The 72089-nt window shown below is 37.0% G+C and overlaps 1 protein-coding gene across 1 annotated transcript; it reads left to right on the top strand.

Moving 5' to 3' along the window:
* The first annotated feature begins 28988 nt into the window (after window positions 1–28988).
* Window positions 28989–44116, top strand: LOC140143650 (uncharacterized). Its single transcript, XM_072165466.1, has 3 exons — window positions 28989–29040; window positions 29629–29714; window positions 42180–44116. The coding sequence occupies exons 1-3, from the start codon at window positions 28989–28991 to the stop codon at window positions 43962–43964; spliced, it is 1923 nt and encodes a 640-aa protein (XP_072021567.1). The 3' UTR covers window positions 43965–44116.
* The last annotated feature ends 27973 nt before the right edge of the window (window positions 44117–72089 follow it).

The raw sequence follows: 72089 nt of genomic DNA, 5'->3' as shown, positions 1-72089 counted from the left end.
TAGAAATGCTCACGAATTCAACGACTTCTTCTTGGCTCAGCGGTTAAGTCGACACCTTGAAATCTATAGATCAGTGAGATCAGGGGTTCGAATCCGTCTGATGACTTTTCTATGATTATAATTTTCCTCTTCTGATCCTTGCTATTATTATTGTTAGGTCTAATACTTAAACTTCATGCTATTTCGTCATCATTAACCCTAACAGAACTAGGACTCACTAAAGCTCACTATTAAAACCGATCTGCGTGCATGGATTCCACGGGACTTGATGACGCAATCAGACCAAGTCATATATACCCAGGGAATCGTTGGCCGGGCCAACGTCACCTGTGTAGCTACATGCTGGGGATCTTCTGCGTGGCATGCGAGGGGTCCGAGGTTCGAATCCTGGGGGTGCCAAGTGACTTTCTTCTTCATCTTCTCTCCTTTTTCGTTCCTTCTTTCCTTCCGATAGCCAAAAATCCTCGGGTAGGGTTAGGGTTAAAATAGTTTTAAAATTGTGCGTGTACTATCTTCAGTAGACAGCATGTAATGGCGATTGATATTTTTCACATATTTTGCATTATTTTGGCATCTTTATAAATAATAGGACACATAGACCAAGCCTTGTATAAATTACATGAAAATAATTATATTTAGTACAGAGTGCATAAACAGGCTAAGACTTTGTGAAAATTTCACGTGAATCCGGCATTTCGTTCTAAAGATATGAACGAAAACGTAATTTCAGATGATTTTTTTTATATGTTATTAGAGACAACTCTGGCGGAAATTCGTTGCCACACCAGCACGTTTTGGTGTTTTAAAAAAGCACGTAAAGATACGTGATAGTTCCGTATTATTTTGTATAATAGTTGCAAATGCACATTCAGATTACACTTGCCCTTCCCCACCCCCATTTTCCAATGTTGGGAGACTGTAATGTAGAAATGATGACGATTTTGTCCAAATCAACATTGCAATAGGGGAGCGGGAAGGATGTTGGCCAATTAACGCTCAGGTGTAGCAACCTTTTTGCCAAGGTTGTCTCTGCCGAATGCAAAATATTTCATCTAAATTTCGTTTTTGTCTCATAACTCAAAAACGGAATGTCGTATGATCTTCATATTTCACACGATTTGGGAGTAGATATTATTCTTTTGAATCATAATAAATTTTTTGACAAAGTACTTGGTGTATTTAGGGAGTGGTCCCTCAAATCACCATTTATGCTAAATTACACACATTTCGTAATTAGGGCTCTAAACTGCATGATTTTCTGTATCAGTAACGGAAAATCGTATCAAGTTGCTGCTACACACAGGTTTTTAGTGGATACTGTCCGTTTTATCCATGTTACAATTAAGCGTAAATAACTTTTTTTTTCATATCATTTTCACGCGGACTGGCCTATGTATATTATTTTTATTAAGATGCCAAAATAATGCAAACTGTGTCAAAAAACCTGCTCATTTGCCATTACATGCTGTCTACTGAATATAGTCCACCGAAAATTTCATCATTTTAGAATGATGATGAAATAGCCCGAAGTTTAACTATTAGGCCAATAATAATACGAAGGATTAAGAGAGGAAAAATATTATTTTTAACAAAATTAACAGCGGGGTTCGAACCCGTGGCCTGTAGTTTAGAAGTCGGCGCCTTTACCGCAGAGCCACGGAGAAGTGAATGACTTCCAAGCCATATCTAATATATTAATGTTAGTTTAAAATTATGCAATACATATGGTATCAAATTGACCTGAAACGTCTCCAATACACATAATTTCATCGATTTACAACGATTGTATTATGTTGGCAATGTATTTAGGGTTATAAAAATAAACTTGGAATTTTGATTCACCACCTTTCCCCACGTTGGACAAATCTTAAATAAAGAAAATAATCTAAATTTCTTTTAGTTTGTTTGTGTCGACTGTCCACCGTTAAATCATCAACCTCATCTCCATATGTGCAATGGGTTACTGATCTTAAATGCATTTGTATGACATGTTAATTCTACTATGAGGTTATAACATCTCTGTATTAGGTTAAACCAACCAGAACGGCATAACAATTGAAATTGTAGGTGAATGAGAATTAAATCACCTGTTTAATGTAGATTATACGCATTGCATAATTTTAAATTAACATTAATACATTAGAAATGCTCACGAATTCAACGACTTCTTCTTGGCTCAGCGGTTAAGTCGACACCTTGAAATCTATAGATCAGTGAGATCAGGGGTTCGAATCCGTCTGATGACTTTTCTATGATTATAATTTTCCTCTTCTGATCCTTGCTATTATTATTGTTAGGTCTAATACTTAAACTTCATGCTATTTCGTCATCATTAACCCTAACAGAACTAGGACTCACTAAAGCTCACTATTAAAACCGCTCTGCGTGCATGGATTCCACGGGACTTGATGACGCAATCAGACCAAGTCATATATACCCAGGGAATCGTTGGCCGGGCCAACGTCACCTGTGTAGCTACATGCTGGGGATCTTCTGCGTGGCCTGCGAGGGGTCCGAGGTTCGAATCCCGGGGGTGCCAAGTGACTTTCTTATTCATCTTCTCTCCTTTTTCGTTCCTTCTTTCCCTTCCGATAGCCAAAAATCCTCGGGTAGGGTTAGGGTTAAAATAGTTTTAAAATTGTGCGTGTACTATCTTCAGTAGACAGCATGTAATGGCGATTGATATTTTTCACATATTTTGCATTATTTTGGCATCTTTATAAATAATAGGACACATAGACCAAGCCTTGTATAAATTACATGAAAATAATTATATTTAGTACAGAGTGCATAAACAGGCTAAGACTTTGTGAAAATTTCACGTGAATCCGGCATTTCGTTCTAAAGATATGAACGAAAACGTAATTTCAGATGATTTTTTTATATGTTATTAGAGACATTCTCTGCCGAATGCAAAATATTTCATCTAAATTTCGTTTTTGTCTCATAACTCAAAAACGGAATGTCGTATGATCTTCATATTTCACACGATTTGGGAGTAGATAATATTCTTTTGAATCATAATAAAATTTTTGACAAAGTACTTGGTGTATTTAGGGAGTTGTCCCTCAAATCACCATTTATGCTAAATTACACACATTTCGTAATTAGGGCTCTAAACTGCATGATTTTCTGTATCAGTAACGGAAAATCGTATCAAGTTGCTGCTACACACAGGTTTTTAGTGGATACTGTCCGTTTTATCCATGTTACAATTAAGCGTAAATAACTTTTTTTTTTCATATCATTTTCACGCGGACCGGCCTATGTATATTATTTTTATTAAGATGCCAAAATAATGCAAACTGTGTCAAAAAACCTGCTCATTTGCCATTACATGCTGTCTACTGAATATAGTCCACCGAAAATTTCATCATTTTTGAATGATGATGAAATAGCCCGAAGTTTAACTATTAGGCCAATAATAATACGAAGGATTAAGAGAGGAAAAATATTATTTTTAACAAAATTAACAGCGGGGTTCGAACCCGTGGCCTGTAGTTTAGAAGTCGGCGCCTTTACCGCAGAGCCACGGAGAAGTGAATGACTTCAAAGCCATATCTAATATATTAATGTTAGTTTAAAATTATGCAATGCATATGGTATCAAATTGACCTGAAACGTCTCCAATACACATAATTTCATCGATTTACAACGATTGTATTATGTTGGCAATGTATTTAGGGTTATAAAAATAAACTTGGAATTTTGATTCACCACCTTTCCCCACGTTGGACAAATCTTAAATAAAGAAAATAATCTAAATTTCTTTTAGTTTGTTTGTGTCGACCGTCCACCGTTAAATCATCAACCTCATCTCCATATGTGCAATGGGTTACTGATCTTAAATGCATTTGTATGACATGTTAATTCTACTATGAGGTTATAACATCTCTGTATTAGGTTAAACCAACCAGAACGGCATGACAATTGAAATTGTAGGTGAATGAGAATTAAATCACCTGTTTAATGTAGATTATACGCATTGCATAATTTTAAATTAACATTAATACATTAGAAATGCTCACGAATTCAACGACTTCTTCTTGGCTCAGCGGTTAAGTCGACACCTTGAAATCTATAGATCAGTGAGATCAGGGGTTCGAATCCGTCTGATGACTTTTCTATGATTATAATTTTCCTCTTCTGATCCTTGCTATTATTATTGTTAGGTCTAATACTTAAACTTCATGCTATTTCGTCATCATTAACCCTAACAGAACTAGGACTCACTAAAGCTCACTATTAAAACCGCTCTGCGTGCATGGATTCCACGGGACTTGATGACGCAATCAGACCAAGTCATATATACCCAGGGAATCGTTGGCCGGGCCAACGTCACCTGTGTAGCTACATGCTGGGGATCTTCTGCGTGGCATGCGAGGGGTCCGAGGTTCGAATCCGGGGCCGGGGTGCCAAGTGACTTTCTTCTTCATCTTCTCTCCTTTTTCGTTCCTTCTTTCCTTCCGATAGCCAAAAATCCTCAGGTAGGGTTAGGGTTAAAATAGTTTTAAAATTGTGCGTGTACTATCTTCAGTAGACAGCATGTAATGGCGATTGATATTTTTCACATATTTTGCATTATTTTGGCATCTTTATAAATAATAGGACACATAGACCAAGCCTTGTATAAATTACATGAAAATAATTATATTTAGTACAGAGTGCATAAACAGGCTAAGACTTTGTGAAAATTTCACGTGAATCCGGCATTTCGTTCTAAAGATATGAACGAAAACGTAATTTCAGATGATTTTTTATATGTTATTAGAGACAACTCTGGCGGAAATTCGTTGCCACACCAGCACGTTTTGGTGTTTTAAAAAAGCACGTAAAAATACGTGATAGTTCCGTATTATTTTGTATAATAGTTCCAAATGCACATTCAGATTACACTTGCCCCTTCCCCACCCCTCATTTTCCAATGTTGGGAGACTGTAATGTAGAAATGATGACGATTTTGTCCAAATCAACATTGCAATAGGGGAGCGGGGAAGGATGTTGGCCAATTAACGCTCAGGTGTAGCAACCTTTTTTGCCAAGGTTGTCTCTGCCGAATGCAAAATATTTCATCTAAATTTCGTTTTTGTCTCATAACTCAAAAACGGAATGTCGTATGATCTTCATATTTCACACGATTTGGGAGTAGATATTATTCTTTTGAATCATAATAAATTTTTTGACAAAGTACTTGGTGTATTTAGGGAGAGGTCCCTCAAATCACCATTTATGCTAAATTACACACATTTCGTAATTAGGGCTCTAAACTGCATGATTTTCTGTATCAGTAACGGAAAATCGTATCAAGTTGCTGCTACACACAGGTTTTTAGTGGATACTGTCCGTTTTATCCATGTTACAATTAAGCGTAAATAACTTTTTTTTATATCATTTTCACGCGGACTGGCCTATGTATATTATTTTTATTAAGATGCCAAAATAATGCAAACTGTGTCAAAAAACCTGCTCATTTGCCATTACATGCTGTCTACTGAATATAGTCCACCGAAAATTTCATCATTTTGAATGATGATGAAATAGCCCGAAGTTTAACTATTAGGCCAATAATAATACGAAGGATTAAGAGAGGAAAAATATTATTTTTAACAAAATTAACAGCGGGGTTCGAACCCGTGGCCTGTAGTTTAGAAGTCGGCGCCTTTACCGCAGAGCCACGGAGAAGTGAATGACTTCAAAGCCATATCTAATATATTAATGTTAGTTTAAAATTATGCAATACATATGGTATCAAATTGACCTGAAACGTCTCCAATACACATAATTTCATCGATTTACAACGATTGTATTATGTTGGCAATGTATTTAGGGTTATAAAAATAAACTTGGAATTTTGATTCACCACCTTTCCCCACGTTGGACAAATCTTAAATAAAGAAAATAATCTAAATTTCTTTTAGTTTGTTTGTGTCGACCGTCCACCGTTAAATCATCAACCTCATCTCCATATGTGCAATGGGTTACTGATCTTAAATGCATTTGTATGACATGTTAATTCTACTATGAGGTTATAACATCTCTGTATTAGGTTAAACCAACCAGAACGGCATAACAATTGAAATTGTAGGTGAATGAGAATTAAATCACCTGTTTAATGTAGATTATACGCATTGCATAATTTTAAATTAACATTAATACATTAGAAATGCTCACGAATTCAACGACTTCTTCTTGGCTCAGCGGTTAAGTCGACACCTTGAAATCTATAGATCAGTGAGATCAGGGGTTCGAATCCGTCTGATGACTTTTCTATGATTATAATTTTCCTCTTCTGATCCTTGCTATTATTATTGTTAGGTCTAATACTTAAACTTCATGCTATTTCGTCATCATTAACCCTAACAGAACTAGGACTCACTAAAGCTCACTATTAAAACCGCTCTGCGTGCATGGATTCCACGGGACTTGATGACGCAATCAGACCAAGTCATATATACCCAGGGAATCGTTGGCCGGGCCAACGTCACCTGTGTAGCTACATGCTGGGGATCTTCTGCGTGGCCTGCGAGGGGTCCGAGGTTCGAATCCCGGGGGTGCCAAGTGACTTTCTTATTCATCTTCTCTCCTTTTTCGTTCCTTCTTTCCCTTCCGATAGCCAAAAATCCTCTCGGGTAGGGTTAGGGTTAAAATAGTTTTAAAATTGTGCGTGTACTATCTTCAGTAGACAGCATGTAATGGCGATTGATATTTTTCACATATTTTGCATTATTTTGGCATCTTTATAAATAATAGGACACATAGACCAAGCCTTGTATAAATTACATGAAAATAATTATATTTAGTACAGAGTGCATAAACAGGCTAAGACTTTGTGAAAATTTCACGTGAATCCGGCATTTCGTTCTAAAGATATGAACGAAAACGTAATTTCAGATGATTTTTTTATATGTTATTAGAGACATGTCTCTGCCGAATGCAAAATATTTCATCTAAATTTCGTTTTTGTCTCATAACTCAAAAACGGAATGTCGTATGATCTTCATATTTCACACGATTTGGGAGTAGATAATATTCTTTTGAATCATAATAAAATTTTGACAAAGTACTTGGTGTATTTAGGGAGTGGTCCTCAAATCACCATTTATGCTAAATTACACACATTTCGTAATTAGGGCTCTAAACTGCATGATTTTCTGTATCAGTAACGGAAAATCGTATCAAGTTGCTGCTACACACAGGTTTTAGTGGATACTGTCCGTTTTATCCATGTTACAATTAAGCGTAAATAACTTTTTTTTTTTCATATCATTTTCACGCGGACCGGCCTATGTATATTATTTTTATTAAGATGCCAAAATAATGCAAACTGTGTCAAAAAACCTGCTCATTTGCCATTACATGCTGTCTACTGAATATAGTCCACCGAAAATTTCATCATTTTTGAATGATGATGAAATAGCCGAAGTTTAACTATTAGGCCAATAATAATACGAAGGATTAAGAGAGGAAAAATATTATTTTTAACAAAATTAACAGCGGGGTTCGAACCCGTGGCCTGTAGTTTAGAAGTCGGCGCCTTTACCGCAGAGCCACGGAGAAGTGAATGACTTCAAAGCCATATCTAATATATTAATGTTAGTTTAAAATTATGCAATGCATATGGTATCAAATTGACCTGAAACGTCTCCAATACACATAATTTCATCGATTTACAACGATTGTATTATGTTGGCAATGTATTTAGGGTTATAAAAATAAACTTGGAATTTTGATTCACCACCTTTCCCCACGTTGGACAAATCTTAAATAAAGAAAATAATCTAAATTTCTTTTAGTTTGTTTGTGTCGACCGTCCACCGTTAAATCATCAACCTCATCTCCATATGTGCAATGGGTTACTGATCTTAAATGCATTTGTATGACATGTTAATTCTACTATGAGGTTATAACATCTCTGTATTAGGTTAAACCAACCAGAACGGCATGACAATTGAAATTGTAGGTGAATGAGAATTAAATCACCTGTTTAATGTAGATTATACGCATTGCATAATTTTAAATTAACATTAATACATTAGAAATGCTCACGAATTCAACGACTTCTTCTTGGCTCAGCGGTTAAGTCGACACCTTGAAATCTATAGATCAGTGAGATCAGGGGTTCGAATCCGTCTGATGACTTTTCTATGATTATAATTTTCCTCTTCTGATCCTTGCTATTATTATTGTTAGGTCTAATACTTAAACTTCATGCTATTTCGTCATCATTAACCCTAACAGAACTAGGACTCACTAAAGCTCACTATTAAAACCGCTCTGCGTGCATGGATTCCACGGGACTTGATGACGCAATCAGACCAAGTCATATATACCCAGGGAATCGTTGGCCGGGCCAACGTCACCTGTGTAGCTACATGCTGGGGATCTTCTGCGTGGCATGCGAGGGGTCCGAGGTTCGAATCCCGGGGCCGGGGTGCCAAGTGACTTTCTTCTTCATCTTCTCTCCTTTTTCGTTCCTTCTTTCCCTTCCGATAGCCAAAAATCCTCGGGTAGGGTTAGGGTTAAAATAGTTTTAAAATTGTGCGTGTACTATCTTCAGTAGACAGCATGTAATGGCGATTGATATTTTTCACATATTTTGCATTATTTTGGCATCTTTATAAATAATAGGACACATAGACCAAGCCTTGTATAAATTACATGAAAATAATTATATTTAGTACAGAGTGCATAAACAGGCTAAGACTTTGTGAAAATTTCACGTGAATCCGGCATTTCGTTCTAAAGATATGAACGAAAACGTAATTTCAGATGATTTTTTTATATGTTATTAGAGACAACTCTGGCGGAAATTCGTTGCCACACCAGCACGTTTTGGTGTTTTAAAAAAGCACGTAAAAATACGTGATAGTTCCGTATTATTTTGTATAATAGTTCCAAATGCACATTCAGATTACACTTGCCCTTCCCCACCCCTCATTTTCCAATGTTGGGAGACTGTAATGTAGAAATGATGACGATTTTGTCCAAATCAACATTGCAATAGGGGAGCGGGGAAGGATGTTGGCCAATTAACGCTCAGGTGTGGCAACCTTTTTCGCCAAGGTTGTAGGTATTATTATTAACAAGAAATGTCTTTAAAAAGACAATGCCACGGCTGAAGATCAAGTTTCATAATTTAGCATTGATAAGTGCCTGATATGCTGGTAATTTGTTTTGTGTGTAAAATAATTAACCGGATGGGACATATGGGTATTTATTGGTAAATACCACCAAGGACATACTAAGAAATACAAATACAAATTTTACTCTTAAAATGTGTGCTAAATATATTTAAATCAGAATCTTACTATAAATAGGGAAATGTTGTATTAAATTTTGGTTGAAAATGGTCATGAATTGGCCTCAAAATCAATGAAAATGTCGGTTGCATACAACAATCAATTCAGTTGACCTCAGATAACCTTGAAATTTTCCCCGCTGAAAGATGATGACACCCACCAAATTTCATTACCGTCCAACAATCCAACAACAGACCTCAGATGACCTTGACATGACCTTGAATATGTTCGGCGCCTAATTGTGATCACATCCACCACGTTTCATGGAAATGCTCAATTGAACACATTATGACCTTGATATGCCTTTAAATTATGGGAGCTTAATTGTGATCACATCAATCAAAGCTTAACAACAATCTATGACTTTTTTGCGCTTACATCTACCGTGTTTCATGACAATCCAAAAGACCACCAATAATGGGAAATGCACCCTTAAACAACAAACCAAACATTAACTCCTATCCTAAAATACTCTAATTTATAACTCCAAAATTGTCTGTCCTCGCAAAATGGCTCACGTTAGCAACTTGAACGTGTTTGGTGTCAATCTGGACTGAAATTGAGTCATGCACCAGATTTCTTTGATTATAGCCAAATTCACCCACAAACAATCAAACATATCCAGCACATTTCATATCTGCCTGAATTCTTCTAGTTAAATAAACAAAGTCATCACCACTAGCATAGCGCCTACTCTAATCTTGAATTGTTTATTTCTCAAGGTCATCAGCTGCATGCATTCTAGTAGACTAGTCAGTGAATTCCATGGCTTGGAGTGCATGAATGTAGTTGAATAGAACTCAGGACGAAGCATAGTACACTGACATATGATCCAAGTTTTGGTCTAACCCAACTTCATGCATGCCAATCTGGCAACAATGAGCAGTATGAGCCCAAATTAAAGATGTTGTTAGACATAAATTCCACCAACATTGGGTGTAATAAATAAAGTTATTAAAAGATTAAGAGACCCACATAGCACCCGAATGGGCTATTTTTTAAGTGCAAATTCCATATTATAGCCACTGCCGTGGCAAATACATTTCTGATAAACATTTTACAGTAGTAGTATACGTAGCTGTAGGGACCATTTCAAGGTCATACGAGCTCATGAATATTAATGAGGGGGAGTGGCTTATTAGCATATATGAATATGAATGAGGGGCGTGACTAATTAGCATACATGAATATTAATGAGGGGGCGTGGAGTTCAAAAAAATTCAAAACAAAAAACCATGAGGACGCTGCTAATTGCCACAGATGAATATGAATGAGCGATGTAAATAAAATACCGCCATTTTAAATAGAGAAGTTGATTTTTTTACCAGCGTTCATATATAGGGACGTTAATATTTAGGGATGTTAATATTTAGGGACGGAGAAATGAGTCAATGAGCAGTGAAACGAGCGAATGAGCAGTGAAATGAGCGAATGAGCAGTGAAATGAGCAAATGAGCATTGTAATAATGCATGTTGTTAAGCAAAGTTAATCCAATTACATAACACCGCATTACGAGTGGGTTTTGGAAAGAACCTTGTGTTCAATCATGCCTATTCATCTAACTACTCAATTAAAAATCTCTAAATCCCTTTCTTCTTGTCTATTGACATTTTGAATAGTGTTTATCTTTCCCTAATAGATTATGATACTAAATGAACAGTCAGCTTGAGCAGTTCGCACTACATCTCATAGGACAATAAAGCTAGCGCCCTGATCGATTCTTCCTGAATATCAATATGCTTCATTTACAGAGATCGGACACTAATCCCAACCATAATACACCATGTAAATGCCCTACACAATGGGCAGTGGACTTCGGACTAGTATTCAACAATACAGCTAGACGGTTGACCGCTCAGTCACCATGGTGACTGCATCTCTATTCATTATTGCCCACAATGTCTTCCATTGAACCTTCGAAGTAGCGAAGTTAAAATGCCAACTTTTGAACGGCATTTTCTACACCATAGACAAGGCCCCAAAATATGAAACCTCGTCAATGTGTTGATAAATATGTGAATGTACAGGGTGTCCTAGAAAAAATTACCGGGCGAACAAATTTGAACGTAAGTCGAGAAATAGACATCAGAATCCAAAAATGTAAACATCCGCGTGTAGCCCATCTTATTCTGCATCTCATACGCCAATTTCGCTGGAATCGGTTGACTGATCGCGAAGAAATGCGCGATTACATAACGCATGTGTCAATTCACTTCATTCCAAGTTTGAAAGAAAGATCATTCAACATAATGCACACTAGTTGTTAACTGTCAATGGGCTTCATATTTTCTTCTGTGAAATCCTCGTTAAACAATCTGTTTCTTGCAAAACATTTAATTAGGTTTTGTTCAAATTTGAAAACCTGCACGATATTGAAAATGAAAGCTTGCATGTAAGATGATGCTCGGTACTTGTAAATATATAGTTTTCGTTAATGTTGCATAAAGACTTATTGCATAAAGAATTCCAGCTGGCTTAAAAATTTCTCACACACATTAATGTTTTGGGAATATTTCCAAGAAATTGTAATGCAAAGTTTAAATCTTTTAAAACTTTTAAGTTTAAAAACAGTAATGATGTTGCATGGTATCAAAACTCACATGTAAAGCTGTAAGTACTTGACCATTGTTATTCCTGTCTCAAATGTTAAAATATAACATATTTGAACAACATGAAGAATTGAAGTTGGAAAGCTTCCAATTGCAGAAATCAAAGTTTTACGGACAAACTGTTATTCATCTTCAGTGAAAGCATGAATGACATAACACCGTCCGATTATAAAATAGATAATATGGACTAAATTTAATGAGATACACACACTTTAGGCAGCGGTGAGCGAGTATGAAATAAAAATTCCTTTAAAAGGAATAGGGTGGGTAAATGAAAAATTGTCAAGAGAAATGAAAGAATGAGTAAGTCAAGTTCACAATTAAAAACAGGGAAAATATGACACAAGATCGATTTCCAATAGGGGAATAACACAAAACGTATAAACAAAGTTAAAAGAGTGTTTAACTTTATACGTTTATACGTTTGTTATTCCCCATTGGAGGTTGTGTCATATTTTCCTGATTTTAATCTGATCTATTGCTTATCCTTTGTTCTCTGCTGGTCAGTTGGAACAGATTTTCCCTGTTTTTATATTAACCCTTCACATCATAACACAAAACGTTTTATGTTAACATTTTATATAAAACATGGTTATAAAACTTTTGTAGATAATAGTTATTTAAAACATTTTCGTAATCATACCTAGAGGGGTTTCTCTGGTGAGACAACAGGGCTGGGGTATCTTTCCATATCAAAGTTTAAAAATCTGTCATATCAATTTCCTCAATATGTTGTATTGCAACTTATGAGGGGAAATGTTTGATTTTACAATATTTCGATATTATTTTTTAACTTTGTAACTTTATTATGATTAACATAACTGTATTTCAAAGCGTCAAACTATTATCATTATTTTGTCCCAACAAAAATAATCCAGGGAATAAAATATTCATTCATATGTTTATTTATTTTATTCAACCTGGGCCATTCTACTGGTGCACATGCATTCTAATAATTTGTCTATAATACCTTATACAAGCATCAGCAAACACTATTTGTCACAAGATTTGAAAGGTAAATAGCCTATGTACACACTGAACATACAAGCTGTATTCAAGTACATGCCGAAGCTGTCAGTATAAAATGATATATATGACCTTCACGATGCTATTAATTTAGCCCAAAGATTAGGAAAACTAGCAAAACTGGTGAACTGGTACTGTTCAAATAAAAACATATGCAAATCTTGCTGCAATTTCCAAATAGTATTTCTATTACTTAAATAATTAGTTTTGTTATTTCTTTTAATACAAACATATTAATGCCTATGACGACTTTATCGTATTACTTACATATCAAAATCAAGTAATAATTACAAAACTCGCCGTAAACTATCACCTCTGTGGGTGTTTGGGATATAACCGGCACGAATATTTTCTCAACACTGCGGCATGTGAAAAAGTAGGTCAATAGTCAGAGAATACAGGGTGGGTGCGGCACGCCGCACCCACCCAAAAAGCGTCTGTTGATATCAAACTTGGAATGAACTGAATTGATGCACACTTTATGTAATCGTTCATTTCTTCGCAACCAGTCAACTGAATCAAATAAAATTTTCGTATGTGATGTACAACAAAATAAGCTAATCGCTACATTTTAAATTTTTTGATTCTGATGTTTATTTCTTGACTTACGTTCAATTTCATTTGCTCGGTAATTTTTTCTGGGACACCCTGTACTCACAGAAGAGTTATTGGATATGTAAATACTCTGATGTATTTTAAAACAAGATTGCTCCTATGACATTTTCAAGGCGTTTCAGTCTGAACAACGGCTTTGCTATTTATCATTGCTACACACGCTTTAGAGAGTCCGTCAAAACTTTTTCAATTATTTTAAGTGTGGAAGGGGTTATTTTACCATTTTAAAGAGCGTTTATCACTAATTTTAGAACATTTGAAAATAAAAAAATATGTTGAGGTATCATTTATCATTAGCCAGTGTTATTTTTTCTGAAAATGTTATATGTTACAAAAATATGACGAAAACATTGCATTTTAACCACAAATTAAATATTTTTCTCAGGATTTTTGGGCAGCAGCTTCTTTAACCCTAAGTCTATCCATAGCAAATCTACGTTTCCAACTACAACCCTCCAAAAACCCAATACTTTCGAAAAACCTGACATTCGCCGCTATAGCCAATGCTGCCCCATAGACGTCAGTACAAAACGTAACAATGACTGTCAAATTGGAACGATTTTGTTCCACACAAATTTTGACCCCGGGATTTTGACCCACTTTTGACCCACTCCGACTGAGCTGCAATTTTGACGATAGTTGAATGAATGTTTGAACTTGCTGCATCTACATTGACAGCCAATCGAGATTGATTTTGTCGACACTGTGCCTATTATTCTGTGTAGCCATTGAACAACCCTAATCCAAGCATATCATGCACTTTGGGTTTACACTTTTCAGGAATCCGTGGCCCTGAAGTGTATATGTGCTAGTGTCATTGGTTATTGTTAAAAGGCAATAAGGTGTGCAATTGCAATATTTCCTCTGAATAGGAAAGACTCTACATCGAACCATGGATGCTGGTGGTATGCAATACTGTTAATTTGGGGGAAGGTATCTTCCAAACCCAGTTCGTAATGCGACGCTTTCACTTGTGTACTCCTGTAAGTGGACCACAAAAATAACACTTTTTCAACCAGGAGATCGGAATATTTATGCGCTCTGTATATTTTTTGATGTGGGTGATAGCGGATATTTGTAATGAGTGAATTTTGTCTGCAGCTTATGGAACAAGTGATGTAATGAAAGATCAAGCACAATTGTCAATAATATTATCATCATATCCAATGTTTACAAAAATGCTGATTATATTCAACTGATCCTTTAATTCTAGACTGTGCTTGGTTCTACATGTAGCCCGGTTTGAACTGGTGTTCAACTTCTTTTTATACACGGATGCTCATTAAAGCATAAAGCACAGGGAAATAATACAATTAAATTACGTTACGTTACTTAAATGAACCAGTTTGGAACATTTTATTGTAGGCCTATCACATTAAACAGTTATATCTTATTGTACGGGCATGTCGACGGCGAAATTTTCCACTAAATCCTTAAATGTGCAAGTTTTAAACTTTAATTGAGTTACTCTCTTATTATTCCATGTTCAGGTTAAAAGAAATTGAAACAGATTGTCCAGATCCACCTTGCTCATTGATCCTGTTGTCAGATGAAGACATTGTAATTGGGCATTGTCGTATTGCACCAGTTAAGGACATCGATGATATGGTGTATATAGAAAGAGGTTAGACATTTGTATATGTGACCGTCCACGGCGAATGAGCCGTAAATTCCTCCCCAGTCAATTTTGTTTTATTTCGTGTTTAAAAATAAACATCATAAACTTAAAAATGGTATATCATTTGACTTCAAACGATATCCAGAAGCGGGGATATGGTTTGTTAAACTTTGCTCCTTCAACAAAATTATAGCTTTTTATGTTTTTACATGTGTCTCTTTTTCCACATTGTTGGCAATAAATATCAAACAGTCATAATTGGCGGTCATTTCAAATCATCCCCAAGTCAACGAGGTTTAAGAAAGTTCTCTCATTGTTAATTGTTGGTTATGCATACCTGTACAAAATACAATGCCTGGTAACCCACCACTTGAACAGGATTTAGCAATATAAGCAAACAAAGACCAGAGCTATTAAAAGTTCTATAGCCATCTAAGGTAGAAGCTTATTATCCACTTCAACAATAGGATTATTGATTAGTTTTTGACTATCGAAATGAGACGGTTGTCGGCGCAGCTTAAGTTACCGATGAATATGACCTTCGTACACATTTTATACTGTAACTCAGAATACAATTTAGGGAATTTACGGCTCATTTGTGCTGCCGGGTCACATATATAATTTTTACTTGTTGTTTTATAATTGCATTATTACGTCTTAAAAAGTTTGCATTGCAACTTAAACCATTTAAAAAAATTGAAATAGACTTTATGAGCTCAAACCTGCTCGGAGGCAGGGTCAGGAATAAGCGTTCCAAGCCTGGCCTAACAGGCTTGCGTAGACTACAGCTACAGAAGACTGATTTCCAAAAAAAGGAATAGCGAAGCCTGGTCCTAACGCGTTAAGCCTAACATACAAACGCATTCAATATCCTACACCTTTGTACAGGAGCCAACCGTTGTTAATCTGTGATGAATCCACACTTTTACCGTATACGCGAACGCAAGTGTGACTACGCGTTGCGAAGAGCGCGTAAATTCGTCATGCCTGGAACCTTTGTGTGTATACAAGCTTACAAGTTGAATTCAGTACTTTGCAGGTAGCGACTAAATATTGCCGTTTTATTCCTGATACCAACAAAGAAATCACCGAAGTTTTTGCAAGGCAGAGTGGCAATGATTAACTGACATTCCTCATGAAATAATCACGTGAATTATACGATCTTTAGCTTGTTTTCGTTGTTGAAACAGTGATGAACAACGGTGAAACATGATTGAATTAGGGATTCAATCATGTTTCACCGTTGTTCATCACCGATTAACAACGATGCGTCCGCGTCGTCTGAGTGGTTTACTTCGCGAGGGCAGCTTTAGCTGCCCGAGCGAAGTAAACCACGCAGACGCGCCGGACGCAAGTTTCATAAACGAAACAAGCTGAAGATGTATAATTCACATGATTCTTTAAATTCTGAATGTCCGTTTGTCATTGCCACTCAACCTTACAATCGCGGTATTTCTCTGTTGATATCAGCAAAAAAACTAAAGAATAAAGCGGTAATATTTAGCTGCTACCGCCAATATAAGAGAGTTCATGTTTACGCATATGTTCCAGGCATGACGAATTTTACGCGCTCATAGATTCATCACGGATTAACAACGGTTGGCTCATGTACAAAGGTATAGGAAGAGTTGTTGAATCCCTAATTAACGCACACTCAATGCCCGGACTCAATGATATAGTGGCGGCTTCGGGAACGTGTTTTCAGTTAATCAGCCTTCACCTCTCTCTCTCTCTCTCTCTTACGGCATCACTTAGTAGTTCCAAAAGCTACTGGGTTTGGGGTAAGGTATTATGGGAGTTTGTGTGGGGTGCATGATTTGGTCTGAGCAGGGAACCACTAGTCGCACTGAGTGTGTTTTTCATTTGCCACAATTACGCACAAAACGTACGCTTTTCATTACCAAAGAGTTTGCGATTTTTACGTGAAACATGAAACTTGCACTACAACCTGATTTTACATTAGTCCAGCACTAGTCCAAAATAAGTTTAATAGTATGCCCGCGAACAAGATGATGTAATCTATTCGGAGAATTCACGTCATAGTACAGTGCTCCCATTGCGGTTAACGTCAAATCATGACGTTCAAAAATAACCACAAAAAAATCATCAGAAAAAGTACTAAAATCTCACAATGAAGCGATTCAAGGTCACTATAGGATAGAACAAGCAAAGTCGCACATAACATATTCAATTTGTTTCCCGGGAACGAGGTGAATAGATTGCTATTTTTCGCACGCCGCATCGATCAAAAATGTTATGTGTAGTATAAAACGCGGTCAATGGAGTATCTCCAAACGCCTTTCAAGGCTATGGTGCTACATACAAATTTAATTGGATGTTGGGCGGGGGAATGCGCGTTAATGTTAACGGCTTATAATATTCCGGAAAATCGAGTTACATTAATTGCAAATGCGGTAGTTTTTGTCCATTTCTTTATTTCAGTTGTCATTGAAAAATCCCGACGTGGAAGAGGACTTGGCACAAGATTGTTGGAGTTGCTTGAAGACTTCTGTTTGAAGCAAGGATTCAGAAAGCTCTACCTCGGAACGTCACCATGGGCACGGCCTGTAACTCTTAGGTTTTATTTACATTGTGGATATAAGTACACAAATATAAGTCCTACTGTTATTGGGTCTAGTGTAAGTGATTTCAACATACCGAGGGGGCTCAGTGGGGGAGAGGGGGGGTAATGCTGTGGATCACGAAATGTCTTTTTAACTGAAGAAGCGGAAGAGAAAAAAAAGTGTTTTGGGTTGGATAATAATGGTAGTCATATGACCAGTCGTTATCCACGGGCGCGAAGGAGGGTCTAGTTTGACCGGCCATAGATATATAGATCGTTCACTCTCTTAAGGTTTTATTCACTAAATTATGATACACTAAATTAATTCAGTCTAACATAATTATTATATCTTTGCGCATCATTCTGTTTGCTTTTACTATAGATGATTGACACCAAAAATCTATTTCCAGTTAGCATACCATATCCTGGATGGGAGAAGTTTTATGTGCCATTTGACGTTAACCAACGTTTAACTAAATCAGAATCTCACTGCTCATCATCAATAGTGGTAAGCGCAGATACTGATGACCAAAAATATGAGGGCGCTAACAACGGAGTTGGTACAACTCAGGAGGATATTGTTGTACCAAAGTGGGCATTTGATTCAGCTGGATATTGCCATTTCATAAAGGAAATCAACTAATAATAAAGTAAATGTACACAGTCTAAACGCAGGACAACCGTCATTACTCGTCGAGTGGTCGATAGACGTCCCAATAAATCGGACTTAGTCACCGGTCAGTTCTACAGCATAGATATCCATGGCTAACGATGGTTAACTATGGAAACATGTTAAAGGACATCAAGAAAATTTTCTAAGTTATTTATTTTGAGCTAGGTTTTGTCTGTGACTGCTAATGTGAGGCCGTCGTAGGTCGTACGGGGCTCAAACTCGGCGGGTGGGTGTAGTTCTGTCCTGGCAAGAAGAAGTTTATGTTCGTTAAGTCATCCGACCCCGGGCCCCCCTCCCAGGGGTCATTTGAGGTCAAATGACTAAAAACTGTCATATGGGCATGAAACTAGGTCGTACGAGGCTCAAACTCGGTGGGTGGGTGTAGTTCTGTCCTGGCAAGAAGAAGTTTATAAATGTTCGTTAAGTCATCCGACCCAGGGCCCCCTCCCAGGGGTCATTTGAGGTAAAATGACTAAAAACTGTCATATGGGCATGAAACTTGGTAGGTACAGTCAACATTTAAAACACCATTTTTTTAAGGTCATTTTGGGGTCATCCAAGGTCACCACGGGTCATCTGAGGTCAAATTAGTAAAAACTCATATATGGACATGAAACTTGGTGGGTACAGTCAACATTTAGAGTTATAAGTTTAGGTAATTTTGGGGTCATCCAAGGTCACCCAGGGGTCATCTGAGGTCAAATTACTAAAACTGTCGTATGGGCATGAAACTTGGTGGGTACAGTCAACATTTAGAGCCAAATTTTTGGAAGGTCATTTTGGGGTCACCAGGGGTCATGTGAGGTCAAATTAGTAAAAACTGTCGTATGGGCATGTCACCATCAGCCTGGTAATCGCGCCCAGCCGAGAACCGCCAAATATGGTAACCGCCTAGTCTATTTTAAAACTGATGCATCAATGACTATGTTCATCATGTCATTATTGTATCATTCTCACATACATTAGGAAATGAATTTGGAGAATAGAGGCCTTGCATGTGACATATCCCGTAAATATGGCGGACTACTCAAATGCATTCAACAAAAGCATGATTGCAATCAAATAGGTTGATGACAACATTTGATTGAATGGACTGCACTCCGCCATAACTACGGTGAAGGACACCGGCTCAAATCCTTTGTTTGGAGCCAATCGATAATTTCATGCAAGGCCTCTATACTTTCTGTTAATAAAATACTATGCTGACCTCACACTCCAGTAATTTCAGATCATTGAGCTCAGTAATACATCAAAGAATGTCTTCCAATTCATGAAAACAAATAGATAATCTGAATATCGGATTAAAAGCTTGAGGCATTTCAATTGCAAGGCTCATTACTTATACACCAACAACAACATAGGCCTACAAGTGTATATAATGTAGCATGTGCACACATTATCATGTTGTGGATGCATCAAGCTGCAGTCCCTACACATTCCCAAATGAATGCAGTGACCACTCATTCATGATGGACGTACTGATCATTATGTATGATTTAAACTCATAGGTGTTGTGCGTTAAGTTTGGCAATTTGGGAGGGGTGGGTTCAAAATGCCCCCATAGGATTATACTCAAATTGCTCAAATACCCCTTTCAAATATATCAAATTATTTAAATAAATAAATAAATAAATAAATAAATAAATAAATAAATAAATGAAAAAAATTGAACAAATTGTAGCGTAGCATTAAAATCATAATAACCATTGCTGACGGGCGGATTCGAACCAACGATATTGACATTACCAGTCTGATGCTCTAACACTGAGCTATGCCATCATCTAGTAATGAGGGTCGAGTTTTTAGCATATACAGTGTTTGTCTGTGAAAATGCCGCCTCGTGAAATAAATAAATATAAAATCTCAATTTTTAATTTAAATTTATTTGATAATTTTCTAACCTATGTTTTCTTTAGAGCAGGGACAAATATTTCCCCTTTTATCCAATTTGGCCGCTAAATAAGAATCTACTTCTTTTATTACTGATTTAATTCCGCGATTTGTTCCATTAAGCAATATCAAAGATTAATGTCAAGCATCTCACAACAGATATTTAGTTGGGTTAGTGGTTTTGCACAGTGCTTTTTAACCGGGTGGTACCGAGATCGATTCCCACCTCTGCCTGCAATTTTCTTTCAAGACTGGGAAATAATAACCTGACATTCGCCGCTGACATTCGTACAGGATTTAGCCACACTTGAACAGGATTTAGCCAAACAAAGACTTAAGCTTTTTAATAATACTATACATAAGTATAGGCCTAAGCTTATTATCCTCTTCAACAATAGGATTAAAGATTGGTGCTTGACTGGAATTACGTGCTAGTGTCATTGGTTATTGTTAAAAGGCAATAAGGTGTGTATTTCCTCTGAATAGGAAAGACTCTCTACATCGAACCATGGATGTTGGTGGTTCGAATTAAGCCCGATCCTGACTCCACTTCGCAGCGGTATGCGATGCTGCGATGCTTTTCAAACATCTCAGCATCGCGCGATGAAATTAAAATGTACAGGTGGAGTCAGTATCGGGCTTTAGGAGAATGTATCTTCCAAACCCAATTCGAAATGATGCGCTTGAGAATTCAACAATATAAATAACGGTAGCTCTATTATAATACACATTAATGTTTTAAGCAGATAAAATTCCAAAATATAATACGTTTTCTGCCTTTGCTTGTCACATGGTAGGCCTGTGTTGAAGTTGCGATCATATTTTTAAATAAGTTTTAGATGAATAACAACAAGACAAGTGGTCGAGTCGTCTAAGGCGATAGGCTCATAGAGTACTAAGCGTTGCGCCGTGAGTTCGAACCCCGCCTCTGCCAAACTTTAAAAGAACTAAATTAAAATTTGACTTTTTTTTTTTTTATTTTTGGGAAATGTGACTGGGAGAATTTATGTATGGTGTGGAGTGGTGTGATAGGGCATGTACTTTAACTGGCCGGCGCGGTCCGGTGACTAAGTCTTTATTGGGCGTTTTATCGGCAGTCAACGAGTAATGCTTTTGTTCTGCTTAGTCGCGCTAAAAGTCGATCGATACATGTTAAAATCAGCACAATTCCGAGATACACCTTTTTGCTATGAAATTTATTTTCTCGGTCAAATATAAAGCAAAATTTTTTTTTTCTTCAGTAATGTCAAATAAAAACATAGTGCTTGGATGAACATTTTTTTTTTTAAAAATCCTGGTGTTAAAATTAAGCATCAAATTGTGTCTTTTATTGTGATATTTTTTATTTGATACGGCGACCCTTTTTTTTTCCCTTGAGCTTTTTGCGGAACTCATTTTTCCCTGCCATTCCAAGTTCCGCCACTAAAGAAAGATATTTCCCACCTCTGTAAAGCACATCGTGTGGGTCTATATATTATAGTTTTGTCAGAATTTCCGTTTTGATTCCATAATTTTTGAATACCAGCTGAAAAAATTTCAAATCCACGCGTGAAATACTAGCATTGTGGATCGATATCTCTGGGTGCCCGGCCTGGATACAGTTTTGCCAGAACTTCAATATAGCAAAGAAATTACCTAGTGTTTCGGTATAGTGCCTTTTGTTTGTGTTTGTTTGAAATTGCTTAAACCCACCGAAAGTCATAATGAAGCAGCCAAAACAATACAAGGTTAAACACGGAAGTTTATAACAACCTATTATAATGACCTAAAGGAAAAATCATTTATGGTAACAATGAGCCTTGCATTGTAAGTCATGGTTCAAATGTGTTGAGTACCCACCCCTCCCCATAGGCCTACATAATATTACATACCGGTACCTTATAATATTTATATAGCACGGCTATAGCTATACATTTAGAAAGTAGGTCCTATAGCGCTAAATTATGACAAATAGGCCTACACAAACCCGAACGCAAGTCTGAAGGGTGTAATGAAAATGCCAACCCGCGATGGGGGGGGGGGGGGTCATTCAAAATTCACCTGGAGATAGGAGGGACAGAAAATTAAAATCCCCTCTAATAACACGCGAATTTTTCTAGGTTTGGACAGTGGATTTCCCCATGGACCTCATCCTAGGTAAACAAACAAACAGACAAAATGGTTTTCATAATCATGGAATCCATAGCCCCTATAAATTGAAATTGCAGGCTATCACGGGAGCAAATTTCCAAAATCCACCTCATTTACCAGAATTGGGGATTTGGGCTACCAAATCGCTGGTCAGGCAATCCTGGTTTTCAATGGAAAAGGGACCTGGGTTGACAACAATTGAAATATCGATTATTTGTGCTGGTTGCTCTCGAGGTAAAGTACTAAGTTTGACATTTTCGGAGCATGGAGGGAAAAGGGTAAAATAAAACGGAAATTCTGACAAAACTATAATATATAGACCCACACGATGTGCTTTACAGAGGTGGGAAATATCTTTCTTTAGCAAACTATATTAGTTTGAGACGCTAAAAATGAATTCTGCAAAAAAGCTCACGGGCGAACTAAAGGCCTATAAAAATCAAAAATATCACACTAAAAGACACAATTTGATGCTTAATTTTAACACCAGGATTTTTAAAAAAAATGTTCATCCAAGCACTATGTTTTTATTTGACATTACTGAAGAAAAAAAAATTTTGCTTTATATTTGACCGAGAAAATAAATTTCATAGCAAAAAAGGTGTATCTCGGAATTGTGCTGATTTTAACATGTATCGATCGACTTTTAGCGCGACTAAGCAGAACAAAAGAACGGTTGTCCTGCGTTTAGACTGTACAATGTAGATATAAAATAATGTAAATGTATTATATCCAGTCTTATTAGAGTAAACAGTAATAAATTTCATTTATTTGTTCTGAACAAAACAAACATGACAAAATACAAAGTCAATCTAGGGTAGGATTAGGCATAATGTTCACTGGAGGGAACGCAAATTGCACTACAGTCCTGTTATATTGATTTTTCAAAGTGAAATGCTAATACCTAAACTGAGCTCAAAAAGAAACTTATAATTTTTCACAAGGTCGTATCTTAAAATCCTGTCCATCAAAATGAACCAAAATTACGCACAGGTTTACTTCAATACTCTACTCTAAACACATGTCAGTAACCACGCAGTTATCCAACTGACACAGCAGCAAAATGCACTGACATGGAATAGCTTCCTGGACAACATTCACAGCCCAATAATTGGCACCCAGCACAAGAAATCTGTGAGAAAGATCCTTGCACAGGTGATAATTCCCAAAGAGTAAGTGGAATAGGACGGAACAAGACCTGTTTCTTGAAGAAAGTGCGTGAAAAGCAGAACGCAACACCGTTTCATCATCTGTGCAAGGATCTTGTATGCATTCTTACAGATTTCTTATGCTGGGTGCCAAACATTGTGCTGTGAAAGTGGTCCAGGAAGCTGTTCCGTGTCATTGTATTCTACTGTTGTGTCAGTTGGACAACTGCTTGGTTACTGACATGTGTTTTGAGTGGAGTATTGAAGTAATCCTGTGTGTAATTTTGGTTCATTTTGATAGACAGGATTTTAAGATATGACCCTGTGATTCTAAAGTTTCTTTTTGAGCTCAGTTTATTAACAATGCATCCAAAGGTCCAAGAAAATTAATTAGGATTCACCTGGAGCTGGAATTGGTATAAAATCTCACTGATCATCGATAGCGGTAGGCACAAATACTGATGAACAAAAAGGTGAGGGCGTTATTAACGGAGTTGGTACACCCCAGGAGGATATTTTTGTATCTAAGTGTCATTTGATTCAGCTGGATATTGCCATTTCATAAAGGAAATCACTAAATAATAATGTAAATGCTATATAAAATAACGTAAATGTAGTAATATATGGTCGAATCCAACGAAAAGTGTACACGGCATGTTCAGGGCCATAACTTAAAAGTATTAATCAATTGGCATTCGGTTTTGTATTGTGTTTATTCGCCTTGATCATACGCTTCGCGCCATATATAATAAGACCCCCTTCTGTGAAAAACTTAGACACAAAGACCCCAAAACATGCTATTTTTACCCATTTTTCAAAATATTTCTTAAAGTATTTTTAAAAACATAAATCAGTTATGAAAAGAAGTCATTGGATTGAATCTAAATTGATTTCCTGAAAGGTGTGTATTCAAAGATTGCCTGTTCAATTGTTCACATATTTGTACATAATTATGAATTTTTTGTGATAATTTTTTGAGTGGTATTTTTTTACATTACCTGCGAATACAATTTTTCATAGCACTAGATATACCTTTAAAAATGGAAATCACTAATAAATGCGCAATTGATACAAGCTTTGATATGTCCAATACTGAAATGCATTGCATTCGGACATCTTTATTATTGTGTTTAGCTGCCAGAAATTCTAAATGGCACAAAGGTAGGTTTGGTAAAAAATATGCATTACCTCCGAATACATGTTAAAAGCTGTGCCATTTCCACAAAGTGAGAGAATAGTAAACAATAGTTAAGCAATAGGTGCAGGGTAATACACTCTTTATTTCTACCAAGTTTCAATAGCCTGCGTTTAAATATTTCTGAGATGTCAACAATAAAAGCACGTATTCGTAGGTAAATTTCGGTAACCGAATGTTACCTACGAATACAATTTTGACATCATGACAGTATTGTGAAACACCGCCATTCATGCCAATGCCCATATTGGAACATAACAAAGGCCTGTATGTTTGCTATCAAATCATATGTCAATGAAAGTTGCGAATTCACATACATGTCCACCATGCAAAACTGAATACGGCTTAATTGGTGAAAAATATGTAGTGAAATAGACGACGGTCTGCTCATTTGAAAGAAAAATCAGATTCAAAGAAGATTAGAAGGGGATAAATACTTGGATTTGTAAACTGTCATGTGTGCTTCATTTTAAATGTTTACCGACCTTCTGGTTTCTGAGTAATTTGTGTCCAAATTGATTTATTCGAAGGTAACTTTTGACGTTTTCGCTAAGGTTACCTACGAATACTATGGAAAAAACGACTGTTCTCATTGTCTCATGATCTAGACAACACATTGATGGACCCTGGTATAAAGCTAATTGTAGTTGCCCTCAAACCAAAGGCCACAAGACGTAACTGACTCCAAGATGGACTTCACAAGTCTGCAATAACGGTTTTAAGCAATTTGTGTGCAATTAAGCAAATTAAAGTCACTTTAGTGCCTTTGTTTCTTACTTCAATCCTCTTTCAACCGTTGTGAACCGACATTATTAATACATGATAGGGTCTAAAGTATCAATAAAGAAAATAATACATTCAAAGTGCTTTATAAAATGAAGTTTTGATTGCGATATCCACCAAAAGTCTAATTCTTACCTACAAATACTGAAATGTTACTTACGAATACAGCATAATACATGACATGTGCAATGAAGTGTTTCTAACAATGGAAATTAATTGTCAAAAACTTTAAGCGGTACCCCAGGACACTATTATTACCCATATACGGATTCATTCAACAATTATTTATTATGTAAAATTGCTGATTAACTACTTGTATATCAAAATGAAGTGGTCAAAATCTTGCTAAAAGCATCAAAATTGTTTGATCTAAGGTAATAGCATTTATTCATTTGGACGTACCATCTGAAAGAGATCTAAAAACTAGCATTGTATTAATACATTACCATAATAGCAAAATTTAAACCTCTAAACTCAATATAGATATTGTTAAATCGCTCATGTTACCTACGAATACCCGGGTTTCTTCACCTTTTCATTGTATAAAGCGTTAGGTGTAGGCGTATAATTCCTAATATTCTTGAAAACATATATCCTACTCGTTCTAATACAATGTGTAAATTGATTCATACTCATTTGATAAATAAAATACAGAAACTGATCTAAACTTCATTTTCAAAAATAAACTAGCATAAATTGACTAAGATCATATTGATCGCGTTATAAAAATAAAAACAAATACTTTCTGGTTGAGCTAGCATTTTCCTCACACCCTGTGGTCTACTTTACACGAAAAAAGCGTTAAAAGGAATATTCCATTTGTTTTAGGTTGATTAGTATTGCGATAGTGAAAGCATCCTAGTGGTATTCGTAGGTAACATTGGGTTTTGATATCACATTTACTATCACACGTCCTGGATTTATTTTTCAAGATTAGTAATGGCACTTTTGGTTCCTATAAGGCCAATATGTCATCAATCAATGGGCAAAAGTAAAAAATTGTGGAGACATTTTTATTTCGGACTTTTATTTTTGGCCCGTGGACACTTTTGGTTGGATTCGACCATATATTGTCTCTAGTATTATTAGTAAATAGTAAAATCAAAATTAACATGATAAAGGTCAATCTAAAGAACTCCATAATTGATGTAAAACATCAGTACAAGACAAAATATGGGGCGCTCGCTTAAGAGCTGCCCCCCAAACATCATAAGTGTCTGCTTGTTGATCATTTGTATCAATCTCCCCCCCTGCGCCCCCTTTGATGCACTAAAACACTCATATTTATAATCAACAAAATGACTTGGGGGTAATCTTGGAGCCATCCATTGCGCTCATTTTCATGTTTTAGCAAAAAGTTCGTTGGCCTACCACTTTACCCACGGTAGGATGGACGTTTAAACTTCGAGGATGGGTTTTCGCGTGACCAATTGCTATGAAAACGAATAGAATGCGCAGGTTACAAATTTGCAACATGGTAGAAACGATCATCCAGACTCTTCTGAACATTTTAATATATGATTTGCCCATTTGAAACATCTGTCCTGCGAAACCATTAAATAGAGCACTTTTGGCGGCATGATTTTATAGTATCAGAGAATGGAGACCTAGGTATCCATGTAAAGAAATCAAGAGGTGGCAACCAAAGGGTTAATGCCAGGTATAGGTGGCGGAAGCGGGAAGGGAGGGGGCATGTTCCCCCTTAAATTTTAGCAAGGGGAACGCCCCCCCCCCCTAAAATAATAATATAAGAAACAATAAGCAAATAATTGAATATATGAATACAAAAGCCACCTAAGTCCATACTTTGGCCAAATTGAGTTAAGCATGGGAAATTGTTGCTATACATAGGCCTGTCATATGCATGAAAGAACAACTCAAATTCATTCTCTGTGTCTATTGGGCATGTGAAAAATAGCATGTATGAAAGAATCACCCAATTCCATGATTTGAGTCTTGTAACACATTGATTGAAATCCAGTATGTATAAAAGTCCACTTGTAACACATTCATTGCTAGAGAATGACTTTTGAACAAAAATGGGTTTAATAAAGGAAAGTGTGTGGTTTATATTACATGGCAGAATGCTTATCAACATTATACATACCCGTGTGCTTTATTTTGTATTATCTTACTAGTGGTAATCTCATTCTAACATTGTTGTCTTTGTATATGATTCAAAAAACCACCAAAAAGTCCAAAATTTAAAATGAACCCCACGAAGTCCCTGAAATGCTAATCGTCATACCTAATACAGGTTAATCCACTCATTTGCACGTAAAACTTACCATATTGACCAGGTAAATCTAACTGAAGGAATTAAAATGATACACGGGTTTTTTCTCAAAATAACTTCGCATGGACTTAGGTGGCTTTTGTATTCATGTATTCAATTGCTCTGTGCATCTTCCTTTTTAGCATGAAAAACACTTTTGGGCCCATCTGGTCCATCAAATAGCAAAACACACATTCATTTGGTGTTAACAGTCTGTAATTGTAATTTTTCCTGCGCTTCACACACGCAAAAAATAATCCTAGTAACACAGAAGCAAATACGCTCGTCCCACGAACCCCCACAACCCCCCCCCCCCACCCCCACCCCACCCCACCCCTAAATTTTAATGCTTCCACAGCCACTGCTAGCAAAAACAAAAATGTTTTCAAACGTTTTTAACATATTATATTTTGGGTTTTGGTTTAGATAAGAACGTTTTAATAACATTAAATGTCGGGTTATATAAAGGTCATGGAAACGTTTTAAAACGTTTTGTATGAAAACACACTGCAACAATATTTTTAAAATATTTCCAAAATGTTATTGTTGCAAATTTTTGCCTAATATTTTGTCAACACTTAAATAAAATTAGGTTAGAATTTTTGCAGTAGGTTATCAAGAAATGTTTTTTAATGTTATAAAATTATTTTATGCCCTTAATATAACAGATATTTAAACGTTTTATGCCAACTTTTTGCGAATGATGTCGAAAACTTTTTGAGTTCGCTGGGTCTGTCTTCTCACGTTTGGTGAATTGACTTGAATTGACAGGTCCTGAACAGCCGGCGGAGGTAGTTCAGATGGTGGTTGGCTATTGATGTTGTTGAGCAGAAGTATTGCTGAAGGGAGGTGAACAATTACTTACAAGTAGGTCCTTGTCAGTTGTTGATGGAGTACCATATCTTTTCATTTTTCATGACCTTGTCGCTGGACTTATTGTCCAATTCCCAATGTGGTGGTATAGTCACTATTCTGAGTTACTACATAATGCATATTTAACATAGCAGTTTCTTCTGATTTGTGCGACTTTATGCATCCAATGACGTTGTCTTGGTTGGGGATCTCATTTGGGCTACACGAAGTTTATGTCTCTCACGCATGCTCACTAGTATCTCACGCTTGTAATTTGTTACATCGTAGAAACAGCGTTCAACAACTTCAGGATGGCTGTCAGTTCCACCTCGAGCATTGAAATCCCCTACAACCAGTTGGATAGTATGTGTTTCGACCAGTTCAAGATGATTCTCGGGTACAGGGCGTGTCGGCTAATCCGACACTCCGCTAGTTCGACACGCCGCTAGTCTGAATTTGAAATGCACTGCACCAGTCCGACACGCCGCTAGTCCGAATCTAAAATACACTCTGCCAGTCCGACACGCCGCTAGTCCAAAAATGAAAACCACTGCGCTAGTCCGAAAATGAAAAACACTGCGATAGTCCGAATCTGGAAAACACTCCTTTAATCCGACACGGCGCGTGCTTTTTTTTCGCACTAGCGCAGTCTTTTTCATTTTCGGACTGACGCACCCTAAGTATATATAGGGAATTTGTGTAGTCGGACTAGCGGCGTATCGGACTAGAAGCGTACCGGACTAGCGGCGTGTCGGACTGAGTGGTGCACCCGCCTCGAAGGCTTGAGGAGGGTATGTTCAAGTTTCAAACCGACGCTTGCATATGACATTTTTGTCACTAGTCGATAATGCTAAATATTTTCCCCGACTTATTTATGCTTTTGCTGATTTTGATTCTCTATATCTATGAAGAACATTTTCATATCATTTCTCTTTTTTCTGTTACCAACAGATCCAAAGGCTTTAGCAAAGGCTCTTCTGTATCGCGCGTTACTAACATTATACAGAAGCGGGTTTACTGCCGAATTCAACAGAAAAGTAACGCGGCCTACCATTAAGATAAACCTTGTTGTTTCTGCTTCGAATATAGCCTCACCAACCAACCAATAGCTGAGAATATCAAGATTGAATATTTCATATGGGACCAGACATATGAAGAAAACACTTCCATTCAAAATCACCATTCTTGCTATTTGATTTCTGTCGTGAAGTATTGACGACGTCTGCTGATCACAGTTGCGCCCAGTTTTGAGAATTGGCCTTGTACTAAGCACGTAAATAATCCTGCCGTACATGTATAAAGACAAAATCACCGCCAGAGTAAATTGTGCAAAGTCAATTACCATGAGAGTTCTAAACCATGCACTATTCACGTCTATCTTACAGATGGTAAACTTTGTCGCCATTTCATTATATGAGCTATTGTTAGACCAAGTTATACAAATAACTTCAGTTTCATGACAATAAAGTGTCACACATGCCAAAACCAATGAAATAAACCAAGCACTTATTGTCATTCGTACAGTCCAGGTCCTGCCTTTGAGCATTCGATATGCTAACGGGTGACAGATAACCATATATCTTTCAAAAGCAATGAGTGTTATCAAACACACGGATGTAAAATATAATAAAATTCCCTTTAAAAGGAAAGCCAGCCTCAATGTAGAAGAGGTCTTGTAATTAGTTTTGGTCAATGTGAAAGGCATTTTTAGGATCACGCTTACATCTACATGACAGTCCACCAAACCATCAACGATGAGAACATGCACACTGAAACAGCAGAAAACATTAATTCCTAATCTCATGTCAACTCTTTTAATTCATTACATGTACTCCAAATTGTTCTGGTCTGTTTGTTTTGTTGTTGTTGTTGTTGTTGTTGTCGTTGGTTTTTTTTGTCTTTTCAGCTTTTTACCCACGATATCTCAATTTCCAATTTTGTAATACCAGAACTTACGAACTCAATATCTTCGCTTAGGAATGTCCGATTTCACTGCTTTCGATATATACACTGCCGGTTTGAGTTAACTTACATGTACATTTTATTTTAAAATAACTTAATTAATTCGCAATGTATAGTTTAAGCCTACTATATTATAATAGATAGTGGCCAGCACATTTATAAAGGACTGGTTACTCACTACAATCTTCACTCTTAAACTGTGTTTTTCTGAATGTGCTGATCATGTTGATTGCTAGTCGGAAACTCCTGCGAAGCTATGGACATGGCATCTTACATACTCCATTCTATAACAGTCTGCCTAGTGCCTTGTGTGTTTTCTCTTCAATCATTTTGTTGAATATAATTTTATGAATCAAATAGTTATGTGTCATTTTATTTATAATAAAGAAGTTATTAAATTAATAAAGTAAGACAATTTATTTATCTATAAGTGCATGTCAAATGGGGTACATTGTTCAATACTATATGCATAAATTATGCCCATATTATAGCTAGGCCCTAAAAACTTTATTTTGCATCGGATTTTTCCCGTTGAAAAGACAAAACTGATGTTTATGATAGCAACCATTTCATCAATAACATTTTGAGTCATTTTTATCCATAAAACGACACAGGATATGATAGATAACTACTTTCACATCAATATGGTCCATATGATCACAGATTGTTGAGAATCTGTGATATGATCCGGGATATGATGAAGATTTTGATTCTATAGATCTGTTATCAACATGATATCACGCTGTTCAGTGGTCAGGAGTAAGGACCCCCGGTCAAGGACACTGATATGACATCATAGGTGATGTCAGATTTTCTTCTGCTGACCATATGATGCTATATATATTAACTATTATTGTTACATTTAGGCCTTTAAACTTTTAAAGTCATAATTAATTAGTTCAAACATAACTTTGGTAATACTCACTCGTTTTCGTTCGTTGAAACGGCAAAACATACTTACTTTTCCTAACAAATCGAATTAAAATATTTTTTAAAAATTTAACCACAAAAGTAAAAAAAAAAATCATTCCAATACCACTAAAATATAATCTCTTAAGTAAACTGACCCCAAACCTGAAACAGGTACCAGCCCCGAATGGGCTGGCGAAAAGTACCCGATAAACCACATAAACGCACTAACGATACCAGAGTGAAACACCAATATACCAAAATTAATTGGAATGGTGAAGTATTCCGACATGTATTGAACTCCGCCATAGATCAACAGAGTTGCATCGCTAACAGCAAGATTGGACAGATAAAAGTTAGTGACAGTCCGCATTTCTTGCACGCGATATACAACAAATAATAGCGCAGAATTTCCGAGAAATCCCAATCCTGTCACTATGGGTATGATAACTAAACTGAAGATCTTCCTATAGATAGTGTACACGTTTGGAACAACTGCTTCAGCTGGAAGTAAAAAGTCACAACTATTATCGGCTGAAAAAAGAGTCGAATTCATTTTCGCCAGTGTAATCTATTCATCCGGCACTTGCAGGCGCTAAGAATAGCGATACTGATGTTTTGACTTAGTATTTTACATCAGCAGATACGTTTGAAATCCAATTATACAAAAGGCTTAATATATATAATAGCATGAGATACAAGAAAATAACCTTATTTTTAGCCACTGCCAATATTATAATCTGTTTTTGAACAGGAATTACATGTAGTTCAGTCCTCGAATGTTTTTTATCACTGTGCCATAAACGACAAACCTTTTTCCTCCAGGCTTGAAGAATTTAAGCTTCAGCCAAGCACGCTTCGTACGAGCATGGCCATATGACAGAGCATGACATGGCACCTCATGCTACCACCAAGCGATATTTAGCCAAGCACATTCTAGGTATTTTTCTTCATCGAAGGGGCAACAGCCAATCACAAGCTTCGGTGTCTAGTGCTCCGACCACTTAAGAGCTACGCTGACGTGCAGCGATGGGCATAAAGGAATTTCATCCAATGAGTCCGATCCGTGCGCATTTTAGGAGCTAAAGCAACCCTTTGACAGAACACCGCATAGTAATAGCAGTTATTAGAGAATATAGTCACTTCCGTCTTCTTCAATATTCCGGGCCTTTGATTTAATATAAAATCAATCAATATAAAAAACAGGAAGGCCTGCTGCACTGGGCACAAATTTTGCAAAAAACGGCCAAATTAACCGAAAATTTCAAATTTGGTACACTCACCGCTTCCACCGGGTCAACCGGCGTCTTCAGCAGATATTATTGCTCTGAAGATTGTTGTTGCTAGTGATGTAGTACTAGGACACATCCGGCGACGCCACAGGTGTTGATGACGTCAAACAGGAAAATATTGTGCCGTCCCCTTGGTTCCGGGTGGTCGGGCGGTTGTCCCAGACTGGGAAAACGTAAAAGTGTTACCCTCGTAGGGTCTTGGAAGCAATCCATATCAGAACTAAAAGACCCAGACTGAATCGTGACAAATGGTTAGACATCGACCCTGTCTGATCAAGACAATACATACAATCAAATTCAACCGGCAGTTTTATTTAAGCTGAGTAAATATAAATATAAATATAATGGTCGAAGTGGAGAGATTTTTAGGCGCAGTGCAAAATTGAATACAATTCAAGAAACACGACGTTTCAGGTGTAAAAACCCTTTAACAAGTGTGATGATACCAGGCAAAAGCAAAATGCACAAATCAAAAAAGAAACAAACATAAATAAATAAATATAAATATAAATATAAATATAAATATAAATATAAATATAAATATAAATATAAATATAATATAAATATAAATATAAATATAAATACCCGCTTATAAATATAAATATAAATATAAATACCCGCTTATAAATATAACTATAAATATCCGCTTATAAATATAACTATAAATATAAATGTCTTTTATTTTATAGTTCTGATGAAGGCCTAGTGCCGAAAGCTTAATGGTAATAAATTTTGATTTGCAACATCCGTTGTCCTGGAAAACTTCTTTCGACTATAAATATAAATATAAATATAAATATAAATATAAATATAAATATAAATATAAATATAAATATAAATATAAATACCCGCTTATAAATATAAATATAAATATAAATACCCGCTTATAAATATAAATATAAATGTCTTTTATTTTATAGTTCTGATGAAGGCCTAGTGCCGAAAGCTTGATGGTAATAACATTTTGATTTGCATCATCCGTTGTCCTGGAAAACTTCTTTCGACTATAAATATAAATATAAATATAAATATAAATATAAATATAAATATAAATATAAATATAAATATAAATATAAATATATATATAAATATAAATATAAGGTAGGTTTGAAGCTGATTGTGTGGCTGCTTGTCTACCACACTATTGTGCAACTCGAACTGTACACAGATTAGGCAAAAAGTCGGCCAATTCATGTTTTGGAGAAGTAATTGTTCAGGGAAATCGGTAAAGCACCTCAATTGTGACGCTTGTCCATCCATTTTGCTTTAACCACGAACCACAAAAGCCGGGTAATCGTCTAATGAAAACAATTTGATGCGTCTACTTACAATTTAACGTGAGCTTTTTACTCACACGCAATGAATGCTGTTATTGTTACTTTTACTAACCTGTGTTTATCATGCAAACATACTTATTGATCATAGCAACAAGCCCAGCATGTAGGTTATCACTTTAATAGGAATACATAAAATACGTACACTAAAATATCACTTTATTTTTATTATCTTATGTCACCATTCATACCCTCAAAGAAGTAACCATTGTAAAACACACTTTCATCGACTGTTTGCCGCCTCCGTACAAACAAAATGCCAAACACTTGCCAAAATCCATTAACACAATTATCAAAATTAGACTAAATGGCCGCATATTTTTAGAAATGTTTCAAAACGGTTTGCCAAATATTTTTCTCAGATCGACTTGACAACTTCCAGAGAGTTCTACTAGGGTGTGTATTACTATTGGGCTAAAACAGTATCAATAAGATCCGAGCAGTTATTTTTATATAACCATAGAGTGAAATCAGTAGGAGCAACCTTGGAAAAGTTGATTATTAAACATAGTAATAATTAATAAATTATATGCCCCAGTAAAAGTTTCCGAGAGTTCTAAATTGATTCGAAGAAAAAGTGTTTTTGCCACACGCTAATGTTCAATAAAATACTATATAAGCACAAAGGTGCTCCAATCTCGGGTAAAATGCCATGAATGTAAACATTGACATTTGCAATACATGTTTTAACAAGAAAATTTCTGGAAAACAGCATGACGAGTAAAATATCAATGATTTTCGGACACCCTGTATGATGACTGTTTCGCTGTTTTTGCTTCAACCTAGGACTATATCTGGAGATTCGTATCTGTAGCCTGTCCTAGCACGATCAGATCAGATTAAGATTGATTTAGGGTTAGTGTTCCGATTTAGGCTTGCTGTTTAGTGTTAGAATTGTTGATTAGGGTCAGGTTCTCATTAGGAATAGGGTTTTTATAGGGCTGGGCTCATGGATAGGGATAGAGATACGGCTAGGTCCGAGGATTAGATATGGGTTTAAAATAGAGTTATAGATCAAGTTAGGGTTCCGGCTTGAGTTAGGATAGAGTGAGGCCACACAGGATGCTGTAGAGGCCCATAGACTACGTGTACACAAAGACTAGGTTTTATTTTACACGTAACTATAGGCCTTACATGCGCCTTAAAGCTTAAGCAAAATGCCTAGCCTAGGCCTATACTGTATAGACACGTATAGGCCGATGTGCGTGATTTAGGGCAAGGAAATCACCAACAAAATGTGCATGTCGGTCTAATCAACAAAGTGGCATGTCTATATGATCATCAACATTGATTTTCATCATCATTAAGCTTTCTATATGTATACGCAGGCAAGCGAAGGTTGTTGAATTTAGAAGCCCTGAAATCACAGAAACTAGCCGTAAACCCAATACTAATGCCACAAGTCCCCTCCCCTCAACCCGTTACTACCTCAACGGGTTCTAAAAACATACCTTAGTAGTCGAAGAAGATGCACGTTTTCTTGCCAGGGCAAATACAGTTAAATATTGAGAAATGTAAGCAAAAAATAGCTAGAAAAGTCTCCATGACGAATATCAGATCCATAGAATTCAGTGTTTCTATATAAGCACAAAGGTGCTCCAATCTCGGGTAAAATGCCATGAATGTAAACATTGACATTTGCAATACATGTTTTAACAAGAAAATATCTGGAAAACAGCATGACGAGTAAAATATCAATGATTTTCGGACACCCTGTATGATGACTGTTCGCTGTTTTTGCTTCAACCTAGGACTATATCTGGAGATTCGTATCTGTAGCCTGTCCTAGCACGATCAGATCAGATTAAGATTGATTTAGGGTTAGTGCTCCGATTTAGGTTCGCATTAGGAATAGGGTTTTTATAGGGCTGGGCTCATGGATAGGGATAGAGATACGGCTAGGTCCGAGGATTAGATATGGGTTTGAAATAGAGTTATAGATCAAGTTAGGGTTCCGGCTTGAGTTAGGATAGAGTGAGGCCACACAGGATGCTGTAGAGGCCCATAGACTACGTGTACACAAAGACTAGGTTTTATTTTACACGTGACTATAGGCCTTACATGCGCCTTAAAGCTTAAGCAAAATGCCTAGCCTAGGCCTATACTGTATTTACACGTATAGGCCTATGTACGTTATTTAGGGCAAGGAAATCACCAACAAAATGTGCATGTGGGTCTAATTAACAAAGTGGCATGTCTATATGATCATCAACATTGATTTTTCATCATCATTAAGCTTTCTATATGTATACGCAGGCAAGCGAAGGTTGTTGAATTTAGAAGCCCTGAAATCACAGAAACTAGCCGTAAACCCAATACTAATGCCACAAGTCCCCCCCTTCAACCCGTTACTACCTCAACGGGTTCTAAAAACATACCTTAGTAGTCGAAGAAGATGCACGTTTTCTTGCCAGGGCAAATACAATTAAATATTGAGAAATGTAAGCAAAAAATAGCTAGAAAAGTCTCCATGACGAATATCAGATCCATAGAATTCAGTGTTTCTATAGGTTAAATACCACTAATTATGTATTACACGTGTTTCAATGGGAAAATGCCTAATTTCGGGTGGAATTTTCTCATATTCAGAACTCTCACAGTTCAATGCCACCAATATCAGGTGAAACTATATGATTTAGATGCCAAATGATCAAAAATTCAACATAGGTTGACCTGAGACTTTTCTTGTTTTAACGCACTGAACCGTAAATACCTTAAAATGACAGTGCGCCCTCGAAGCTGAAAGTTACAATATGATAGGGCGACTATTTACTAAAACCGAAGCCGTGCGTATGAATTTTGGTACTATTACATCAAAAATGTCATATAATGAGAGAAAATGTACCATTTTGAAGCATCAAACTCTAAAAAGTACTTTTTGGCTATATAACTTGATCAATTTCAGCGATTTTAATGCAGTCTTTTCGAATGCCATGAAAACAAATAGTTCCTCATCGTATTTCAATGTATCGCCCAGGCCTATTAGTGGTCTTTAACCTATATAAGCACAAAGGTGCTCCAATCTCAGGTAAATGCCATGAATGTAAACATTGACATTTGCAATACATGTTTTAACAAGAAAATTTCTGGAAAACAGCATGACGAGTAAAATATCAATGATTTTCGGACACCCTGTATGATGACTGTTTCGCTGTTTTTGCTTCAACCTAGGACTATATCTGGAGATTCGTATCTGTAGCCTGTCCTAGCACGATCAGATCAGATTAAGATTGATTTAGGGTTAGTGTTCCGAGTTAGGCTTGTTGAATTTAGAAGCCCTGAAATCACAGAAACTAGCCGTAAACCCAATACTAATGCCACAAGTCCCCCCCCCCCCCTTCAACCCGTTACTACCTCAACGGGTTCTAAAAACATACCTTAGTAGTCGAAGAAGATGCACGTTTTCTTGCCAGGGCAAATACAATTAAATATTGAGAAAAAAAAGCAAAAAATAGCTAGAAAAGTCTCCATGACGAATATCAGATCCATAGAATTCAGTGTTTCTATAGGTTAAATACCACTAATTATGTATTACACGTGTTTCAATGGGAAAATGCCTAATTTCGGGTGGAATTTTCTCATATTCAGAACTCTCACAGTTTAATGCCACCAATATCAGGTGAAACTATATGATTTAGATGCCAAATGATCAAAAATTCAACATAGGTTGACCTGAGACTTTTCTTGTTTTAACGCACTGAACCGTAAATACCTTAAAATGACAGTGCGCCCTCGAAGCTGAAAGTTACAATATGATAGGGCGACTATTTACTAAAAACCGAAGCCGTGCGTATGAATTTTGGTACTATTACATCAAAAATGTCATATAATGAGAGAAAATGTACCATTTTGAAGCATCAAACTCTAAAAAGTACTTTTTTGGCTATATAACTTGATCAATTTCAGCGATTTTAATGCAGTCTTTTTCGAATGCCATGAAAACAAAATAGTTCCTCATCGTATTTCAATGTATCGCCCAGGCCTATTAGTGGTCTTTAACCTGTAACGTTAAGACTTGCTTAGAAATCATAATAAGAAAGAAAACAAAAAGAAGAATATTACAAAGCGATGATTTATTTTGTCCAAATCTATCACAAGATCAGATATCTCTACTTTGCATCCAATCATCCAATGATCATAAACTCGGGGTGATCCAGACTCTATGTCAAGGTTGATAATTATTGTAGCTATTCCAAATAATAGAAAAGGCAACGCAGCCTTCAACAGCCAAGTTGCCTTCGACAGACTCTACTACACACCCCTCAAAAATATGTAGTGCTATCTTATTCAAGGAACCTCTGAGCAGGCCGTGTGTATATGTTAGTGTATCACATACGGACTTTTAGAGCAACACCGGAGACAAATTATTGTGTTTCCAAAGGGCAAGACAGACAAAACGGACATCTACTGGTCCTATATATACTCCCCTGCCACGGCCAAACTACATCCGGCCAGTGTAAGGAAGCTTACATAGGTGAGTCAGAACGCTCCTTAAAATTCAAGTTTCAACCCACATCCACATTTAGTCACCTGGACATTTTGTATACTTAGACAAGGTCAAGATATTGGGCAGAGGTTTAACCAAGGCGTCCAGGATTCAATGCAAATCAAAGTTAACCAGTCATTTCTCAACAAAGATGGGGACAGGTACAAACTTTCAATAGTCTAGGACACAAGTCTAAAATCAGATTGCTCACCAACACACCTTGTTTCAAAATGATGGATTTGTTTCTAAAACTATAGGATATATGGCTTGACAGGTGACAAATTTCAACAAGTCACATATTTATTCAAAAAATATTTCTCAAAGTCTTTTTCAAACATTATTTTGCAGAGAAAGTGATTGAAAAGTCGGATTATAATGGTGTCCTATTTGAAAACCAAATCAAAACCAAAATTTGAAATCAAATAATTTTCATCCAAAACAGTCTGAAAATGTTGAAGATTTCTGGGATTTCTTAGCAATGTATCCAATTAGGGGAGAGGAGGCAACATTGTGTTAACTTTATGTAACATTTTGCAGCTATATTTTTAATATGATATGAACCACGTCAAAGATTCCAGCTGGATGGACGATGTTTAACAGGATTTGAGATATATTGTAAAACGACCCAATTATAGATGCTTACGTCACAATTCCAATACCTACGAGGTGATATTTCTACACATGTAGCGATCGGGTTTTTTCAAAAGAAATTTGTAGCGTCAAACCTATAGACTTTAGTATGTAAATCGAATGGGAAAGTAAAACTGTTAACCATATTAACATAAATTATTACAGTAGGAACCAAAATGGTCTGACATTTATATGAGTTTCTATACCCAGTGCATTCCAAGGTCATTAAACGAATGTATTAACATATTGAGGACAAACGAACTGTGTCCGGGAGGATGGGGAATATTGAGTTTTGCTACCTGCTATTTACTCAGCTCTGGGTTTCGATAAGTAGGACACGGTAGCTGATTTGAGGAGCGTGTGAAATGTTATGCCGACACAACTGGTTAATATGCTGGATAGGATGGACTCTATAAATTTGCGACGTGGGATGCAGCAGGCAAGTTTATTGCGTTTTTTGTTTTTTGGTGTTTTTTTTCTACTAGGGATAATCCGTTAATAAGCCCAAATAATGAGGTAATTTGAAGAAATAACCTTACTATCTCGACCGTTTAATCAATCGTAGAACTATGAGGGACTTAAAAAAAGCAGCAAGGTTTCAACGGCTGTGCCGTGGGATTATAAAGGTTGTACACTGTAAATTGGCCAGAACACATGGAACGCGTTCATTAATGTAACGGTTTTTTAACACATGACACGTGTTCAACTTATTTAGAGAACACTAGTGTTAATGTAGAGAACACAGGTGTTATTACCTCGGAACACTAGTGTAACATGTTCTAATCCTTTAAACTCTGGTGTTCAAAATTACTATCTATGAACACCTCGGACACATGAAAGAAATGTAACGGTTTTTTAACACATGACACGTGTTCAAACATTGATTTTCAGAATGCTGGTGTTCAACCTTTATTTATACATTTTCAATGGCGGTGTTCCGAAGAATTCCGATGAAATCAGAGAGTTTCTCCCGGCTGACAGCGCAACGCATTTTAATGCGATTAAAATCGCTCGGCCATAGTCACCCTCTTGTGTCTCTCCTATGCTTGTTCATCGCTGGCAACAGATATACGGGCTCCGAGTCGCTCCCAAAGTTGCCCTGAATTTCATTCTTCTCTAAATCCTTCGAATTTACTCTCACTATCATCCCATTTGTCTTGGAAAAGACAGTTTGTTATAGCGTTTCCCGGAAGCGTTTCCACGCTGCATCGCCATTGTTGTTGTTGTTATTACTTATATCCCTCCTTCAAAGGAGCACCGGATATTTTTCGCTGACGCGTCGCAGCTCTCCAACGCCTATATCTGCTCATGCGTTCCATTTTTGAACACCAGTATTCAATATAATCATTCAGAACACTTGTGACACGTCTGATAAATACTGTGTGTTCTACATTATACTAAAAGAACACTAATGTGCAAGGCTTATCATATTTTCAAATACACTAGTGTTCTAAAGAGACGATTGTGAACACCTCGGACGCGTCTGAGAGGCGTCACGTGTTCGGGAACATTTGCAGTGTAGAGCTTTCGTTTAGGTGTGACTCGGACTTCTTCGGGAGTTACATCTGACGAAGCTTGACACCCTATATACTCTCACGACGCATCCTTTTTAACCTTTTTGTTGTTATGAAAGGCCTTTCTACCTACTTATTATCTTAATAATAAAAACATGCCTGTACTGTTTGTTCCGCAAATAAGTTAATCTAAGTTGTCAATGAAATATTAAGTTCAAAATTCTTCTCAACAAATCCAAAATTTGATGTTACATACCTCGATCAATGACAGTTTCGTCTAACACTTAGCACTTTCTTAAATTGATATCACTGCAACTCGACAGCTATTTCCTGATGGAGCTGACGTTGGTGGCGCTATTTGTTTTAGGACTCGGTTATATTATGTGCGGAAGAAACTAGTTTCCTTAGTCTCTGTTGAGTGTTTGGCCCCCTCTTGATGGATCCATCTTACTTTTCACGATAAGTGTGTCGAGAAATGCAATTTGCCGCATTTGGTATAAAGAATGGCTCTCCCAACGTGTACGGCGGGTGTTCATACTGAAAGAACACACAACAGGAGCGGAGCAGGCTTCAAAAAAGCCTCCACACAGTCCCAGAGACAGGCCGCCTCCATTACAGGGGAGGATAACAAATCGGCAATAACTGATCATGTCTCTGAGGAAAACCATGTTATCGGTTGGCAGATCAGAAGAGATTTATCAAGGAAGCCATCTGGATAAGGAAGAGGGGGGCCAAAATACCCAAGAGACCAAGGGAACTACTTCCTTCCACACATATTTTCATGGTCAAGTCCTATAAAAAGCTTCACCAACGTCAGCTCCATCAGGAAGCAGCCGTCGAGTTGCAGGGATTGGTCATTCAATCTGAGTGTTAGCACGAAACTATCATTGATCGGGGTATGTAACATCAAATTTTGGATTTGTTTAGAAGAATTTAGAACTTAATGCCTGTTCTTATAAACACTACGTATTTGGTTGATTCGAATTAAGTGTAACATGTAGAAAATTACAAACATTGCAACAATTCAGATTTGAAAACAAATAACGAAATTTATTAATGTACATTCATGGCTCTCATATCAAAACGATTGATATTGAGAGTGGGGCTAAATGTCACCGACATCCAAAACAAAATAACAGATGAAGAATTCAATAATTGACGCTGAACATCATGCATGAGCAACCTATTGCCCGCGGGCCGTGCGGAGCCCGCCAGTAATTTTTTTGTTATAATATTTTCTTTAGCCATAGGCTAATTATTTGAAAGAACGATCGTCAGTTATTAGCATGTTCATGTACTTAATTATGTAACATCATAGTAAGTCTGGCGCAATCTTCATTTCACTGTTCTTTTCACTCTCTTTCTCTCTATATAGGAAAGACCACGGCCAATCCGTGGTAATGGCAATTACCATTCCGCTCTTATGCTGGTATTTTTCCTTGGTAGTGCTGCAGTGGCATTAGCTTTCGCCCCTGTTCTGATTTCTTCGTCGAACGACAAACCTACTAAGATCCTAACGACTGCTCAAAACGTGACACAACCAGCTCATGCAATTTGCTCTGTCATTATGTCCGCTTTGTGTTTGTATTTCATCATGAAAAAGAATACTTGGCAATCCAGTGGTAAAGTTACATTTATGAAAAGACAATATCGCAACTCTCCTTCTTCTGGAGGATTTGTCTGCAATGCTACTGATCACGACCAGATTTCAGACGATCAAACAAAAAAACAACAAGCGGAAAATGAAATGTCTCTCCTGCAAATGGTTGTTTTCGGTGTCGGAGCTCTTTTGTTTCTTGCGTGTAGAGTAATATACGTCGCGAGCTTTGAGGACGATACTGTTAATTTAAATTGGGTTCCGATCGTAGATGAGTTGACTTACATGGTGTCAATAGTCATTCAAGTCATTTTTCTTGTCAAATATAACGGTGCAGTTCTTCCTAATAATTCCCTATTTCATTATTCTGTTGGATTGATGGTCGCTGATAAAGTATGGTTGTGGCTAACACAAACTCTGAACAACATTGCTGTGCTTTCATCTGAAGATGATATCTCACTACCAATATCACCAGTGTATCCTATCAATTATACCAGCAAAGTCAGCAAAAACGATGGCAACTTTACTGAATCAACATTCCAGAAAGTCATCGAAGCTAGTCTGGTATTTTTACAGCCATTCTTCTTGGAGTCTTTAACCATTGTCATGGGTGCGCTACTCCATTTGTGGAATTTCATCGGGAAGGACAGTAACATACCAAGAGTGGAAGGTAACGGGACTTCAGATAATGCAGAGAGACACCCACGTGAACGATATTATGACTATGGCTATGTAATTGATTCCGAGGAACGACAAGAGGTAACAAAGCATTATAGCTGCAACACAGCCGAGTCACTACATGGCCTATTAGGGTCCGGAGCGAACTATCTTGCCGAAAGATCGAGTATGAATGATAAAATCAAAATCGGTCTATTTACCGTAATTGCTTTTATCATTGCGATAAGCTTATTCATGACGGTTGTCATACTCAACCAATTAGGCCCATTTGAACATATTGCGGATTCTTTATCAGATCACACAAAGTATGTGCTTGCTTACGGAATTCAAATGACCGCCTTCTTGGCAACAATTATTGCATGCCTAGTATCGACACATAAGATTTACCATAGAAATACATGCTTATCGACAACCACGCTTACTTTCAGTGAGTACCTTCTGTTTGTCACAGCTGCTACAAATTTCATTTGGTTTATTTTGAGGCTGATTGCAGCTGCTACCTTCCTGAATATGAGCAATTCGGATGACCCTCACCGTGGGGAAGCAATTTGTAATTTGTGCTATGCACTTACATGTATCGTACAAGTTTCGGCCCAAACCCAAATGCTGCTTGCTGCGCAAAGTGTCCACCAGATGGGTCAATCGAACTCAACATTTACTCGTGTCTGCTTGATTAACATTGCTGCGATCAACATATCGTTTTGGTTGATAATTGGTATATTTCGTGAATCGGTCATAAACCAACACAGATCAAGCATCACCTATCAATTTATGAATAAATGTTTTGGTGAGAAAACCACCAAAATCATGATTTTTCTTTTGTATCCAGCGATGGAACTCTATCGTTTCCACACAACTGTTGTTGCATATCAAATATTGACTTGAAATGTTCATATTAACAATTCGAGGGTAAAGAACCAGGAAGGCTTAAAACACAATGACCTACTCACAAAATGAGCTTAAAGATGATAAAAAATGACTTTCCCAGATATTCAACATGTGAAATTCTTATTTTGTACCTTTTTTCATGCCAAACATGTGTTAGGATGGCTCCTTGCTTTGAATTTCAAAATCAACATGTCATCTAGAATTTCTTTTGTTTTCTATTGAATTTTGTCATGTTTAATGGACTGTATCTTTTATAGTGCCCTGGCGGTTTTATGCTCCTTTTGTGGAAGCAGGTCATTGTGAGTTAAAGCTGTGTGGTTCCTAACCCTTGTATTTGAATGATAAAATAAAAACAGGTCTATTTACCGTATTTGTTAATGTCATCCATTGCTGGTTTTGATTTTCTTATTTATCAATTGCGTCCATTTCTATCTTGGACAAATTCTTTAGCAGGCAGCACGCAGTACATTTTGAACTTTGGAATTCACAGAGCTGCCTTTTGCCGATAATATTTGCATGTGTTTCGTCAACATATAAGATCTACCAAACGAATATGTACTTGTCGCTTACTTACGAGTAGTGACTATATATTAATTATATTATATATCTTCTGATTTTTTCACAGCTGATGGAAGTTTAATTTGGTTATTTTTCCGTATGATTTCAACATAATGCATGATCTATTAAAACAAACTCACGTACTCCATGCCTATGACGTTTACTTATCAGATTTATCACCTATAGAAAATATGTATTTGCACTTTATTGCACACACCCCTTCGTATGTTCTTCCGAATTCTCTCAGAGAATTGAAAACGCAAATTGGAGTATGTAGATTTCATTTTTAATGTGTATGTTATTTATTCATAATGCTATTAACTATTAAACATTCACAAAGTTAATTGTCGACTAAACTCCTGATGATAATCAGGCGTTTAGTTTAATTTAATTTTAGTGTTTATGTTATTTATTCATAATGCTATTAAGTATAAAACATTCACAAAGATAATTGTCGACTAAACTCCTGATGATAATATATAGCATGTTGATTCTATAACTCACCATGACATCATCACTACGGTACACTTTTTATTTCTCCATTCAACTCAACATCAACCAAATATTTGCGTGCTATGTGTTATGATTAAAACCACAACCAATTGGGTATTAAGTAAATTTTGTGTCTTGTAATATAATACCGACGTGATAAGTATTTAATAAATTTAGTTTCGGTTTCAAAAATTACTTTTGTATCTCATTGTTTCATTTAAGGCGTATTTGAATTGCTTTTGTTCTCTGTGAAGCAAGTGTCATGCTTTGTTTGTCGTGTTCGTGGTTATGTTGTTTTAACTCATGATTTGAAAATTAAAATAATGGACATTTATAAAGCGCACAAAACAAAAGGCCTTTAGGCGCTGAAATATATATTGACAGTTCATAATATACAAATATTGACTGCTATGAGGGGCATGGTTAAGATTATGGGCCCAAGGTGATCTCAAAACCATGCTATAACCCAAGGCGCAGCCGAGGGTCATATCATGGTTTTGAGATCACCGCGGGCCTATAATCTTAACCATGTCCCGAATAAAGTAGTCAATATTTGTTTTATATACCGAATGACTATGTGGATGTTGCGATTGCGCAGTTTGATCATGACGCACGTGACCGGTCCATAGTTCATTTCCATGGCCTGGTCCATAGTTCATTTTGAGGGCATAGTTAATTCAATGACTGCACATTCAACCAATCAGATAACAGGAATCTATATATGAGGTATATAACAGGTATTATGCTGGAAGCATTTTGACCACTGTTTGGTCAGGGAGAGGTACTTGGTCCAAACCGTGGTACAGGTGATTATTATTAAGACCTTTTAAAAGCTGAAACGTTGGTGATATATGACTAATTGTTTAAGGGACCTGTAATGTAATTATATTTCGGCACTCCCTAATCCCAAAGTCAAGTACGTCAACCCTGCTCGGAATGAATGCTTCGGCGAGGCTACCATCGCCAGTCCCTAATCGACGAGTCAGGAATCGTCAACCTGCTCGAACTGAATGTTTCGGCGAGGCTACCATTGCCAGTCCTTAATCGATGAGTCAGGTATCGTCAACCTGCTAGAAATGAATGTTTCGGCGAGGCAACCATCACCAGTCCCTAATCGACGAGTCAGTTATCGTCAACCTGCTCGAAATGAATGTTTCGGCGAGGCTACCAATGCCACTCCCTACTCCACGAGTCAGGTACCGTCAACCCTGTTCGTAATGAATGTTTCGGCGAGGCTACCATCGCCACCCCCTAATCTAAGAGTCAAGTACCGTCAACCCTGCACGAAATGAATCCTTCGTCGAGGGTACCATCGCCACTCTCAAATCCACGAGTCAGATACTGTCAATACTGCTCGGAATGAATGTTTCGGCGAGGTTACCATCGCCACTCCTTACTCCACGAGTCAAGCACCGTCAACCCTGGCCGGAATGAATACCACGGGGAAGTTACCATTGTCAATCCCTAATCCACTAGTCAAAGTACCGTCATCCCTGCCCGGAATTAATGATTCGGAGAGGCTACCATCGCTACTCCCTTATACACGAGTTAGGTACGTTCAGCCCTGCCCGGAATTAATGCCTCGGTGAGTTTACCATCCCCAAATCCACGAGTCAAGCATAGTACTGTCAAGAATGATTGCATATAAAGCGAAGTTACCACAAAGACAGTAAAAGCAAACAGCAAAACTTGTATATATTCGGCTTTATTGTACAAGTTTAATTTTCAATTTACAGGTCGCTGAAAGAACTGCATCGTAGGAACTGAATTGTGTAGGTATTTTAGGCATAAACCAAAGATAATTAAATAACCAATGTAGTTGAGGAATATATCAGCTATCACATGGTTTTTGAAATATGACAATTAACCGCTCCGTTTTTGAAAGAAAAGAAGTTGACGAAACTACTCTCATTTTCAATCCGTTCCACGGAGTCAAATATATATCAATGACAATAGACGCCTCATGCGCTATGGTGCGCAGAGATTAGTACTCCGTATTAGATCATCGATTGATATTTCAAACCGTGGAAAGGTTTGAAAATGAGGAAGTTTTGTCAAATACTTAGGGATTCAATCATGTTGCACCGTTGTTCATCACCGTTTAACAACGATGCGGCCGCGTCGTCTGCGTGGTTTACTTCGCGAGGGCAGCTTTAGCTGCCCGAGCGAAGTAAACCACGCAGACGCGCCGGACGCGAGTTGTTAAACGGTGATGAACAACGGTGAAACATGATTGAATCCTTTCAACAACGAAAAGAAGCTAAAGATCGTATAATTCCCGATTATTTCACGAGGAATATCACTTAATCATTGCCACTCATCTTTACAAAAACTTCGATGATTTCTCTGTTGATATCAGCAATAAAACTAGGGCCTACAGAATAAAACGGCAATGTTTAGCCGCTACCTGAAAAATACTGAATTCAACAGCTCTCAGATTCAACTTGCAAGCTTGCACACGAATTGCACGCAGAAAAGTTCCAGACATGACGAATTTTACGCGCTCCCGCGTAATGCGTAGTCTCGCTCGCGTTCGCGTATACGCTACAGTAAAAGTGATTCATCACGGTTTAACAACGGTTGGCTCCTGTACAAAGGTATAGGAGGAGTTGTTGAATTATATTTCAAGAATGGTATAGTCAATTGTCAAAATTCAAAACGTATACGAGGGGGTATCAAAAACTTTTTGATACCCCCTCGTATAATAGCTGGTTTTTTTCTCAGCCACACCAGTTATTTAGTTATGTTTAGTAGTGGCGTTAAAATACCTAAACAATTACGTTTCCGACAATGCGGTTCTTTCAGGGACACCATGTTTGACGTGATTCCAAAACATCTATTATTACTTATAATTCAGATATTGTGTTCGAAGAAAAGTTTTCCTTACATATTAGGTATATCAATTATGCAGTAATTATTAATTGGCTATGTCAATATTTCTGGGCGTCACTTCCTTTATAGAAATATTATTCCAGTTTCAGTTCCTGCTTGCAAATCCTCTAGGGCGTCTTAGGTAATTAATTACACACCTGTTTTTCGATCTACTTTAGTTCTTGTTCTCAACATCATTATAACCATTATATAACCAGGGTATGGCGTAGCATTATTCTACCTGACAATTCAGTATCGAAGTTACGTAATGTTACTATGTCAACGGGATCACGCGCTAGAGTAATGAACCACGATGGAAATGATCACCACATAAAGTATATGGCACTCGAAGGCATACCAAAGTAGCGTGATCCGGTAACCAAGAGAATTACGTAACCACTTCGATGCTGAATACGTACCACAATCCAGCAGCATGAATTCCTCCCTCATAGAATCCAACAGGGAAAACTCCATACATCAACGTCAGCAGGTACCGCAGGTACGTTTCATATCCTTCTTTTAAATATTAATTCACATTTAAAAAATGTAAAAAAAATTACACAACTAAAGGAAATGGGTGGATTAAAATTTGTGTTAATTACTTGAATTCTCGATTTATTTAAAGATTAGTGAATAATACCACGCGTATATAAGTACGTGTTTTTCATTTGCAACAAACGCAACAGTACTTGTCGCTGCGTTAAAATGTTCAGCAGCAACGCAACGTCGAGTAGAAGAATTAATAAAGCCCCGAACAAATCTAAACTAAAATAAAAAATAGCAACGGAAAACGGGAAACGTTTAAATAACACAACATGACGCAAAACGATACACTGGTCCTAAACATTAGCTTTACTTGTATGCAACAATGTTTTATCTGTCCCCTTTTTCATTTTGTAGGATACAACACAAACCACTGGTGGTAATGGAAATTACCATTCTGCTCTTATGCTATTGTTTCTCCTTGGAAGTGCTGCTGTATCAATAGCTTTCGTTCCGGTTCTGATTTCATCATCGAACAAACCTGACAGGATCTCGACGAACGCGCGAAATGTAACACAACCTATTGGTGCATTATGTACTGTCCTGATGTCCACTTTATGTTTATATTTCATCATGAAATGGAAAACTTGGACAGCCAGTGGTAAGGTTAGATTGATACGAAAACATTCTAGAAATTCTCACAATATCTCTGCAAGACACGTGTACTGTTCTATTAATCATGATCAGATTTCGGACGAAGGACAACGTTTTGAGGAAGCTGCAAGTAGCCATGAAATGCCCTTCTCAAAAATGGTTGTTTTTGGTGTTGGAGGCATTCTATGGCTTACGTTTAACATAATTCGCACCATATACTTTGAGCATGACACTGATTATGCAAACTGGATGTCAAACATAAATGTGGTCATCTATTTGATTTATATAGTCATCCAGGTAATTTTTTTCGTTAAATATTACGGTGCGGTATTGCCTGACAGCTGCTTATTTCACTATTCAATTGCCTTAATGATCGCTGATAAAGTCTGGGTGTGGCTAATTGTCACTCTACGAAGGCTTCCTGATATTATAGCACAGGGTGTCATTCCCATATCCCCGATATATCAGACTGGTAATTACACCCCAATTAGCAACTCCACCGAATCACCGTTTTTCAAAGCCATTGATTTAGCCTTGATATTTTTAGAACCATTCTTTATGGAGTTCTTGACCATTTCGACGGGTGTTCTGTTTCATGTGTGGAATCTAATTGGCAAAGAACAGGAAATTATCAACGTTGGAGCTAATGAGGTTACGGGTACGTTAAGGTTTCAATACGATAGATTTGACGAATACGGCTATGTGATTAATTATCAGCAAGTTGGACAGAAAACGGGACACGGTGGCTGCGATGCAACGGAATCGGAGCAGCAAGGTCTGTTGGGATCTAAAGCGAACGGCTACAGTGGTTACAGCAGTGAAAAGATCAAAACAGGTTTATTTGTCATATTTGTCATTTGCATCGCAGTAGGTTTTCTTATAGCTGATCTCATTCTGAACCAAGGTCCATTTGAATACCTAGCGTATTCGATACCACACAGAACACAGCCCATGATTTACCTTGGCATTCAAATTGCTGTATTTTTACCTGTAACAGTTGCTTGTATGGGCGCCACATTTAAAATTTACCAAAATAATAATTGCAAGACGACCACGTTCACTAGCAGTGAATATCTTTTGCTTTTCACAGCTGCTCTGGGTTTTATCTATTTCATATTTAAGATGATAGCCGCGGCTAGTATTCTAAACATGAATAGCTCATCAGGTGAAGCGGACCGTGATCAAGCAATATTTGTTTTAAGTTACGTCATAGGATGTATCATACAACAGTGGATCCAAACTCAGATGCTTCTTGCTGCTAACAGTGTCCACCAGATGGGTCGAACCAACTCAAAATTTACCCGATTTTGTTTGATATATCTTGTCGCGATCAACTTATCAGAGTGGTTACAAATGGCCATAGCTCGAGATTGGGTTTTGCATAAAGTCAATTTCTCCAGCCCAGTTTTCTTTGACTGCTTCGGTGAAGTTACGACAAAAACGTTGATTTTTCTTTTTTATCCGGCGCTAGAACTGTATCGTTTTCACTCAGCCGTTGTGGCTTATGAAATATTGAAATGACGTTAATCGTTAACAATTTCCCCTATTTCGGGTAATGGTCGGGGTCAACCAAACTTTTCCCTTTTTCCAAAACTCCTAAGAGTGATTAAAAAACACACACCGACACTCGGGGATAAAGGTTGCAGAAATCATTACAAATTTGGTTTATGCATCAGTTATAAGGAACCATTTTCATGAAAGTGTATTGTTATATCCACAGAGGAGAAACAGAGCGCATGCAACCAGTCAAAGTCTCAGCATCAACCGATAATGAGGGTCGATTGTTCCTTGAAATGCGACAGGTGAGACTACTACGCAATTACCGCGTAATTTCACGGTCTATCGCGTAACCGCGAAAGCACGCAACGCTCTATATCGCGTATACGCGAAGGCACGCAGCGCTGGCGTGATTGTTAGACACGGCACGATCGAACAATCGGCCCTCATGAATATGCGAGAACTTACATCATACAATACACGGGGACTTTGACTGGTTGCACGCGCTCTGTTTCTTTCTCCTCTGTGGTTGTATCACATGTCCCAGTGTTTCTATTTCAAAAGAGCCTAATTTTGCCGATTTTGGCATTTTATGCATGCAACCAAAAACAGGTATTTCTACTTGAAAAACTGTCACTCCAAAACAATGTTGTTCATGATACTTGCATATCGTCACCAACTTATCATTCCTCCAACTTTATATAATTTGTGCATTTATATAATCTATATATCCTATAGATTTCATATATATTTCATCCTATATATTTCATTCTATAGCTTTCATGAAAATTAGGTAAATTATGTATCAAATTTGGGGATACACCATTTAAGTCCAGGTCCAAACTGAAATGCTTCTTATCCACATGACGGGACGTTCTATTTGCTTCATATATTGGGGCAATCGACATATCAACGTGTATGCAAATGATTGCTATTGCGGGGCTCCCGTAAGCCAATCGTTTTCGTTATCTGCCCTGGGATGACCAATTTACCATCTGGCCATTCACAATAGTTACGTTAATATTAGGTGTAGTCAGTCCTTCTGCGGAGTCTGAAAGGGACATCGTCTGACGCAATTAGTTGTCAATGTTGACAGTTTGTAACAGGTGTCCTGCTGGAAGCCTATGTGATCACAGTGTAGTTAGAGTATTATTACCACCCTTTTCAGCTAAAAAGTGGGTAAAATATGACACAAATTTAAAGGGCATTTCGTGATCCACAGCCTCATCCCCCCACTTTTCCCAAAAAAAGTTGAGATTTTTACACCTCTGGCTACATAATGTTTATGTACCAAATATTTCTTGGAGTTTAATTCGTTTAGCAAAAATATCGCCAAATTTGAATTTCGTTCTGGTGCACCAGAACGAAATTACAACACATTGTCTATGGAGCAGTGTAATACACATAATCATGCATAATTCGCAAACGCAAAATCGGAATCAACTGAAATTTTGGAAATAAGCTTTTTTCGTGGATATCTACTGAAAAATGTCATAAAAAGAGGATGCTAGGATCACGAAATCCTCCTTTAAGGAACCACTCCCTAATGCACAAGTCTAATAACGTTAACCATGCTCGGAATGATTGCTTCGGTGTGATTACCACAGATAGTATATTGTCTTAGCCGTTATAGCTAAAAGATAGAAGGAGCTTTGCTGCTTTACATTGACTTTGATTTGTCTTTGCTTATTATATTGACTCAGTTTGCTTTTAATCAGTTTTGTCATTATATTAAAATGTCACATAAGACTTTTATACAAGCTTTATCACAATGATTAATTCCCGTCAGTTTTAATTGATAATAGATGAGTCTAACACATCAACATTCAACATAAGACGCAGATACTTTAAACTTTATTGTATAACATGTCATAAACTTTACATTCTAGACATTCCAACGCTATTCTATGTTGCATTTTTGAAGAGGCATGCTTTTCAATAAATTTTGATACACTCTGTATGTATGTTTTTAAGTATAAGTAATTACGATTATTACAATCTAATACAGTGTATTTTAATACCCACCCACACCCAACCCCACACCTACACCCCCATCTAGGCAACTCAGTCAATCCCACACACATATAAATTTATATACACTTTCGTATCTCACGTTATGCTTTATGAGGATATGGTAAAAGTAATTTTAAAGGAAATTACTTGTAATAGATATAATAGATTAATTACTTGGTGTTTCATTTTGATTTGAAACGTCATTTGGTAATAATTGAAATCTAAGAAAATTCGAGTTAATGGTTTGGTGTAATCTTTATTATTCAAAATAAAGTTAATTTGCTCCGTGACTTTTGTATTTTCTTTACAACAGTTGCTTACTTTTATTCTTGAAACGTCAAAACAATCTATATAATGTATTATATCACTCATACATAAATTCTAGACATCATTGGTTGATTACCATTTATCATTTTTACTATCACCCTCTCCGTGTGATAGTCTTTACCATCATGTGCTCTGCCGTAGTACGCCTGCGCCAAGCCGTGCGCTGACTCTTGGACTCGCCGATTTAGTTATGGGGTGGACCCCAAATTGTAAAGTATATCACGACAAAACATGGTGTTATGTTGATGTTAATAGAATTTATGCATGAGTGATATAAAACAAATATTAACTGTCTTAAATTCGTGTAATGGGCGAAATATAATCACTCGGTGAAAGATGTATTGTTCCATTCCACTCGCCGATGGAACAATCCATCTTTCACCTCGTGATTATATTTCGACCATCACACTCATAGACAGTTAATATTTGTATACTATATATTGTAAAATTCCACTTATAATACATTGGTTTATAAGCTGTGTCATATAAGACTATTACAAAACCAAGCAATAGGGAATAGACTGGTTTATTGAGTTTCAATTGCTTATTTTTATTCATCCCAGTGTAAAACAATTACTCCAATATCAATCTTTTGTCAGGTTAAACAATATCTAAGTTTCAATTCCTTGTTTCTAATCTAATTGCCTGTGCGTGTCGGATAAAATGCGCACATACTGCTTTAATATTTCAGTTTACTTCTTGTTTTAGTTCTTGTATTTCTTGTTCTACACATGAAGAGCTTATTTCCAAACCGTGTTAAGTCCACAAACCCATTTATCTGATTTTCCTGTGCATTATTGCAATCCCAGCAAACACAAAAACGTTTTTAAAACGTTTTAAATAAGTTATATTTTGGGTTTTGGTTAGGTAAAAACGTTTTGATAACATTAAAATGTCGGGTTATATAAAGGTCATGAAATCGTTTTAAAACGTTTTGTATGAAAACACACTACAACAATATTTTCAAAATGTTTTCGAAATGTCATTGTAAACTATTTTTGCAAACATTTTTGGTCAAATATTTTGTCAACACTTAAATAAAATTATGTTAAAATATTTGCACCCAGCAAACACAGAAATGTTCTTTTTACAAAACGTTTTAATAACATTTAAATGTCGGGTTATATAAAGGTCGTGAAAACATTTTAAAAACGTAATTGTAAATATTTTGGGCAAATATTTTTGAAAAATATTTTTCAACCCCAAAATAACATTCTGTTTAGAATGATTTGTACCAAGTTTTCAAAAATGTTTTTGGAATGTTATTAAAACGTTTTTATACCCTTTATATAACTGTAAAACATTTGTGTGTGCTTTGCAATAAATTACCAACAAATGTTATTTAATGTTATGAAAACGTTTTATACCATTAATGTACCCTTTATACACTGCGCAAAAAAAGTTTCTTTATGGTTAGGAAATTTACCCACTATTAAAATCTAGCGACTAATTTTGTACGTTTGGTAAATAATCGCATGTGTGTGGTTTGGTTGTCCTGTGCATTTTGACACCTCAATCACTACTCTACGACACTCCTGAGAAAAGATATGAATGTTTAAATAACACGAGGTCGTAAAATGAAAATGTCAAAATGACCTATTCAAGCATAAAAGAACAAAAAAACAACAAACATGCAGATAACATTTTTTGTTTAATTCCTGAGCACATTTCAGGCATCATACTGCCGCTTCCAACTCCACTTGAGATTAATCTCTTTCTTTACCAGTCTTTCAATACTTTGTGTGTCCACAGTTGGCTTCCCTTACAGCAGCCACGCGGCGTCTCATGCTCCTAATGAGGCGTCGCATGATGCAGTCATGTCTATAGTAGAATTCACCTCGACCTTTGCAGGACTTAAACCCCATTAAAAGCTATTAAACCAAGATAACACTCATTGAAAACAGCTCAACTGATTAAATCATATCTTCTTTGGTTAAATACACACAACATATGTTTCTGCTTTACACGTACAATGGAGCAATGCGCTGGGATTATAGTTTCAGTTGGGTGAACGATTATAAAGCGAGCGCTAGAGAACAATTCTGTGTGGTCTTTGTATACGAAATGAGACAATACGTGCTTATTGTTAACCAGCGTTCTTGAAAATGAGAAGCATGGTGGTTTACAGACTTAACACGGTTTGGAAATAATTTCTTCATATTTTTGGTGTTATCTCTCGTTTACATATCCTTCCTAAAACACCAAAGTACGCATATTTCCAAACATCTAAATTAGCTAAAAATTTAGGACATGTTACAAAACTATATTTTCTCGAATTTTAGAAGAGTACTTTTAATATTGGCCGGTTATTTTTCACACAGCAACGTTAACTAGGCAAATCCCCATACTTTTAACGTAGGCATATTTGTAGAGGTCACGCGTCAATGGGAAGAGCACTGTGTATTGTGTATAGGAAAACGGACAGTAACTGCAGTATGGAATGTTACCTTGCTCAACCCCGTTCCACTCGTTGATAACGATGCGACGCAATCCCACCAGAGTTGTATCTGCCTTTATCTTCTTGTTGACTCGTCTCTTGTGCTGATCCCAAAGGTTCTCCAAGGGGTTGAGATCAGGGCTTCTGGAGGGCCACTCAAGGATTATCCAACATGCATCAATTAAAATGCTTTAAATTAAAATTGAAAAGGCGGGAATAATGAAACCGTCTTGGATCAGTGAATCAGCTCTAAAACCATTGAATAGGCTTATTTGCAATTTTAATTTTTCGACCTCGTGTTACTTAAACATTCCTATCTTTTCTCAGGAGTGTCGTAGGGTAGTGATTGAGGTGTCAAAATGCGCAGGACAATCTCCCACATGCGATTATTTAGCAAACATACAAAATTGGTCGCTAGATTTTAATAGTGGGTAAACTTCCTAACCATAAAGAAACTTTTTTTGCGTAGTTTATAACCCGACATTTAAATATTTTCTGATTAACCTTTTATAACCTTTTGCGAATGATGTCGAAAACGTTTTGTGTTTGCTGGGATGCTATAGGTATTATAATTTTAGTTCGATGCACAATAACAAAGCAAACGGAGAGGCCTTTGTTTCCCAAAAAAGAACAATAGTCTGCATATTGTTATGTACCATTGTTATGGTAAATAATAGTACAACTCATTATCGCTAATGTCAAACTTAAAGTAAGTGTGATTGTATCACACAAGTAAATAAGACACATGAGGTTGTGGACTTAACACGGTTTGGAAATAAGCTCTTCACATCATTATTAACAAAGTGGGCGTAGCTATGTTCTGACGGTACGTGTACGGTATCAAAGCTCTACAACATGGATTCTTCTTTCATAGAATCCGACAGAGAAAACTGCATCCATCAACGTCAGCAGTTACAGCAGGTACGTTTTATTCCAATCTATAATAATTCACAAACACTTACGCAACTACAGCAAAATGAGAGTCATCTAAGGTGAATCATTTTCAATTATAATTGCCGCCATTTTGCGTGCGTTTTGCCGTTGCGTAAAATGGAAACGGTATTCGTATTTCCCCTACTGTAAACCGATAGTCCAGAACGAATATTATTATTGCGGTGGAGCACTGGAAAGTAGCACAGTAAAATAGAAAACACATGGTTTACCGTAAAAACGTTGTGACTATTTACTCCTACTGATATATACACTTTTGCAACAAATGATTATTTTTTTCGCTCTTTTACCTCTTTCAGGGTGCGGCATAAACAACTGGTGGTATTGGAAATTATCATTCCGCTCTTATGCTGATTTTTATCATTGGAAGTACTGCTGTAGCTATATCTTTTGTTCCGGTACTGATTTCAACATCGAACGAACCTGAAAAGATCTCGGCAAACGCACAAAAAAAAACCTCGTTGGTGCATTTTCTACTGTAATGATATCCGATTTTGTAAATATTTCGTCATCAAAAAGAAATCTGGGCAAAACAGTGGTAAAGTTAGATTTATGCAAACACATTCCACAAATTCTCCCACATTTCTTCAAGATACATATACCGCTCTATTATTAATCATGCTCATATTTTGGACGAAGGACAAAGCTTTGAGAAAGGTGTAAGTAGCCATGGAATGCTTTTCTTAGAAATGGTTATCTTTGGTGTTTGAGCCATTCTATGGCTTACGTTTAACATTATTAGTACCATAAACTTTAAAATGAAGATCTTGTTATAGATGGTATAAAAGTATGGAACAGCATTTTCTGAAAGCAATAAGTCACAATCATCATCTGAATGAGTTGAATTCATTTATCCAGAAAGTACATTAAAGATACGATATAAGTTCATTTCATTTCTCCAGTGAACCCTTTTGATATAACACTTGTTATTGCTATGATGGCAATACTGATATTTTCAGATGGAATTGCAGATCAGAAAGTACGTTAAAGATACGATATAAGTCAAATTAAATAAGCATCAAGCATCAAGAGATTACGTTTCAACGAGATAAACTTCTTATTTAACAACTGTCCAAGCATGAATGTTTCACGCTCAGCCAAGCACACTTGTGCTCGCATAAACATCACTTCATGCTGTCACCAAGCAATTCTTAACCAATCACAGTCCAGTCTTACTTCATCGAAGGGGCAACAGCCAATTACAAGCTTTGACCAATTAAACGCTTCGCTGTGGTGCTTGCAAAATTGTCTCGGTCCCTCCGTCACTAAACAAACCGTCTGGCGACAAACCCGAAATGACAATCGCTGATTGGTTAATGAATTTCCAAATAAAACTGATTTCGATTGGCTATAGGACGTGACTTGTGTAAGTGACACTAAACATCATGGGCCCTCCACTATTAGTAGATACCGCAAACGTAAAATGTACGCTAGGTTTGTTTAGTGACGAAGGAGCACACATCGGCTGGGACCGAGACTAGCTTGCAAAATTGGCTATTTTGTTCAACTTTGTGGTTATACAGTAAACGTTTCCGTCGATAAATATTTTTCCGTCGGCAAATACATTCTAAATGTTGTTTTCAAAACATCACAAATTCGAAATGCCCCCATGTGTAATGATTTTTCTATTCAATTAATACTTAAATTTGATGATGTTTGTCTAAAGAGTTCCTATCATTTTCAATGGCATGAGGAATTGGTCACGCTTGCTGGCTTGATATGTCGTGCCCATGAGTCACGTGCGTATTTATAAATACAGTCGAAGGTAGTTGTGAAACGAACAATGATGTAAAAAGTAAGTGCACAAAAGGTCTGAAACTTACTAATTGTGTGACTATACACTTCTGCCACCTTATTATTTAATAATTTGGAACACTTGCTCATCTTGATTTGAACATGTTGATTTAAGCACTGGGCACAGATTATGCAAACACTCGGCCAATTCATGTTTTGGGAAAAATCATAAAAAACAGCTTCGTTGCTAAGGAAATCTTCTGCAAGAATGGTAACGCACATCAATAGCGACATTTTTCGTGCCAACTTGCTGTAACCACTAACCAAGTCGGGTAATCTGATAGCCTTCTCTAGTCTTCTGTCCACACACGCTAGATATTGTGTTTCAGCCAGAGCTGAAAAAATATTTTACAATATCTAAAACCGCTCAAGGGTTATATCAAAACCACTCAACGTCATTCTCTGCAAGGTCCTAAACTTTGTATTCGTGCTCCAATAGAAGCCATCGCAATAGGCGTTCCGTGGTTTGTGGTTCAGTATCACATTCTCTTGGTCGGGCTGACGTCACAAAGGGGAAATAGCATTGTAAAACCAGTGTGCGCATGTGCAGTTCCCTATTCTCGAGCTGGTTGCTATGCTCGCGTTTGTGCAAAGGGGACGAAGGGGACAATGTTCCCGGATGTCCGACCGAGTGAATACGCAGGTCACATCTACGGTGTTTAGATATCTACACTTCTTGTTAGTCATTTTACATCAGTCAGTACAAACTCTTATACCATTTTGCAGTAAACCTTTGACGAGCGCGACTACCGTGATGTTGCAAATTCGGAGCTAACAACGCGTACGGCGTACAATTCATTCATAAATGTCCACTCGGCAACAGCAGATCACCTCAGCAGCCAATCAGAGATAAGTGCGTCCAACGCAGTAAATACGCGATGTATGCTTAAAATACGCGCTCGTCAAAGGTTTATACTGCAATTTATTATAGTCTGTTGAAGCATTTAAAGCATTTAAATTCAATCCACCTTGAGTCGGCTAGTGAAAACAATCTTCAGTGTCTACTGAAAATTTAATGTGAGCCTTTTAGTCAAATAGACAAATACAAGAAAAAATGTATTGTTGCTTCTGTTCTTTACGAGACCTGTGTTTATCATGCAAACATACTTATTGAGCATACAAGCCAAGTAATGTAGGTTTATCACTTCCTGCAATTTACTTGCATGATAGGTATGCACAAATGCATGGTAATATCCGCTGCACAAAAAAAAGTAACTTTATTTTTATTATCGCATGTCTCCATTCCTATCATCAAAGAAGTAGTAATTATAATTGTAAAACACAACACTTAAAGCGACTTCTTGCCGCCTTTATTAAAACAGAATGTCAAAAACTTTAACAATCTATTTACAATTACTAATACATCAGAATTAGACCGAATGACCGCATATTTTAGGAATGGGTACAAAAGGGTGTGCCATTTTTTCTCAGATCGACTTGGAAAAAGTTTACTAAGCATAACTTGTGTACTATTAATAATTGAGCCAAAATATTATCTATATATAAGATGCGAGCAGGTAAGTAATAGAATTCAAGACATTGCTACGTTGAGTAGTATTTGACATAACCGTAGTGAGTGTAATCAATAGAAGCAACCTTGGAAAAGTTGATGTAGTATAAAATGCCCCATCCCGAGAAAACAGTTGTTTTAAGCCTTAGTGTTAAATTTGATTTACTTTGTAGAACCAATTACCAATTCTATAAAAGCCATATTACTAAATTTATTTATTAATTTCTTTGGTTTTATTTATTATTATCATAAGCGTGCATATTGAGGTCACACTCATTTGTACGAAGGCTGGTTAATGAGTTCCCGCAACCATTGGAATATATCTCCGCTCATGCATGACTTGGATGGCTGTTACTTACGCTAAATACAAGTTTGTACTTTTGTCTTTCAAAACAATGTATTAGCGATGTTAAATACTTGATTACGTAATGACATTAGCATAAACACAATAGCGTATGGACACTGCCTGATTTATGGTGAAAAGTAGTTAAGAAATTCTCGCGCTAAATTGAGGTATTGTTACATAATTCCAAATATCTCGAGAATATAAGTATGGAATCTGACGCGGTTTTCGCGACTTTGTAGACTGATAACATAGAAATGATACTGTCACATGTTATGAGTAGTTGAGCACAATGCCATGTTTTAAAAGTTGCAACGTTGTATCAGTGCATGTAAAAGGCAATTTTCAGTCAAGATATTGATCTGAAAAGAATTTCTTCATACAAACAATAACACTTTGTCACACGCTTAGAACAATGTTAAAACATAATTATTTTAGTCACACCTTTCATATCCAACAAAAATAGATCAGGCAAGCAGCTGGGTTGATAATCCATTTCTCTCTGATTTTCAAAGATGTTCGGTTTGCCCAGCAATTGCACTGTCCCATCTTTGTTTTTATTAAGTACATAGATATTTCACAGTTTTTATGCTTGTGTGTCCAAAATATTGCTAAAAAAAAGAAAAAAGGGCGCAGTGATTTATAGTGCGCTACGTACAGGCACAACGCCTAGACGTTGATCCACAAGCCTCAGCACACTTTACCGGTTGTCGCTGACCACTATGGCCCACATCATTCCATATACCATTAAACCAATAAACAACAGCACAGGGACTTGCTGCTAAGAGGCGCACACCCTAGACATTCCACAATTAACCTTCGCAGCCAGGATCAGCTCCCCGAGTTTCGTACGGGTTACAACGAGACAATTAGCAGTAAGTTCATTGTCCAGGGGAATTTCAAGCTAACTCACTTTTTACACGAGAGAATACTAATTACCGCCGGGGTTCGAACCCGCAACATCTTGCACCATAGTCGAACGCCTTATCGATTGAGCTAACTTGACTGCTTAAGGTTGTTTTTATAATTTAAAAATAATCATAGTTTTTACATTAATTATCAGTCAATAGACAGTTTCCACATTAAGACACGAAAAAAGGGATATTTCCAATTTAAAGTACCACAGGGTAATCAATTGTCTATAAATGGTGAAATAAATGACATATGAATGACATTTTGGGTTTTTGTAAAAGATGATTTGCTGCAACTTTAAACTGCTCGTAACATCTGATAGCATCAACGGATTTGCACGATTTTAAAAATGAAGATGCACAACATGTTATTTTAAAACTATGTTTTTAAATTTTGAGAATCCACAGCAAAGATATTGAATTGTTGAAGCATACATGTGTACCACAGATAAATGGCTTCCTGGTTTTAAATGAGGGGTTACTGCAACTTTTAAAACATGGTAAAGTTTTGTGTAACCTCTCATATTACTTGTGAAAGCATGAATGGATTTGCAGGAATTTAGCACTGAAGATGTACAACTTGTCATTCTACATAATGATTTTTAGATTTTTAAATTAGTTCAAACAATATTGATTTATTCAAACATTTGTCAGGGGTGAACTTAGAAGTTGTGTTACCTGTATAGGTGTCGCTTACTTTATAATAGTCTTTGGTTCTTGTGGAAACGTTACTGTCTACTGTTAGTTCAAACAATATTGATTTATTCAAACATTTGTCAGGGGTGAACTTAGAAGTTGTGTTACCTGTATAGGTGTCGCTTACTTTATAATAGTCTTTGGTTCTTGTGGAAACGTTACTGTCTACTAAAATTCAGCTTATTCTGTCGGTCCGTGCCACGTCACTTCCGGTTGATGATGCGACTCAAATTTGAGTGAAAACAAGTCCTTGGTTAGATTTTTTCTTGATGATTTATGTCATTGGTGTTATGTATATTTCGATCGCAAATAGTCAGTGGAAGTTTTCAGAGTGGAAGTTACTTACTTGATTTATCGTTTTATATAATGACAAACTGACAATTTAAGTCCATGGTCGAGTGTTGTTTTTCCGAATTGACGATGTAGCCACTCCAGTCTGGAGTGACTAGTCTCCTTCACAGCCGGTTTCTGTCGTTGATTACAAACCGTGAGCCACGTGAAGCTTGGGCCCAAGACTAGAAGCTGGACCGACAGAATATGGGTTGTACACAATTCCAAACGCACTAGGCTATTGTAAACCAAGCTAGCTGAGAAAAGCTGTTTTGCTTAGTTTCCTTCGCAAATTTCCATGTAACCCAATTTTATTTAAGTTTCAATTCCTGTTTCAAATTCAATCATATGTGCGTGTTGAGTAGTATGATAATACAGAACTATTTCAGTTCTTCTTAGTTCCAGTTCTAAGCATCATTTTTACCAAGGTCAGAGCCAAGGTATAGCCATATTCTCCCAATACGGTATCAACATTCAATAACATGGATTCTTCCCACGTAGAATCTGACAGAGAAAACGCCATACATCAACGTCATCAGGTACGTTTTATTTCCATCTTTGATAATTCACATTTTAAACACGGCTGAAACACTTACGCAACTACAGCGAAATGAGAAAACATGGCAAATCATTTTGAATTATTTCAGGGCCAATTTTTAATTCGACGATTTGCGTGCCTTTTGCTGTTGCGAAAAATGCAGCATAAATTTTGCCGCGTTGAATTTCTTCTGAATTAAGAAAAAAGTCGCACAACGACAAAACTAATCGATTGAGCAAGAAATTGCCGTGGAGAACGGAAAATAGCACTGGAGAACAGAAAACGTCGCGTTTTAATAACACAACAGAACGTAAAAACGTCCGAATAATACACTGGTCCTAATAATTATGTTTACTTGTATGCAAACATGGATATTTTTTCTTTCTCCCTTTTTCAGGATTCAGCACATACCACTGGTGGTAATGGGAATTATCGTTCCGCTCTTATGTTGATATTACTGCTTGGAAGTGCTGCTGTTGCGATATCTTTCGTTCCGGTTCTGATTTCATCATCGCCTGAAAGGATCTCGATGAACACGCGAACTGTAACAGAGCCAGTTGGTGCATTTTGCACTGTCCTGATGTCCGCTTTATGTTTATATTTCATCATTAAAAAGAAAACTTGGAAAGCCAGTGGTAAGGTTAGATTTATGCAAAGAAATTCTCCGAACGTCTCTGCAAGACCCGAATACTATTCTACTAACCATGGCTACATTTCAGACGAAGAAAAAAGCTTTGAACAAGGTGGAATTAGCCATGGAATGTCTTTCTTAGAAATTGTAGTCTTTGGTGTTGGAGCCATTCTGTGGCTTACGTTTAACATAATTCGCACCGTATCCTATGAGCACAGCACTGTTTATGAAGACTGGATGTCAAACATAGATGTGGTCATCTATTTGATATATGTAGTGATTCAAATCATTTTTCTCAACAAATATGACGGTGCCGCATTTCCGAACAACGGCTTATTTCACTATTCAATTGCATTGATGATCGCTGATAAAGTCTGGGTGTGGATAACAGTCACTCTACGAAGACTTCCTGATATTATATCTCATGATATCATACCCATATCTCCTTTAGTGTATCCGACTGGAAGTTCCACCCAAAGCAACAACTCCACCGAATCAAAGCAGCTTCCTGATATTTTTGCACATTATATCATTCCCATATCCCCAATGTATCCGATTTTTAATTCCACCCAAAACACCAACTCCACCGAATCAACGTTTTTTAAAGCCGTTGATTTAGCTTTGATATTTTTAGGACCATTCTTTATGGAATTTTTGACTATTTCGGTGGGTGTTCTGTTCCATTTGTGGAATCTAATTGGGAAGGAACTCAAAATTACAGAAGTGGAAAGTAATGGAGTAACAGGTGCCGAAAACCTTCAAGACGATATATTTGACGACTACGACCATGTGATTAATTCTGATCAAGATGAACAGACACGTTACAATGGCTGCGGTGCAATGGAATCGGAGCAGCAATGTCTATTAGGGTCCAGGGAGAATGGTTACAATGGTTACAACAATAACAAAACCAAAACTTGTTTATTTGTCATATTTGTTACATTCATCGCAGTAGGTTTTCTTATAGCTGATCTCATTCTGGGCCAAGGTCCACTTGAATACCTAGTAAACACGATACCAGAGATCACACAGACCATGATTTATCTTGGCATTCAATTTGCCGTCTCTTTACCGGTAACAGTTTCTTGTATGAGCGTAACGTTTACTATCTACCAAAAGAATAAGTGCAGGTCTACCACGTTCACCAGCAGTGACTATCTTTTGTATTGCACGGTTGCTTTTGGTTTCACTTATTTCATATTTGAGTTGATAGGTGCGGCAACTGTTGTAAACATGCATAGCTCAACGGAGAAAATGAACCATGACCATGCAATAATAACTTTATGTTACGCTATAGTGTGTATCATACAAGTTTGGGTTCAAACTCAGATGCTTCTTGCTGCAAAAAGTGTCCACCAGATGGGTCGACCAAATTCAAAATTTACTCGCTTTTGTTTGATATATATGGCCGCTGTCAACCTATCGCTGTGGTTGCAAACGGCTATGGCGCATGAACGGGCTCTGCATAGTGCCAATGTGTCACACCCGGTTTTGACAATTTGCTTTGGTGAAATCACGACAAAAACGTTGATTTTTCTTTTTTATCCGGCACTAGAACTGTATCGTTTTCACTCAGCCGTTGTGGCTTATGAAATATTGAAATGATATTACCCAAACTAGATCAAAAAACAATAACTTACTTTTTTGATAATAATTTTGAGTAGCAATGTTGTAAGAATTCAAATAACTCATTTTTAACTTAAGGGATGTATGCGGGAACCTGGTTTGGATTCCAGAGGGAATTGTTATGAAAAAATGAGCATAGCAGCAAGCCAAGAAATGTATGTTTACCATCTGATTCACAAATATGTAACTATATTTTTATCATCTTACATCTCCAATAATATCATCAAAAGAAGAAAATATTGTGAAACGCAGCACATTAAGGACTTGATGACCCACCTTTGCACCGTATTTTTTTTGGGACCCGAGAGCACATTGTTACGAGTCGTACTTGACTGAAGGCCAAAATCACCTTTTACCCGAACTCACACGAATGCACAACACAAATACACTGTTTGATTAAGCTAACAAAATCTAAGTCTTTCATTGAAAGCACGTTATTATTGATACAATATATGACAACGAATGCACATACACAATAATCAAATATAATCACTCTTTAACTATTTAGTACTTAGCCAGCATTCTTCTTCTTGGTGATCATAAAGTTCTTGCAATGTTCTGGACGACTGATGTAATATATCCTTATTCACTTGTCCTGCGAAAATCAGCGAAGTCCAGTGTACACTTGAGTTTATAAATATCCTTGCATATGAAATCCTCACACAAAAATGGCGTTGCTTTCTCCTTGCGCTACTTTCTCCAAACTTAACTCCTTGCGCTGCTTGCTCCAAACTTAACTCCTTGTGCTGCTATGGTGCTATTTCCACCTTTCACACTATATCTTCAGGAAGCAGGACTGCGATGCAGTTGTCCCCACTTATGTTGACAGTTGTGTTGCTCCTTTAACCAGACTTCAGCAAATCGGCAGAAGAATATATTTTCCTTTCTTGGAAGAAGTACGTTCTTTGACGTATTCTAGATCTTCTCCGACAACACTGGCAAATAGTAGTACTTACTACCTAAAATATTTCTGGTTTGCAATTTCCTTTCTTTGAAGGAATTGGACTGTAAGCATATTAGCTAGCTAGCCCAGATCAACACTATCAACTGTGACAATAATTGTGTTTACATTTTCTTATCAAGCAATGGGAAATCCCAAGTATTAATAGCCAAATGTGATCTTGGGAATTCCCCAGCCTTAATTATAACATTAACCTTTCTCATTACATCACTTCCTTAGGGGAATTCCATTACATCATTTTCACTTTACAACCTCAGGGGGTTTCCAAATATTCCAAATTAGATATGATTCAACTTGTTTTGCTCAATTTGAGAGGGGAATTCCCCCAAAATTTCATCACTCATGTAACTTTGTAAACAAAGATAAATCATCAAATTAAATTACTGAGGGCACATCACAACATCACCGCACCAAATTGAATTCTGAATACGAGGAGTGTCCTTGAGATATAATTTTTTTATTCACGATATGGCAAAATTTGGATTTTTTGATATTCACGATATAATAATGACAAATTATTAAAAATTGGCATTTTTGGCATTTAACATTCCTCGTATTCAGAGTGTGTCTGATGTGCTCTCAGGTCCCAGATAACATACTGTGCAAAGGTGAGTCACAGAGTCCTTAAGCAACTTCTAGTCGCCTTCGTAAAAAATAACTTTTTGCGATGCTATACATCATTTGTTTTTCTGCAATAGCATTTTATATTCAACATGAAAATTCCATGTTAATTACCCTATTGTTCTAAAACTATATATATACAAATCAGGACAGAGTACTAATACATTCATCTTTCGAAATTTACAAAATTAAACTAAATTCGCTACTACAAATATTGTAATTTACACGACTATAAGATTAATCCCGGTCAAGTCCAGACTTTAACGAATCATGCATTTTTGAGACAACACAGGCGCAATTGTTATGGAAATTGTGCTTTGCATTCGCATTGAAGTAGGACCAAAACTCGGATATAGAGCTATTATAGATTCACCAGCAACTTCATGTCAATAATGTTACATATTTCCCGCGAGATATTTATGATGAAGGCTTTGTTCTTCTTGTATTCGCTATATACGGCCTGCCATCCTAATATCTTTATTTCTGGTCTCTTTTTGCTTTTACCAACACATCTAAAAGCTTCAGCAAATGCTCTTCTGTAACGCTCGTTACTTAGGTTATATAGGAGAGGATTTACTGCCGAATTCAATAGATATGTAACACGGCCTAACCAGAATAAAACTCTCGAAGTTTCTGCTTCATATATTCCCTCACCAACCAACCAATACTTGAACAAATCAAGCTGGAATAGTTCCAATGGGCCCAAACACACAAAGAAAACAGTTCCATTCAAAATCAGCATTCTGGCAGTTTGATTTCTGGCGCGAAGCATCATCTGATTTTCTAAGCCGCGTCCTGTTCATCACTGGCCTTGTACTAAGCACGTAAATAATTCTGCTGTACATGTATCAAGACAATTTATGCATACAGTTTCAGTTTCATGACAACTAAAAACGCACATGCCATAACCAATGAAATAAACAAAGCACATTATGTCATTCGTACAGTCCAGGTCCTGCCTTTGAGCATTCGATGCGCTAATGGGTGACAGATATCCAGGTATCTTTCAAAGGCAACGAGTGTTATCAACCACGCGGATGAAAAAAGACATACGTACGCTTTAAGTCCGATTAAAGCACAGGCGATACCAGAGTGAAATGCCTCTATGCCATAATCAATTGGGGTGGTGAAATAAGCCCACATGTACACAAATCCGTTGACAATTAGCAAGATTGGCTAGATAAAAATTAGTAACAGTCCGCATTTCTTGCACGCGATATACGACAAATAATAGCGCAGTATTTCCGAGAATGCCAAATCCTACCACGATGTGCACGAAAATTAAAATGAAGATCTTGTTATAGATGGTGTAAATGTGTAGAACAGCTTCATCTTCTGAAAGCAAGAAGTCAGAATCATCATCTGAATGAGTAGAATTCATTTTATCTCTGGTGCAGCTTTTTGATATAGCAATTGATAGCAATACTGATATTTTCAGCTGGAATTTCAGGAAAAAGGTTAGGAGACACGATATGAATCCAATTATTATTAATAAGTATTCAGATATGAATTTACGTTTCACCAAGGAAAAATAAATTAACCATAAAGCTAGATAGGTTTCCAGTGGCTGAAAATCATCTACAGCTTCGTGGCAGCTATTGAAATCCCTCTGCAGCTTCGTTGCTAAAGAAATCTTCTGCAGTATCGGTGCTAAGAAACTTGTCTGCAAATGGTAACACACATCAACAGCGACATTTTTATTTGCTTTCCAATTTGTTTAACTACGAACCATGAAAGCCGGGTAATTGACCAGTCTTCTTATCGTGTCCATACACGCTATACTCTGTCCACATAGAAGTACAAACCAAATCTGTGGCATCGGGGGTCGATGCTTTGCGTCACACGTGAGCGCGACGCGACGCGTAAAGAGCGTGGTGCACAAATCGCGCAGCAGTTGGCGCGCCAAAGAAGCATTGCACTGAAATAATTATTCTCATACCTCCCGTTTCCGAGGTCTATTTACTTTGTACTTCTAGGTGGACAGACTATAGATATTGTGCTTCAGCCAGAGCTGGACACAATTCATGGCAACATCCTCGTCCTCTGCAAGGTCCTTAGCTTTGCATTCTTACTCCAATATAAGACATCTCAATAGGTGCTCAATAGGTTTGAGGTTCATTGCCACATACGCAGCTCACATCTTCGGTGTTTAATTAAATACCCCCACTTCTTGAGAGTTGCTTTACATCGGCCTGTACCAGCTATCAATCTGTTGAGGTAATTCAATTCAGCCCAGCTTGAGTCGGCACCAGGGGAAATTAATCGGCTTATGAAAACAATTTTTAGCGTCTACTGAAAATTTAATGTGAGCCTTTTAGACAAACGCAAGGAAATTGCTGTCATTGCGGTTATTGCTGTCCTTTACTAAATCTCTGTTTTGTTTAGCATGCAAACATACTTCTTGAGTATAGCAGGAAGTCAAGTAATGTAGGCTTGCCACTTCCTGCAATTAACTTGCAATGGTAGGAATACACAAATACATGTGCATCAGATGCACATTAAATGTAGCGTTAGATAAATAGGAGCAACTTTGGAAAAGTTAACTATTAAACTGCCCGAGAGTTGCAAGTTTGATATGAGAAAACAAGTGTTCAGCGTTGGTGTTCAATAAAAGAAAAAAGATGAAAAACATCATTACAAAAGCGATGATTCATTTTTAATAACCAACTTGATAAAACCAGTCTAATATTACTCAATTTATTGGCGTCCACATCAAAATCACCTTTATTTTTTAAAAAGCTTTATTTACTTATTAGCCGTGTAAATCGGTCGACATTGCTAAATAGTTTAGGTACGTCAGTAGCACAGTTAGATGGATCTTCCAATATATGTTCTTGCACAAAACCAGGGCAGGATTTACCATTGGGCTAGATGGGCACGGGCCCAGGGCTCCCAAACTTTTGCCCGAAAACACCATGTTTTGGACCAAAATATGCTAAAATTACACAATTTGGCGCGCTTCGCGCGCACTCGCACTTTACATAGCAAAATTCACCTTCATTTTGGACTAGACTTGTGGGAAATTTAAATTTTTTTCGCGCGTTTCGCGCGCAAATGTCCGAATAAAATCGATTGTAAACCAAAATTTGGCCACATGAGTGCACATGCCTTCCTCACAGTGAGTTTGGGCTTCCGAATTTTGGCCTGGCCCAGGGCCCCAAAAAAGATAATTCCGGCTCTTCACAAAACAAGTTAATGAGTTTTTTTTTTGGTTTTTTTCACTTAAGAATTTATGGTCTCGGTACATAATAAAGCTTCCATTTGCCTTACAGCAAAACACGATTTCAATGAAATCTCTGTTATTTATTTAACCCATTTTTTCTCTATCAGTATCATAGCAGAAGTAAGCACTTCAATTTAACGTATACTGGAACAAAAATACGCTTATGTTGGTCATTTGAAACGGAACTTGTTGTATATGTGACTTAAGAGCTCTTAAGTTTGCTTTCGGTCGCTAAGGCGACGAAAAAAGAAAATCCTGTTCTACAGGCCCGACCGACCCAGATGTTACAAGAATTGGGAAACAAATTTTTCATGTACAAATGAATGATGACCCAAGTTTCGGAAATATCAGGAACAAAATGGGTGTTTTTTTTGGTATTTCCCCAAATTGCAAAATATTTACAGATTTTGGTGATATTTGGGTATTATTTATTTTTATTTATTTATTTGGCTTCATACACTGGTTACAATATCAAATAACAAAATTAGATAAAAGATGGATAAATATATTGCACAAAGTAAAAGTATAAAAGACATATATATATACATGTGAATAAAACGCACCACGGATCCAGCACATGTAGGAGAGATACCAGTGTAGAGGATTGGGATGAACAGGTGCATATCACCTCTAAGACCATCCCACCTCAAGATCAAAAACTTAATTAAGACACCCTACAAATAGCACAGCTGCATACGGAAACCCACGTACAAATGTCAGCCGGCCGAAAATTTAACTCAAAATGAGAATGCAAAAATTAACCACATTGCTTTTAAAAACAGAAAAGATGAAGAGGACCTAACACTAAGGGAAGCTGATTCCAAATTGGCAAAATGCGGTTAAAAAACTGGACTTAAAAGCTTCCGTTTTTCAGAAGGGGATCCTAAGGCGCAAGGTGTCACATGTTGATCTTGTGTTGGGACGGTCTTGCCCAATCTCTGACTTGTAAAACTTGACATACTTGTAGACATCCAGATCGTAATTGTCAGACAAGGACTTGTAAAATAAACAAATATCAAGTTGCTCTCTACGAAGCGTGAGGGGTAACATACCCAGATGGCACAACCGCTCCCGATAATCCAGATCAGGATAGTGCATGATGAACTTGGTAGCTCGCCTTTGAACACTTTCGAGACACTGAATATTATGTCTGGATGTACCACTCCAAAGGCAGCTACCAAATTCAAGATCACTCCTGATCAATGAATTATACAGGGCTTTGGTGATTTTTTCAGGTGCCTTAAAACCAACTGTGCGCATTTTTTTATTGCACTTTTTTACCAATCTGTTAATATGGTCATTCCAATCAAGTTTGGATGTGACATCAACACCAAGGTCTCTGACAGATTTGATTGCACTAAGTTTTGTGTTATTCATAAAATAATCAAAATTCAATAACAAACGTTTCCTTGAAACAGTAATGACTTGGCATTTTGAGGGATGAAAATTTAATTCCCAAGTATTACTCCATTGAACAAGATGATGAAGATCTTCCTGAAGCAATTTGCAATCATTGACATTTTTACATTAATGTAACATTTTGCGTCATCCGCAAAGAGTGCAACTTTTGCATGATGGACAATGCTAGGCAGGTCGTTGATATATAAAACAAAAAGTAAAGGGCCAAGGATGGACCCCTGTGGCACTCCAGAAATAACAGGCAGCCAGTCAGAATAAACCCCATCAACAACGACCCTCTGCCGTCTGCCAGTTAAGTAAGCCCTAAGCCAGTGCGAAAGATCTGAGTGGATACCAAATGAGCCAAGTTTATGAATAAGAAGCTCATGAGATACACTGTCAAAGGCTTTTGAAAAATCAAGATATATCATATCAACCTGCCCAGCATTGTCCAGGATGGAATTAACTTCATGGAAAACTTCAACTAACTGTGTAGTGGCTGAGCGTCCTTTCATGAACCCATGTTGGAGAGGGTAGATTTGGTTTTAATAACAGGAAAAATCATATTAAAAATAGCACGCTCCATGATCTTGCCACATATACAAAGTAGTGAAACAGGCCTGTAGTTGCTGGCAAGCTGCTTATCAGATTTCTTAAAAACAGGGACTACATTCGCGTCCAACCACTGGTTAGGTAATTTACCTTCAGTTAGAGAGACATTAAAAATATAGCACAAAGGAGCAGCAATTTGACAGCAACATTCTTTTAAAACCTTAGGTGAAATACCATCAGGGCCAAGGGCCTTATTTACATTGAGATTTTTGAGAATTTTAATGACATCATCAACCTGAATGATTTGATTACCAAGATTAGCATGTTGGAAATGAAAAATAGTGGGTAGTGATGGAGAAACCTTTGGTTGGGTAAAAACAGAGAAGAAGTAATTATTGAAGAGGGTGGCTTTCTCTAAAGAAGTGGAAGCAGACATGTCATTGTAACTGATAAACTGGGGTAATGATTTCGTCCTAGTTTTAGATCGAAAAAAGGACCAGAACCGCTTCGGGTTATCAGAAAGTGTCGAACCACACCCGGCAATATATTCATCATATTTGAATGAAATCAAATTTTTCAAGCGGTTCCTTAGTTTGCGAAACTTAGGTATTTTTTAAAGGTAACCAAAAAAACTATTCTAGTGATCCAAAGTTATTAGATTGGCAAAGTTACTAATACTCTAAAGAGTTATTCAAATGAATTTTA

The sequence above is a fragment of the Amphiura filiformis genome, unplaced genomic scaffold (genome assembly GCF_039555335.1).
Source record: "Amphiura filiformis unplaced genomic scaffold, Afil_fr2py scaffold_25, whole genome shotgun sequence".
Lineage (NCBI taxonomy): Eukaryota > Metazoa > Echinodermata > Ophiuroidea > Amphilepidida > Amphiuridae > Amphiura > Amphiura filiformis.
Note: the sequence above shows the minus strand (reverse complement) of the source record. Positions and strands in the feature narration are given on the sequence as shown.

Excerpts from the sequence above, each read along its gene's own strand:
- LOC140143650 (XM_072165466.1), top strand. The coding sequence starts at position 28,989 with ATGGCTGTCAGTTCCACCTCGAGCATTGAAATCCCCTACAACCAGTTG. Across the intron at positions 29,041-29,628 it reads CCCCTACAACCAGTTGGATA|ATCCAAAGGCTTTAGCAAAG; the intron begins GTATGTGTTTCG and ends TGTTACCAACAG. Across the intron at positions 29,715-42,179 it reads CTGCCGAATTCAACAGAAAA|GAAAGACCACGGCCAATCCG; the intron begins GTAACGCGGCCT and ends CTCTCTATATAG.